We start from the raw sequence: 72,089 nt of genomic DNA on the forward strand, positions 1-72,089 counted from the left end.
AAGCATGTTCTTTGTAGAGGTGTTTTATGGAAACATTCTTCTTTTAAGACTACCTCCAGCTAACATTGCCACATGCTAATTAGTGCAGTTCAGGAGAATCTTCAGAAAATATTTGCGTTGTACCTACTTTTATTCCTTCTGTTGTGTGCTCTGGTGCCACCCTTTTGGAGATAAAGCCCTCCTTTATATTATACTGTTAGATAGCAGAATTCAAGGGAGGATGTTGGCAAGAACTCAATTTTCAGGCAAATATTTTTGGCAGCTGCAGTGCTGATGGTGGGTAACTTCTGAAGAGAAGCCATAGGTCTTACTGTGGGAATTTAAAACTCTCTAGACCATAGTAAAACATCGGTATGCTGTGCAGCAGAAAATTAGCAAAGTTTGTTTAAGACACTCAGTGATATGAAAACTACTGACACTGTTTAAATAGCCACAGGCCTGTCTGAGGGGCTCAGAGACTTTCTAGCAGCAAATGAAAACACTGCAAAAGGAAATGAATGTGCTTTGTGCGTATGTAGGAATGCACATCAAAGGCAGACTGCGACTGGGTCACAGGCCCCAGCAAATCAAACAGGCTCTGGAGATTGCTAATGTCAATAATATTTAAATATCCAGGATATCTTTCACTCCAAATGTTCTGGGAAAGTGGCTATCATCACAGCTCTGCTGTGATAACGCCTTTCTGAGCTCCTGGGAAAACAGTTTTTTCCATGTGCCTGCAAACTGAACATCCTTTGCATGATACCCATTGAGTCACTCGGCATCTTGGTGACTCTACCTAAGCTCCTTCCCTCTCCAGCAATTGATGCTTTCCCAAGCAGGGCTCCTCGCTGTTGTGGGTGCTCGTGGATGAGCAGGAGCCAATGCTGGCGTTAGCAAGGCCTCACCATCTCCAGGGGATGCCCAAGCCCCTGCACAGGTGATAAACTTCCATGAGTTGACTTACAAGACATTTGTCTTCAGGTCTAACTCTTGCAGATGGGGCATGCACTTGACAGAGAAGATATTTGCTTTTGTAACTGCAGCTTATAGCTTTCAGGAGCTAGGCCTTAAAAAATTGGGACAAGCGTGTTAAGGTGATGTCTGCAAAGCAAGCAAGCATCCAATGCAGAAGAGAGATGGGGAAAGGACATTATAACATGCCTTAACTCAGGGGCATTCAGAGCCCCATTGTTCCTGGGGTCACCCTCTCCTGCACCATCATGGAGCTCTGGAAAGGTAAGAGACATTAGCAGATGACAGACCTTCAAGCCCAGCTTCTAGGAGGCTCCTGAAATACAAGATATTTATAACTAAATGACTTGTTAGTACAAAATTGTTTACTAATGCTTGAGCCCACTTAGCCAGAAACAAGAACAAACACAGTCACTGCCTAGGGCTTCCCATGTGTCCCCTTCTTATTTCCTTCTTTTTTTTAACTAATTAGGCATCATTCAGCTTTCTTTTGGCCTCAGCTTCTCTGATGTGAGCGTGTAGGAGGATGCCCTCTTACTCATTCATTCTGCCTTCTGGTTCACACTGACAGCCTGACTTACACAGAAATAACAAACCCCTCTTAGCTGTGTCTTGCTTGAAAGAAGTACATTATGCATCATGGAAAAAAAAAAAGGAGCACAGCAAAACACTTAATGATTGGAACCTAAGACAATAAACGTAAGGCTCTAAAAATTAGACTTGGCAAAAGACATCACAGATAAAATCAATAAGGAAAGGATAAGAACATGTTAACAGAAAATATTTCCTGGGGAAATGGAAAAAGTTTCATAAGAGTAGCTTTTAACATCAACAGAGTTATCCAAAGGGCAAGAAAAAAATCTGTAGCCTTTCAGATGTTGGCCAAAAATGAAAGAAAAACAGGCGCCTTCTCAGTCAGGTCTGGCAGCAGCAGCCACCAACAAAAGCAGATCAAGAGGGGTGGCAGCTGGAAATCCCCTGGCTTCTGAAGCCACCAGCGCTTTCTGCCTCTAATGTTTCTGTGGCCACTGGACTTGAAGGATGTATGTGCATCCTGAAGTACACCAATTTCCTTCCAGATAAGAAAGACAGTGGTGGTTCTGGGGAGCTACGTGGCCTTCAGGCATGGACATTGATGCAGGTCTTCAACTGGGTCTCCGAAATATACTTCTGCTCTCATTTTTTGGCATGTCTTGCTTGGTGTTGCCTTCTGGTTTCTTCCGCCCTTTGATACTTTCCCATTCATTTTTGGTAACCTTTTCCTGTCTAGATTGAATGTGTGAAAGCAGCACAGCAGCAGCTACGCCAGTCCCTAACTCTCGTTAGTCTCCTCAGCCAGCTGGGACAAGCTGAAAGTTTTTTTGAGTCGTAACACAGGTAAATCTAGTCATTGAATCTTTACTGGCTTCACTCTAGTACTGCTAGTCCTCCGCTGCCATCCCATAAGGCTTTTCAGTGCTGAGTGAGGACAGACAAGTCACTTTCCTGGGAAGTGACAAGCAGCACGAATGAGCTCGCTGCACTGCACATAGGGATGCAATAAACCCTCCGTGAGCCTCACCTGAGGAAATGTGGCTTCAGATATTGCATCACTTCAGCTTTGCCAAGAAAAGGAGATAATTCAAATGTATCAATGTAGTTCTGCAATGTAGGCCTCATGATGTGAAATCTTCTCAGAGGCTGTTCCTGGCAGGTGGAGAAATGAGCAAAGATGTGTCTATGTTGGCTGTTAGTAAGTGGACATTAACTCCAGCACTTCATCTGGTGATTAGATTATTGCACGAGAGAACATCCCTGCTTTATAGCTTCTGGCTTCTATTCTTCATTCTCAGTTCTGAGAACTGGGAATGATGCGCTACGCTTAGACTTCCCTAGAGGACTTGCAAGTTAAATGTTAGTCCTGAGGAGCAGTGCACTGGAAGAGGAGGTTGTGGAAAAAGCTTTTCTTGACCATACTCAGCATTAATGTGTGTCTTATGAAATGGTTTGGGAGTGGCGAAATGGGTTCACTTTTGATACTGATATCATAATCAGATGAATTGGATGTAAGTATGCATGCAGCTGGTGGCAATAATTGTTTTTCATCTTCTCAGCTGCAAACTCATAGACACTTCTTTCCCTTGAGCTCATCTGTGGCATAATATCTTTTTGCAGCCGTACTCACTGCCTATCTCTGGCCTCCAAGCTATAAGCAGAACAAGCTTGAGTAGTTCATCTCCCTGCACTGTACAAATCTTTTGCTATCAGTGAAGGAACATGCTGTTCAGTCAAGGAGTTCAAAGATCTACTGCTGATTTACTTTTAATCTTCTGTTTTGCTTTAGGAATATGCAATTAAAAAACTGAAAGTGTTTTTTTCTGGCTTAGAATCCTTGACATGACGATGTTGTCTGTCTTTCTGAACATTATACATTGCCTTTGATTTCATTTTGGTTATTAAACTGATCTTGTGTCTACCCAAGAGTTCTACTTTTTTTTTTTTCCTGTTTCTCATCCCCATCCCACTGGTGGGGCTGGGGGGAGTGAATAGTGCTTATTTGCTGACTCAGATTAAAACACACCACCATGGTATTTTACCACACTAAAGGATGCTCTTCTACATCAGGTTGCAGACCCTTTGATGACAGGCTGTGGTGCCCCCTTTTCTGAAGTCAATCCACGGAGGATCTTCCTCTACTGTGGCACAGATCTGTAGGTCTAAGACTTGTAATTTAAGCTGCAAATTTCTGGATCCTCTGTTCAAGGCCTAAAGTCAGCCAATAGGGAGGGAGAGTTTCTCTGAGGGAGTGAATGCCATCAGAATGACATTTAGAGACCAGGCACAAGATCTTTGATGTTTAGAAGGGGTGGTAACTCTATTATGTGGTTCCTTGCTCTAGCTAGCACAAGCAGTTAGCTAATTTCAGCTCCCAGTTCTGGCAAATCTGCAGGAAATAATACTAGGAATAAATGTGTTTGATTTTCACAGTTTTCTTAAATTCCTAGTGAGGTGTATCTGGGATTAGTTGCTACAGAGAGGGACCGAGAGAGCATTCACCCTCTTTCAACCAAAACCTGCTGCTCCCCTTCACCACTCAGCTTCCCAAACTTGCCTAAGTGCCCTCTGCGCTCCTCCACACAGTGCTTGCCTACCCCAAAAACATAGCAGTTTTACAAGTGAAGACACATTTCTCCCTGCATTGCTCAGGTCGGGAGCCTGTCCCTCCACAAGCACCAGTGACTCCAGTCAGCACCGCAATCCCAGCCGTGCTCCTGGCACACAGCCCTCCCACCTACTGCCATGCCACGGGGGGCTGCTGCATCTTTATCCCCACTATCAGACACAACAGTAGCTCTGCGTGGTGGATATAGGCTTGTGTGTCTGCTCATGTGGGCAGAGCTGATGAACTGTACTTCAAAATGTGGATTAAAGACGCTTCCCCTCCCTCCTCCCCAAGAGCTGCTGTTCTGTGGCATTTGTTCTATAAACCCAGATAAAAATCTTGTTTGTACTTTTCAAGTTTATATTTACAAAAGGGTGGAAAAATAGGCATAATGACAGTTTAATTAATGTATGTCATTAATGCTGGGGATAATCAAAACCCTGATAAGTCTCTAATCTTGCAAAAAAGAATTAGAAAGCACTGAAACATCTTTTGCTATCTGTGAAACTTGTAATGAGATGTTGCATGCTTGGAGGAGGGGCCATGGAGAGGAACAGTGCCAGAGGACATATTCTCAGCAGATTTCATCACTGAACTTCTTGTGTGATATTGCTCTTGGCAGAAAGGTTGTAATTGGGGTCCAAAGGCATCAAAACTGTTTTCAAAATCTGTCCTTCTGCTATCAGTGTGTAAAGTTGTTCCAATAATTTGTGGATACAATGTGGGAGAGCTGTAGCTTCTTTTCTTGTAAGTATCATACATTTAAAGCACTAATTCTTCTTTAATTCAGACCTAGTAAGTGTCTTCATAGTGAACTATCCATGTGTGCAAGTCATGCTGGTATGTCATACCTACTATTCAAGCATTAAAAAAAAATAATATAAGCCAATTTTTCAGAGTTGTTTGGAAAGAAAATGTGGCCAGTTTCAGGGAAATGTATTTGGAGGTTTGTACTAAATTCTATTTTTAACACTATCTATATCTTTATACTTTTACATGTAAAGTGTAGTTTATGTGTTTTTAATTATACCAAGAAGTGTCAGTGAAATTGCTTTGGAGGATGCAGTGACTGTTGGACATTGACAGGAACTGGAGGAGCTCAAAAAGAAGTGCTTGTCCTTTAAAACTTGAATTCAGAGTGAAATATAATCTACAAGGGCAAAACATCTTAGTATCTATTGCTCCTATGAGGACCTGGGAACCAACTGGGCCTGCTGGGAAGCATGGTGGGAAAGAACAATAATAAGTGTTGCTTCTCTTCCTCTCCAGAGACCCAAAGAAAACTGAATTTGTCCTGTGGAAAGGAAGCCAGGGGCCACAGTCTGCTGCGGGGCAGGGGTTAAGGCTTGGTGAGAGCTCTTGTCTGGCTCTCAAAAGAGATTGAACAGATGGAGGAGCCAGAGCACGACTGGGTTAAATAAACCCCTGGAAGGCTGGGGATGAAGTCCTGGCAGGCAGACAGGCAGGAGGAGGGTGAAAACAATGAGAATATTTGCGGCAGGGTTGGAAATGGGGTTTTGTTAGGGTTTTTTTTGTTTGTTTGTCTGGAGTTTTTTGAGTGCAGAACTACAGCATAGTACAAGAAGCACTAAGAAGCATGTGGTGCTTCAGACATAAGTTGGTTAACAGCTGCATTGCTCAGGTAATGCCCATGCAATCATTAATGTGACACAATCCTGGAGTGTACTGAACTCTGGTCAAGGGGGGTAGGGAAGGGGGCACAGGTGGGGTGAAACAGTCAAGGTTCTGCAGGCTCTGGCTATGCTCTGCTGTAGATAGGAGTGTGGAATTTCAGGGGGTCATTGCAGCAACAAGGGAAAAGGTGTTCAGTCCCTAGAGATGCTCACCCAGGGCAGCTGCTGGAGAGGGAGCACTCTGAGGCGGTTTCTTTCAGATCTTTCCTACCATACATGAACCACATTTGGTAGAGTAACACCTGCAGGAGGGTTAACACCTGATACACCGAGACTGGGAGTCTTCAAAACTGAAGATGTGGTCAAGATCCTGAGGAGGGGAGACAGTTTTGTTTGTCCCAGAAGTTCTTCTATCCACCAACCTAAGGGCATTGGGCCAGAGGCACAGTGGATCACCCCATGAGACACAAGAAATTACAGCAATGCCTCTGTAAGCTCAGGAAAGGGCTAAGATCCTGCTATCAAACCAACCATGAATGTATGTAAATAAGACAAGACATTTCTTTTACTCTTGTCCAGAAAATAATTTGTTTAAAATAGAAGATACATTTGGGTAAAATTATCAAACAAGCAGGTCAGGGAGATAAAGGAAGGTGGAACTTCTTCACATTTTCTCTATCTTCAGCTAAAGCTGTATTGGTACACACAAGTACAATGACTCCTGAACTTTGGCTCCATTATTTATAAAACAATATACTAATCCTAATCTCTGGACACACTGACGTAACTGAATGTCATACTTTCCAAATATAATGGATTGCATTCCCATCATAAAATAAATACATTCCAGCAGTGAGCCCCACAGCAAATGACAGAGCTCCAACAGCTGAGGAAGCTGGGGTAAGAGGTACAACAATTGAGTTGTGTCGTTGAAGCCCAAAAGCAAAGTTTTTACTGGCAACATTCTAGGAAAACTCATTATAATGCAATGCTACCAAAAAAAGTGCTCTTTTCTTTCTAGTTCTGTGCTGCATGCAAAAGCTATTAAAAAAATCCTGTGTAAACATATTCTTTTCCATATGACCTTTTCTTCAGTGTTTTCAAAAGTATATTGTCTTTTCAGTTTAACACAATATTTGTCAGCTTTTATTTATAGCTTAAAAGAAAAATCTCTCTCAAACTGTCAGCAAAAATGCCCTTCTATAGGCATACTGTCAGAAGAAAGGCTTTCCTTCTCTGAGTGTCATCCTGGGCTCAAACACATTTTACTGAAACCAAGATACAAGTGCCTCCAGCAATCATTGCATCTTGAATCAGCAGGACATGTATCACTCTGGCCTAAGAACCATTCTCAATCTGTATGATGTGAAAGTGAAGATTAACTACAATAGATAATCGAGCAACAATGGTTTGCTCTCATTCACTCTCCATTTTTAAAAAAATAAAATAAGCAGATATGGAAAGCCTTAATGAACACTTTTATTCTGAGATAGTGTGTAGGGGGCAAGAACGACATTCCATCAGCGTGATAAAACAGCACATTACTCGATTTCACGTGACTCGGCACGTATTTTTTTTTAACTCAGGAACTGTAATGAAAGGCCATGGTGCTTCACAAACTGGTTATACTCAGTGAATATGAAAAATGAAAAATTAAAGTGTCACATTGCTAGTGAACGTTGCTAGCACAAATCCACTAGCATAATGTTAGCAGGCATGACCCAGGGCTGTGGTAAGTTTGGGAGCTTCTTTGCTGAGAGTCAGAGAGACTCCTGCAGCTTCACAGAACATCTTCAGACAGGACTTTCTTCCCCGTTCTGCTGTTCAGTAACTTACTGAGATTCAAAGATATGCAGTTGGAGAAAATGTAGTTCTCTGGAAAGTCCTTACTTCAGCTGCCAAAGAAGGCTGATCCCATGTGTTGATCCTTGCCGGAGCTCAGTATTTTGATGTTGTGAGTTAACACTTCAGTCAAAGCCGATATTCTTATTAATGGCTGCTGCTGTAGTGTACGTATGATTCTTGTTTCATGACTGAATAATGTTACCTACAAAAGAGAAGACAAAACCCTGGGAGTCTGCTTTTGCATGTTTGTATCCTCAGTTTGTGACAGTACACTTCTGGGCTTTGGGAGCTACAAAGCTCACTTGTTCCCAACCCAAAGGGCATAATTGTCTCTTGATGAAGCAGTCACTAAGACAGTCTGTTGAGTTCAGACTTATCCTTTGCATCTTTGTGATGGCTCTTGTTTTCATTTTTCTGTTTGTATTTCATGTGAAGAAATACAGCCCCAATAATTAAACCTGAAAAACAGAGAGCATTCATCAGTAAAGGGAAGAGAAAACTTTCTGGAAAGGTATTTCAACAAAATATCTGACACACACACCGTAATAGCCATACTGCTTTAACACTTGAACAGAAGCAAATGGCTTTGGGGAATGAATGCACGGGACCAACAGCATATTCAGAGACTTGAGACACTGATTGGCAGGATCAGATGCCTCAGGGCTCAGAAGGTTTCTCCCAAAGAAGAACTTCTCCTCTAGAATTTGACCAGCTGGCAAAGTGTCCTTTTTAGCCTCCCTCACTGAGCAGTGATTTGCCATGTAAGTCTTCAATTTTAGTCTCTGGGTTGTTGTTTGGTTTTTTTTTCCCCAATGGAATGGCAATTCTGTCACAGCAAGGCTGAGACTACTGGCAGCAAAACTGTTCTTCAGGAACTCCTTGGTATCTGTTAAGAATAGCTGATGGACCCCAGAGATTTGTTCAGCTATGGGTGAGGATGAGAGATTTTCTTCTGTTCTCGATTAGAAGTGCTTATATGCTTTATCATCACTTGTCATATGCAATCAAAGATGTCTAGATGTCTCCCTCTGCATATATGTATATATACACATCAAAAATACATCTTATATGTATATATATCTTTGATCTTTTAAAATCATGATGAACTTGTTGCATTGTATGTAAATTTATTTCCTCTTTATCAGAGTTGGATTATCTATCACTTTCAACATTTTTTTTCTCCTTTACTAAAGTAAAAAATACCTGTACCACTTATTCTCCAAGTATCTGTTCTGTAGTTGTTCTCATTTTACATTCTGAGTAGTTAATCACAGCACATGCCTATTATCTGTCATGTGATACTTGTTTTCCCACCCTCTTTTCAGTGTGAGAAATACCATTCAGGAGAGAGACAGTGTCTTAATGAGATAGTTTCTCCTACCGGAATGGATTGGCTGAGGGCTTCGGTTGTGGTTTTTATTTGTTGTATTTTGTTTACCCGTGTCTATGCTCTTTGTTTCTTTTAAAGAATGTAAGACTACAGAGGATCCTCACTCTTGGAATGAAAGGTGCTGAGACCTGAGAGAGTATTTAGTTCATGGAAGGAACTAAGTCTGATATCATCAGGCCCCCAGGAGATGGCTGTTTTTATGGTCATACGTTCTGAGCTTCAAGGCCAGACTCAATGATTGTAGTAACCGTAAGTTTCATGAAATACCTCTTATTGGTTTTGCCTTGTCCATCTCTGGTTCCTCTTACATCCACCCAAGAGATTTTGCCTTTACAGTGAAAAAAATCCTTGATATTTAAAAAAATGCATATTTATTTCAGAAATTCTTTTAAAAATCCTTGGTGAACTACATATGCTGTGTTTCTTAAATGTCATGCCCTGCTCTCAGAAGCTGACCATCTCTCTTGTAATGGAAGCAACTTTAGTCAGTTATCCAACAGAATTTTCACTTAGATGTGACACTATAATAAGTGAGGGATCACAGAGCACTGGAACAGGCTGCCTTGTTAAGTCTCCTTCTCTGGAGTCATTCAAAACCCACCTGGATGAATTCCTGTGTGACCTACTCTGGGTAGTCCTGTTCTGGCAGGGGGGTTGGACTTAGATTATCTTTGAAAGTCCCTTCCAACCCTTAAGATTCTGTGATTCTGTGACTAAGGCATTGTACAAGATGGGTGATGTGAGAAGCTTTAAAAGAAGTGATAAAGACGAGGGTGGTCTGAGCATGGCTTCTTCCATTTTAAGTTCTTTGAATTATTTTTTTCTCTTTTCATGTTCAAAAGACAAACGCATATGCATCACATATGCATTGGCACTTTCTCTTGCTTTAGAGGTTTGTGTATTACGAAAGAAAATCAACATTGAGCTTTGGTTTTGTCTTTTTAGGTGTTGAACTTGTTCTTGAGGGCTTGTTTTTTTTTCTTTTAGAATTGAAATAATGGTAACTTACATAAATTCTTGGGTTTATTCCCTTTTATGCTCTAATTTAATCCAACTCGTCTGAATATGAGGTCTGTAATGTATTTATTTCCTTTTATTTTCTCCATGAGTTTTTCACACTTCCTCCCCTCTCTACAGCTGAGTCAGTTTCTCAGTCTGGGTGTTACAACAATTTGTTACAACAAAAAGTTCACATAAAACTGAGCACTGAATTCTTCTTGCTCTTTGCTTCCTAGAGGACTGGATCCCATCAACAGTCATTGTCACCATTTTTGCATTTACGTTGATAAAGAGCTAGAGGATATTACAGCAGGACCCCACTTGATCATCTACCAGTGTCAGAAATACAGCAGTGTATTCATATCTCAGAGGTTTGACTCCATAACAACCAAGAAAAAATGACCTACCAATGATGAGTAGAACTGCAATAAGAATTCCAATCGCCTGGCCAGCACTTGGCCAGGAGTGCTCACGCTGTACTTCGATAAAACACGACTTTTCACTGGAACACTTGCAGACATTTACTGCAAAAACGAATGCCACAAGGTTAATGAGAAGTTTAGTGCTCAGGTTTGATTATTCATAAATGTAACTGTCACCTTCAAATTAATAGCTTTGTTCATAGTATACCTTCAAGATTCACTTTTCCTTCCAAAGGTGGGTTTCCATTGTCATTTATTATTACTGGAACGTTATACACATTCTCTTCAAAGTTAGCATGTTTTGGAGAGAGGTAAGCATGAGTAGCTGTAAATAGAAAATGGGACGTTCATTTCAGCACAAGAAAGAAATGTAGCTTGACATTCATACCAAGTTCTCTTTTTTTAAGGCTACTTTGCACATGATGGTAGCTCCTGTGTTCCCCCATGTCTTTGCAGGTCTCATTGGTTTGTAAACATCAAATCAAATCAGAAGGGACTGTCTAAATGTCTAGTCTGGCCTTCAGCACAATATGGTCGAACCATTTTGTCCTTAGTTTCTATAGCAGGTCATATCTGATCTTGTGTAGTGTTACACTGATAACATCACATCTAAACAAAAAGTAAGTCCCCCTACTCGCAGAAGCCATAACCAACTTAAATTGTTCCCAAGATAACTTAATAGGACAGATTATCCACTTACACTGTCACATCTAAGGCTCTTTAAGACTTGAGAAAGTAAGACTAGAATAGCTTTTAGGGATTAGAACAAAGGTCTATTGATATCAGTATCTTGTATTCAGAATAAGTGAAGAATTCTATTAATACTCTCCACCTCTTCAGCTATTTTGAACTTGAGATCTTGGGCACGAAATCCATTCTTACTTTTAACTTCAGAGAGACTTTCTACAACATATTGTGGAAACAGGTTCCACACTCAACTACCTCCTCCTCCTATCTGCACTAGAAATAAGTCTCATAAGCTTCATTTGAGCCTCCCACATTTGTGTACTGGAAGAAAAAGCAAATTATGAACCTCTGACCATAACATTTATGATTTTATACACCTCTTGTATTTTTTCACCTACTTTCTTTCAAGCTACAAAGTAGTAGCTTACTCTGCTGCTTCTATACACTGTCTTATATCAGGCCACTCTATAAGGTCAGTTATCCTTGTCACCTTATCTGAACCTGCTTCCAGTTTTACAGCATCTTTTTTGAGACAGAGATGCCAGAGTTCAAGATTTGAACAAATCATGAATTTATATGGGGACAAAGTTATTTTCTCTGATTTCTTCTCTGGTCCTTTCCTAGTAAATCCCAACATTTAGTCTGCCTTTCTGAACACTACTGGTAATTTGAACTCACATTATCGTGGAACTGCTTAGAGGTCTCACTCCTGGCTTATAACAGCTAGGTAGGCACCCCTGATTTCAAAGATGAATTTGGGAATCCAGGATTCATTTGAATCCATTATTTTGTTATTAAACCAACTCAGTCTTGCAAGGATGTTCTGCAATTCTTCACACTTGGTTCTTGCTCGAATAACTTTAAATAATGAATAAACTTTGCCTCTTTATTGCACATCTATATTTATTGAACTACACAGGTCTCAGTAAAAAAAAAAAAAACAAAACTTTGGAAAACCACTCCTTTCACTGCAAGAGCTGATAATTTTCTCCAACTCCTGAATTTTAAATTATTATTTTTCCTTTAAAAATTCATCTCTTTCACATTGTGGCAACCCAATTTTATCTAGTGGGACATTTCATCAAAAGTCTTTTAGATATTCAGACAGGCTCCATCAGTCAAGCACTTATCCATGTGCTTCCTGATACCCTTGAAAGAACTCAAATCTGTGAAGCAAGAAACACAGAAACATTAGAAATAGACAGTTTGCAAACTACTCTCTTTCTTTACCAGAAAGAACACAGTACATTTTATTCTTACAGATTTCTTCTCTCGCACACTCTATTGAAATTCTACCTTGCAACTTATTAAATGTAATTCCTTGAAAAAAAAATTAAGTACTTAGGGATTGAAACAAATACGTGATGAAATGCAAGTAATTTCTCAAAAATTGTGTCTACATGGAATACTGGATATGCAATAGTAGGAATCAAAAGGAATTCACCATTTCTTTATATTTTCCAGAGTACTTACAGAGTACCATATCATCATAAGAATAGCTTTGTTAACTTACCATTGACTTTTGAGATTTCCCAGTTATTTCTTGCATTTGTATCATCAGCAAGAGAAAAAGAAAACGTTGAATAAAACCACTGTTGATCAGGATCATCAGCTTGAATGAGAGCTCTCTCCCCTCCACTGAGCGGATGGCAGAAGAAAGGAGGATGATCCTTAGCTAAGTGTGGAGGGTTGTCATTCACATCATTTAACTGTAGTATCAAGGTTGCTAGGGATTTCTGAGCTGCATTATCTGTAGAGTTTAACAAAATGCAAAGTTACATGCACATCTTGAATTTACACGCTGGGTTGTTACATTTGTGGCTGTTATATAGGTACCCCTATACAGGCAGGTAGGCAGTAAGAGGTGGCATTTTGTCTGCAAATTGCAGAGGCAAGGTCTCTGGAGGTCCTGGAGGACTAGTGATAGCTGCCACTGCTTTTTTAAAGTGTGGTTTATTTACCCCCAACTCCTGCTAACTACAGAACACTAGCAAGTGAAAGGAGGCAAATAGACCCACGTACTTAGTAAGGAGTCACCTCCATCATATCTGGTAGGTGATCACATCCAAGGTGACCAGTGCTCTTTGGAGCACTTTTTTAAGCATGAGACTCCTTAAGTTTCCTATCTGTCATCCATATACATTAAATCCAAGTCAATATTCTGCTTCAAGATAATGACAAGGGGCCCAAGAATTTCCAGAGCCTCATCACTTCTCTGGCCTGTTCCTGCAGCAACAGCTTCACTACAACTCATTGATCAGGGAATCACTTCTTTTCCCTGATATACAGAAACTGCATCTTTACCCATATTGCCCCAGACAGTGGCCACTACTACTCTTTATCTGTGTTTAATAAAGGAAATCTAGTTTTATACCTCATTCAATCCATATATAATCCAGATATAGTCCATAACGGTTATTAAATGTAAATCGTGTCGTGAAATCTCCAAGGATGGAAATTTGAAAGATTCTAATGGCTGAAACTAGGAGCCCTGATAAATTTCAGACTAACTAGTCTATTAGTTTTTTTCATAACAAAATGCAATTTTGTACAAGGTTGCAAGTTATTCTCCAGGCATGTTTTCAAGTAACCTAAACTTATGTTCAAAAAAGACTAAAATCTTTATAGCTATAGAGGAAAAAAGTGGCAGAAAATGTTGGTGCTAAAAACACTGAAGAAATTCTAACCTTCTCTATATGCCATGTGGCTCAAGCAAATATAATGGGATATGACAGCCAACCTCATGAAAGCTATTTTAGTCCTCATTACCTACAACATTAAGATTTCTTTTAAGAAAGTTAAATTCTTAAGGAATGTATACATCTAAGGATATATCACATGATCCTGAACTTTTCATGAGTTTAGTTGTGGGAAGCATGACAATTCCTCGTAAAGCAGTAAGGGATTCCTCTGTGTGTATTTGTAGTTGTTTCATCACTTACTTAGCTCTGACGCGGAAACCTCAACTGTGTATATTTCCTGTTGTTCTCGATCCAAAGTGGAAGCAGTGTATATCTGCCCAGTGGTTGAATCAATCCTCAGCCATTTCTTCACATCACCTTCTAAGGAGTATCTTTGGAAAGAAATTGGAAAACAAAATCACATATACTATTCAAAGTCAGGGGGAAATGCTGACAAAGCAAATATTTATTGATTTTAGGCAAACAGCTTGATTACGATTGTACTTGAAGAGAGGATTCTTAGAAGAGTCCCAATACTACAGCCAGATAGAGGGGACAGACGGAGGAAGAGGCCAAAACCACTGAGAATATGAGTGAGAGCAGAGCCTTGGGGCGTGTACTGCAACTTTACCTTCCTCCTAACTATGAAATCTGGGGAGTGCCTAGCTTTTGGTCCAAAGGTGCATTCTGTCCCAATCTCAAGTCTCTCTCTCCCCATCACACCTCCCACACCTTAGCTTTGGTGGGAGCGCAAGCCAAAGGTTAGGGGCAGGGGCAGCAGTACAGCCAAGTACCCTTTATTGGATCAGCAAGAGGCTGGGACCCCAAGGTGGACTGCAGTGGTTTATCTGCTGCCAGCCTGGAGCAGCTTGTAATTACCACCAATACAGCCTTGGAACAGAAAGTGCTTTAAATACCACCACACAATTGCCTTTATATTATTGTTTAAAAAAACCTCCAAGATCTCTGGATATTTACATATACAGATTTCACCATGAATGCATGACGCAGTTAAAGGACAGGCGTTTGCTTGAGTAGATGTGACCTGACCTTCTCATTAAATGCTTTTGCTCTTTCAGTACCCCTTGCTGACACACTTGTACCTCTTTAACTTTTTTATGTTTTTTGTTTTGTGTCCTTTAACCTATTTTTTAACAGAAATGTGGTTTATGTATATATGAATTCCTTTCATCATCCCCCAGAGCTTCCGGACTATGTGACTCATTTTCAAAGCAGTTTGTCAGAAGGCCAAACAAACTAAGTTCCCAAAAGTTAGGAGAAAGTAGAAAGCCAGATGAGAAACCTCTGGGAATAAAAATCCATGGGAGGCCTAACAGTCATATTCTGCAACTCCATTAACTACTTGATGGTTTGCTGAATTTTAGGTAAAGTTCAAGGATTGTTTGTTTTGGGTTAACACAACATTGTTCTGTGAGCTGGCAGATACTGAAGGTGACATGCTATTGGGCCCCTAAATGAGCCACTTTGAGGTTTCGCATCCCATCCACAATCACGGGAGTTGTCTTTCACAGAGCTTTACATCCACGGTGGAAGAAGTCATATAGTCTTTGGCAGTTGGCAAAGAAAACTAATTAATTGTCATAGACTTGGGAGAAAAAGGCCTACGTGTTTTCCTGCGTGACATGAAAAGCAGCTGCTGTGCTGCTGGTTCCTAGGGGTACCCAGCATATGTTTTGTTAAAGACATTAGGGATATGGAAACCCTGTTATTTTCAGACCAGCTCTGCCTGTTTCCTGGAGATATATATTGTCCTTCCTCCTTTTTAGTTTCTTGGTTCAAAGGCCTCACCAGCTGATGCTTGTCACCGCAGAGAGAAGGCTGGTTAGAAAAGCACTGCCCAACAGCCTGCTGCAGGTGAGACACTGACCACCACCCCACCACACCTCCAGCTTCTACTAGAAGCTAAGATTTTGCAAAAAAAAGGCTTTTCCTGCATGCCAAATATTGGGCGCATTTTTCTTGTACCTCTTTTGGAACAATTTTCTACATCCTAAAGTCAATGAATAAATCATGGTCACTCTTTTTTACCGTACAGAATCCCCCTCAGGATCAAAGGCCTCCACCGTCATGACCAGGGTATTAACAGGAATGTCTTCAGACAATTCTGCTTTGTAAACTGTCTTTTGGAAAACAGGTGCCTCGTCCACATTTGTTACAAAAACTTTAAAGAGGGTAAGGGAGCTTGAGTTGTACTGCACACTTGACACCAATGGTTCAGGATTTGTGGCGTTGATCACCAGGTTGTACACTGGAGTTGTTTCAAAATCAAGAGGCTGGATGAATCAGGAAAAAAAAAAAAAAAAGGGGTGACTTTAAACAATGGCCCCACTCTGAAAGAGAAGATTGCATCTGAGACATAGATGAAATAAGGGTGCAAAATTACACTGAGAAGAGTCAATTTGAATGAAACCATATGGTCATTTAGATGCTTCCTCAGCAACTGCATTTCCTAATAATACTGCCACTTCATAGAATCATAAAATGGTAAGGGTTGGAAGGGACCTTCAGAGATCATCTACTCCAACCCCGCTGCAGATGCATGTCAACCTAGATCAGGTCGCATAGGAACATGTCCAGGCGGGCTTTTAAGACCTCCAAGGAAGGAGACTCCACAACCCATCTGGGCAGCCTGTGCCACTGCTCTGTCACCCTCACAGTAAAATAGTTAACTCTATTTTGTTTACAGCAATAGTATTTAGTATTTCTATTTCTGTATGAGAAGGCCTCAGGTGATCTCTGGGTGGCAAAAGTTATGGAGTTTCTCACAATTGCCTCCTTGGGAAAAAATGTTGTTGAGGGTGAGCCTAAAGATGGTCACCAAACTCTGCATCTACCTGCCCTTGGCCTGGCCAGCAGCAGGTGGGCTGGATACAAACAGATAATTGGAAAATAACTGAAATACTTTCTGGAATCAAGAGTTCATGCACCTTGGAGAAGGCTAGTTTCAAAGGCAGAACATTTTGGGTATTGAAATTCATGAATGCAGCAGAAAAGCATTTCTTATATTCCTGTCTCCAACACTGAACATGTGAGACATATCACCCACCGCAACATATGCTGACCTTGGCTCTGTTGCAGTTAATGTTTGCCTCAACAGGAACAACTGCTTCTCCAGCCTGATATCGAGACATGCTGGTCTCACTTGCACTTCCCAGTTCAAAAGCCACCAACAGCTCAGGGGGAAGAAGGATCTGCCCCGTGACATCACACCGTACCACCACAACCACAACACATGGAAGCATTTAGCTTCCAAGGAGAAGAATAATCCCATCAGTTCAACCTTATTAATCCTGACGAATCCTCGGTTTGTTTCAGAATCTGTCTCTATGATGAAGTCATTATTTGGATCTCCTTCCTTCACTTGGTAAATGATATAGGAGCTCCCCGTGTCAGGCTCATCCCCATCTGTAGCTTGAATTTCCAATATCACTGATCCTATCGGGATATTTTCTGCAACAGTCACGTTGGGATACTGCAGAGAGAGAGAGATGGTTGAAACCTGTCACACTAAGCACTATCTGCGGTTAAAAACTTGAGTGCTGAAACAAACTTGAAACAGACAAGCATGGATGTATTTTAACCCACAGAAGCCATGTGAGGGGGGAAGCAGCAGGTCCGCTTCAGAGTAGAGGTGTAAGCAGGTTAAGAATGTACAGAAGCGTTAGTAAGTGCCATGCAGCAGTACAGGTAAGCTACCTTGCTGCCCAGGGGAACCCAGAGCTGCAAGATGGGCACTAGAGCCTCTGAGAAGTTGATACAGCTCCCTTTTTAGCTATACGTCTATCAAAGATGATGGGATCTCTGTCAGAGGGTAAGCTACTAGTATAGCAACAATCCCAAAACTTTATCTCCTCTGTTGAAATCACTCCATGTTCACACAACGCTGAAAGCAGTAGGAACAGTAGAGCTCCTCTGTGTCCAGTAAGCACCCTAGCCACTAACTGTTAAATATTTAATTGTTCCATGCATCATAGACTGCTGCCACATGAGTAGCCGATCTCCATTTACTCTGTTTGATCTGTGCCCTGACCCAGCAGTCTCATCTTGAGACCAGGTCCTTGCATGAGACCTTGAGGTGAGAAAGCCTCTCTAAACAGCCTTCTATGAAGACATCTAGCCTGCATGTATCTAAGCTCCCATTATCATCATTGATGAGCAATGAAATCAGTAAAGCCAAAAAGCCAACATATCTTCCCCAAGAAGACCCTTGAACATGATAGGGCAGACAGCTCTCCTGAGCCCACTGCTTATATTGTCTACAAGTATAGTGAGAGTTTATACACCTAAATGTAGACACTTCAGCCATGGCAGTGTCTTCAAGGAGACTTGAGCCAGAGACAGAAAGCACAGAAGATCTGCAGGTCCTTCTGCCAGATGCCAGCACCTCCACCAGAGGAAGAGCCTAGCACTTGTTCCAGAACCAAGGGCCAGCAGGTATGCGTTCGGGCATGGATCACTGCACCACTGTTTCTGGTTAGAGGAAATAGAGCCTTCTGGATTTTCTAAATACATTAATATTGTGTTTGAAAGGGAACTTGGGAGATGTTAGCTTTTTTCCATTTAGCTCTTTTAGTGAGCAAATTACCTTATATTTCAGAATTAGCTAGAAATCAGCTATGTTCACTGCTGAAGTAGAGCTAATATGCTGGATTTGCATTAGTATTTTGCTTTTATTTTCACACTCTGTTATTTGTTCTGTAAATGGTTAGTTTCCCACTGACACTGATATTGAATGAATGCTCAAACGTTTGTCAAAAGTTATTGGGACAGAAAAAATGGTGTTAAAAATACTCACAACTGATTTTTCAAAGATGGGAATCTGATCGTTGATGTCAATGACATGTATTTGCACGTCACAGATTGTTTGGAAATCTGCATGGAAAGAGAACAAACAACGTCACAGCAACCCTTCTGCTGAAAATAACTTTCCTTCAAGAGGGTTCACTCTCAGCAAAAGCGATCACTGTGAAATTACCCAATCCAAGCAAAGAAATGCTCAGTCTCCAATATCTCTTAATCAGTGACAACCTCATTTTCTATCTTATTATTCACCTTCCCAGCTTCTTCAGCATTGGCCCATCCTATTTCATTTCCCTCCCTTTTTTTTTACCAAATCCCCTTACCAGGATAAAGATATCTATAAATTGTGTCAATTTTCTCAATATCCTTTTAAATGTCAAAAGCAAACCCCAAGTTCCTCCAGTGGGCTATCAGGTAGCACCCTCCTTTTTGCTATAGCCCGACTTTAAACTTCAGATCTATGTAAATCCACTACTTGATATAGGGCACCCATAGCAATGGGGGGGTTGTGATTTTAAAAGCTCATTCTGTCTGGTTGTGTGCTATTCATATGTAGCTAGATTTAACTGTTTTACAGATGTGCTTCACGAGCTGAAAGTTAAGCAATATTCTAAACAAAACTGTTTGTATGGAATTCAAATAGCATCCCAGCCAAATCACCAGCTTCACCCTGTGTGAGGTTTTCTTATCATCTGCAAGAATTATGCTATTTTATTTACAGACATGTCACTCTGCTTTCTTTACATGCTAGTTCTTCCATCCACAAGTTTGCCTTTTTCCAGTACAAAACTTTAAGATTTAGTATCAAGTTTGCTTTCCTTTCTATTCAGTGAACCACAAAGAACTCCTGGAAGCTTAAATAATAGAGAAGGATTTTTTTTTAAAGACTAATTGCAGCTCTTAACCTATTAAAATACATTATCTATGTTCTCTGAAAGTCTGTGTTTAATTTCTTCTTTTTTTTTTTCAGTGAGTCCTTTTGAAAGATTTTGGGGAAAAACCACAATCATGATCCGTTCATTTTTTTTTCCCCCATGGAAGGAAATCTCTTACTGGAGAATTTGTTAACAAGCTTCCCAATTTAACCACGCTCTGCCCTAGAGCTGGTTTCCTTCCATACTTGCATTATGAATCATGATCAGCCTCCCTGTATCTCAAGAACAAGGCAGTACCATGCCAGAGCAAGTCAGCTCCCAGTGCTGCTGCCTATCTAGTGAATCTTCCAGATCTCCTCTCCTGCTTCACATACTGAGCACAGAGGACGTCTGTGTGAAGAAAATTATTCCAGTGTATGATAGCAGGCATTACATACCTGGATCTTTCACCTGCACCTTCAAGGAATAGTTCGATGCAATGCGTTTGTTCAATGACTGTCCAGTTAACTGCAAAATCCCAGTGTCTTGCTGAATAAAGAACAAATTACTTGCAGGAACAGAAGGAACCTGACTTTCAATTTTGAACCGCAGATAAGAGTTAAGGGTGTCCTTCTCATCCTTGTCTGTAGCAAACAGTGTGCCGATGTTACTTCCTGTGGCAAAGGAGAGACCAGAGTCAGTCAGATAATGCTGTGGTCCACAAATGTGCACACTAACAACAGTGATTCCAATGCAAAGAGCAGAGTGGCAATAAAAACTAAACTCTATGGAAAAACACTAGTATGAGCACAATCATTTCATTTCTGGGAGGTTTTCCTTTAGCATCCCAACCAGCTGTTTTGGGCTTGAGGCAGTCCAAAAAGACTGGGATATGTATTTGTATCAGAAGTGAGTGTAACAGCAGACATCAGGCTTATAAATAAAAAACTGACGTGAAGACTTAGGGACGGATTTTGGTAAAGGTCCATCAAAGTCAAAGGCATTACGCTGGAGGTGCAGCATAATGAGAGTAAATGCGCTCATGCCACTTTTAGAGCAATATCTCTTGTATTAGTAACAAAAGGGGTGGTTTTGTGTTCTAAGCAGTTGTCTAAAACTGTGCTTGTTTGACAATGCAATTTTATGTTTTAAATGGAACAGAATTTTTTAAGTAGTAGTCTTGGATCTGTCCTTCTCAGGTTACTGAAATCTTTTCCACATGAATTATTGAAGTGAAAACAACAAGGCACAGGAAAAACATCTCTCTAGGAGAGATACATTTTACTCTTTGGGACCAGAATTTCTAGCTTAATTTGCACCGATTTGGAAACAATAACAGGACTAGAATTACATGTATGAACATGTAGAAGCTGTTTCTTACCTGCACCTTCATTCTCTTGAACTTCAATTATAGTGAGGGCCTGCTGGCACACAGGAGGATTGTCATTAATGTCTTCCACAATGACATGAATCTGCAGAGGCTTGTCTACCAGTTCTCCCTCATTATCTTTTGTGATCACAAAAAAAGTATACTGCAATGAGAGTATTGGGATTAGATGTGTTGAATGTCCACTGTGGAAGTAGTTTGCATTTAAATGTATAACTAGTTTGCATTTAAATGTATAACTATGGGAGAGTTCTGTGCAAATGAAGTATCCTCTCATATGATGTTCTGTATCTTCTCTCTGTTTAATTCAGAACTCCTCCAACACCCCTTAGTACCTAAGGTCTGAGCTTTCAAAAGTATTCAGAAGTCCTGCATACTTCACTACTCTGTGAACTTGCTCTCCCAAAACTTCAAGAAAAGTGGGAATGTTTCATTTTTGTCACTTTGCAAATTCCTCTGTCACATACATGGATAGGATTCCTCCATCATATTTAACCTCTGCTCTATTTTGTGCCGAAATTTCCTCCAAGAGCAACAGGAGACTGATTTCTGTCTAAGACTCTCTGATGGGAAACTTCAGTTGCAGCTGCAAGTTAAACTGCTTCTGCTGTGGAGAGATCCTTGAGGCCCCTGGGATCTGGAGCAGATCTGAAACATCCATTTCTCTCCTGCCCTCCACAAATGCCACTGCCTACCTCTTGCTCATGCACCTACAATCCTGCCATAGTTGGTCCATGTTATACAAGATACGTATACTGTGGGCAGTAATTGCTACTGCCAGACTTGTGGAGAAAGGTTGTAGAATACCAAACTGAAGACTGTTTACAGTGCAAATGAATGTGCTTTCATATCTGTCAAATAATTCCCAAACAGAAATGACAAGAAACAAAGTCTTTTTTGTTTTTGTTTTTCTTCCACTGCTGTCTTTTCTGGTGAGCTTTCTCATATTTACTCCCACATGGATAATTATCTTCCTGCTATGGTATCTCCCATTGGCGAGTTTTTATGTGTTTACTTACAGTATCCTTTTCTTCTCTGTCCAATGGTTGAGTCACATAAATAACCCCATTCTGATCAATAGAAAATGGGAGCCTGGGCAGCTTTTCTTTTTCAAAAATGTCATAAGTGACATTTGGTTCGTTTGAGTATACCTAAAACCACAAAAATAAGTCAGGGTAGAAAGTCAGACTCAGATTTAACAGGGATTGTTTCTGGATCACAAATCCAAAAGATTGCATTCCTGTTAGCTTCGTAAACCAGAAAATTAACAGTTTGGCAGGTTCTTGGGATGAGTTGCAGAAAATCAGACTGATAATCATAGAATCAGAGAATGGTTTGGGTTGGAAGGGACCTTAAAGATCACCTAGTTCTAATCGCATTGCCATGGGGAAGGACACCTTCCACTACACCAAGTTGCTCAAAGCTTCATCCAGACTGGCCTTGAATACCTCCAAGGATGAGGCAACTTTGTCTAAGCAATCAGTTCCAGTGCCTCACTACACTCACAGTAAATAATTTCTTCCTTATATCTAATTTAAATCTGCTCTCTAAGAGTTTAAAGCCATTGATCCCTGTACTGTCATTACACTTCCTTGTAAAAAGTCCCTCCTTAGCTTTCCTGTAAGCCCCTTTAGGTACTGGAAGGCTGTTCTAAGGTGTCCTCAGAGCCTTCTTTTCTCCAGGCTGAACAACCCCAACTCTCTTAGCCTATCCTTACAGGAGAGGTGCTCCAGCCCTCTGATCATTGTCGTGACTCTCCTCCGGATTCCCTCCAACAGGTCCATGTCCTTCTTATGCTGAGGGCCCTAGAGATGAATGCGGTACTGCAATTGGGGTGTCACAAGAGCAGAGTAGAGGGAGAGCATCACCCTCATGTGTGAAGAAAGCATTTGACATTTGAATATCTTGACACTAATTTGTTGCATCTCCTTACACTGTCTGTTTCTGACAATTGTTTTCGTTTATCTAATTCAGAGGTGTGGAATGAGAAAACAAATATCCAGTACCTATCTGCACATCAAAGCCTGTGATTAAAGATCTTTAGTGGGGTGCTTCAGATTTAAAATGAAATGCAGCAAAGAGACTGACAAATTAACTGAGTCAGTATTACTGTTTATGTTTCATACTACACAGCAGGAACTGCATTTCACTTTGCCCTAGGCAGAATCAACATGTCATTAGTTGCCACGTGAGGTTTATACACAAGTGACCCCAGAATGGGAGTGCTGTTGCATGTCAGTTTTTCTTCCACCTGTTTTCACTCTGAAATTCCTCGGTCTGTCACTGAGGCCAGCAGGAACAGCACTGAGTCAGTTAGGCTTACAAACAGGATCTGAGAAATCCAACCATGTCCAAGGGATGACAGCACTGGGGTTGTCTGTGCCAAGGTATTCTTTGAAGCCAAACAGTTCTAAACGGCTGCTGGCCAGTTGGTTAATATTTACTGATGTATATGTTGCTATCAGTCTGCAGCTATCGGCACTGCACTGTGAAAAGAGGAATAACATGGGTACGCAGGATGCTGAAGAAGGGCGTTTCAGACTTTCCTAGGTACTTTTGGTATAGCAGTTGTGCTCTGTCCCACAAAACTGGTCACAGCAGGTGTCCCTGAGTGCGTGGGACTGATCACAGCAGGGTTGTAGTGGAGCTGGTCCCCTGCCAGGCTCTTCTGCAGGATAGAAGCAGCTAACCTCAAAATAACCTTCAACAGGTTAACAGGTTAACTCTTGGTTTGCTCAAAGCCTGGAGGACACATGTTAGGCTAGAAATGCTCAAGGAAACCCATCAGGAAAGAAGAGCAGCACCTCTGCAGAGGCCCCTACTGCCACATGTCTGTCCTGGAGCTCTTTTGACGTGCTTCAAGAGCTTTATCTTTTGTATCATATCAAATACTCTTGTAAAGAATCTTTTTTCTTCTAGTCATTATGCTCTAACAACATTCTCCAAATGTTTCCATGTTCTCATGCACAGGTGATGTTAACAGCCTCTCCAAGCTGAAGAGCAAAGTCCGGTCACTCTTTTGTTTGTATTGATTGTATTTCAGTCCCTTCAAACCATTAACTTTCTTACTAACAATAAGTTAATGAGATCTGCACTAAAGATAATTTCCGAAGGACATCACATGAAAAATAACTGGAAGGTGCCAAAGTCTGCACCTGAAGAGGCTGCTGTTGAACACAGTGAGGATACCTTCACAGTTAGCTGACAGAAAACGACTCTGGCACCAAGGAGAGGTACACAGAGCAAAAAGGCCCTACCTGGCTGATGTTGACAGGGTGGACTTGGGTTGAGTTTTCTTGGATGTGGATGGTGGATGGAGCTTTCCACAGGCTCTCCTTCACAGTGATGATCACATCAGCACTGCTGGTGAAAGCATTTGTTGTCATTCCCGCCATGTCCTTCACAGTGACTACAAGTGTGAAGGTGTCCTGCTTTTGAGGATCTAAGTAATAAGAGCCTAGAGAGAGAGCAAAGAGCCAAGTGAAATGAAGCAGAGGCTATGGAAATGATTCATCTACCTGTTGCCTCCTACACGCACTATGCTTTTTCATCTCTTCCAGGCTCATTCCTTAGATGGACCTCTGTGCCAAATCTCAGCAAGCTTTTCCTCTGGCTTCTCTGAACGATGTAGCACAGCATCATGTGGATGTAATTATATGAGACTTTTGTGCTTTGATCTCACATTGTGCAGATGCATCACTGAACAGCCCTCACTCCAATCAGGTACTTGTTCATCCCAGCAGAAACATAGAATCGTTTTGGTTGCAAAAAAAAACCCCATTAAGGTCATCAAGTCCAGTCAGTGGCCAAACACTACCAAGCCCATCACTAAACCATACCCCTCAGCATCTCATCTACACATCTTTTAAATATGCCCAGGGATGGTGACTCCACCACCTCCATGGATAGCCCACTCCAATATTTAATAACTGTCTTGTTGAAAAAGGTCTTCCCAATGTCCCATCTAAACCTCCTCTGGCACAACTTGAGCTCATTTCTTCATGTCCTATCACTTATTACTTGGGAGAAGACACTGACCCCACCTTGCTGCAACCCCCTCTCAGATAGTTGTGGAGAGTGATCATATCTCCTCTCAGTCTCCTATTCTTTAGGCTAAACAACCCCAGTTCCTTCAGCCACTTCCCATCAGACTTGTGCTCCAGATCCTTCACCAGCTTCATTGCCTGTCTCCGGACATGCTCCAGAGGAGTCAGGTGGTTAAATCATTGCAGTTTAGTTGGGATCATGTTAGTTTTCTCTTCATTTTTCATTTTACTGCTTTTGGGTTTCTAGATTTCAAGGAAGGTAATTAATCCCAAGATAAAACTCAGCTTAGTTCTGAGGGCCAGAGGATCTACTTCTTAATGTACTTTTAGATTCGAATCCCCATTTCTCCTAACTTCCCTTGAATTTTGTGGAACACAAACCAGGGCCTCAGTGAAGTAAGTTCCCCTGACTATGTTTATTCTGCATTTAACACCAGGGCTGTGTTGCTATTTGTTCTAAGGTACACCCTGGAACTTGTGCTTGCTTTTTTATAAACAAGAATCTTTTTACATACCTGTCCTACTTGGTGAGATTGCTCCAGTAACTTTATCAATCTCAAAAAGCATTTCTGAGTAAGGGTTGGGAAAATGATGGAGAATGTTGTACATCAGCTGTGCATGGGGAGTTGTAGGATCATCACGGTCAGTAGCGTGGACATACATGAAGGGCTTGCCTTTTTAGATTAGAGAAGAAACATTGGTAAGACGAGACTGAAACCTGAATATGTAGTCTGTTTGAGCAGAGCTCTCAAGCCAGGAAGGCAGCTTATAGGTTGCTGTTGTCATTTCATAATGCATGTCTTATGGTAAGCCATGCTTGTGTGTCGAGGTTACATTGCCTGTGTACCATCCTACAGGTCTCCTCTAACAGCTCTGCTTAATAGGATCACAACAGCTATGAAGGCGAGTTGATGAAGCAGGTGACAGAGCTAAATCAGAGAGCTATCTACTATTAAAGAGTGCCTGCAGCCAGAGATAGCTCTCTGACATCTCTCTAAGAGAATTTAGCAGTCCTTATACAAATCAGTTCCACTCAAACTGCCTTGAGAAAAATGCTCTACAGCTGTGACACAGTTACAATTAAAGGAACAATCGTATAGTTAAAAAACAAAAAGGAAATGCATGGTAACATAAGCAAATTTTTGCCTTTTAATCACCAATGTAACATTCAAAATCTTTTTGACTTGGATGCAGTTGAAGAATACAGTAAAATACAGCAGAATGCTTTTCTGACCCCATAGATTTACATGTGTATTCTTTAGCAAAATTTTCTTCTCAAGTCCATAGTCACAGTGATAACAGCTGACTGAGTCTTTTGTTTTCATTTCCAAAATGTGAGTCTCAAACTGTTCTTTGACACTTTCCTGATTCCTGGATGCGTCACTGCAATCCATAGTCTAAGACTCCTGAATACTGAGGTTCAGCTCACGTTCTGAGAAGCATCAGTCACGGTAAATGCATACCCCACAGCTATACTGGCATTGTATTTCACTGTTGTGCAAAGACTTACTTATTCCTAGCATTCTCTTTCTGTACCATCTTGCACAGCCTTTAAATTTTAAACTTCTACTACAGGGCTTTTTTTCAGTACAGAGGAGAGGGCAGCAACATTTGCCTGTTAAGTGATACTTGCAAAGCAACAAATACTATGAAATAATCCTGATCACACTCATCCCTTTACACCACATTGTGTAATGTAGTGATAGGCTCTTTGCCTTTACATTATCTTATACATGCTTACATCCTTATTTTGTACAATCCTGTGGGAAGGAAAACTGATCTTTTTTTGTCTTGCTGAAGTACAGCACCCACTTTATCTCCCTGTTTAACCAATCAAACTGGCTTCTTGATAACCATAATATTTAATTATTATGATGATTACCTGGACGGGAGTTCTGCCTCACTACTCCAGTGTACTTTAGCTGGTCAAATTCGGGTGGGTTGTCATTGATATCCTCCACATATATTGTAACAGCATATGGACCTTCCACTGTGTTTCCCTGTTCATCCAGACTTTCCACCTTTGGTTTGGAAAAAGAAGGAAAAGCAAAGAAGTATATTTATGTAGATAAATTAAAAGACTTAAGTGAATGTCAGGATGCCAAATGCCAAGTCCTTGCTGTGATGCAAATCTGGTGAGAGCTATCTACAAGGACAAATTTGCCATGGTAGCTCATAATAATTTGCCACTTTATATAATTCCAACAAAACAAAATAACCTACTCTTGCTTCTGACAATGCTTTTCAGAGGGTAATTTCTCACTTCCAGTCTCAGCAGACTACTATATCTTTGCATAGCTCAGGATTTTCTTTACATAGAAACAGATACTTGCTAAAGAACAAGGAGAAACCCCAAGATGACTCAGGTGTGCCATTGTAAATATCCACCATAAAAAAAAAAAGGCTGTTCTAAGGGTTTGTAAAGAAATTTTAACCCTTAGTTCTGATTACATTTTTATTTAAAAAAAAAAAAAATCTCATTTCTCATCTCTCTCTGGCTTTAAAGCACCAAGTACATATTTTGTTGTCAGACTTATTAATTTGCACGTAATAGATAAAATCATGATTATTTATGCCTAACCAAGTATGATTTTTCAGTTGTCATCACTTCCTTTTGTCTGTGAAGTATACTCATGTTAATAACTTCTAGGGCTAGAATATTGTCTTCTCCAATTCCAGTCCGAGAGTACTTTAGAGCTGAGAACAACATCTCCTTCCTAGTTGCTAGTGCCTCAGAAAAAAACAATGCCATTCTTGATACAGAGTAAGAGCACAGGGCTACACTGAGACCCCAAGATTGTCTACCCTCTATCCCACTCAGTGTTGATGAGATTCTTATGAAAAGAGCACACATGCTTTTTCCTCTAATAGCCTCTGACATCTGCAAAACAGCTTTCTGCTGTTCTCTAACAGAGATCGGATCTGTGCCTTTGTGTTTAAATGCCATTTAATCACACCATTTGGCATTAAATAGATTACAATCTTCCTAAGTAGACTACAACATTTCATTTTCCCATTCCAGCCACGGGATTCACCCTATCAGTCTTCAGGGATAACAAGCAGATCTCATATATGGGGCCAGATCTCATTTGCAGTCAAGTGTCTTCCTCATAGTATGAGAATTAAAGGATTGGTGTTGACATCAGGGTACTTTTTGTTTTCTCAGCATAAACTTTGTGTGGTAAGTAGCATTTTCCTATGCAAAGCAAAGCTCAATATTAAAAATGAAAAAGCTGCCTGTAAACATGCACAAAAGAAAGAATTTGAAATTTCAAAGTTTTCTGATTAATTTCAGGTTTACCAAAAAAGGATGAGCGTGAACAACTCTCCCTTCCTACTTTTCACTGAGGTTTTACCTGCAGCCTGTGCACTGTTTTGGTCTCCCAGTCCAGAGACCCATTGAGATACAGGATTCCAGTCTTTTGCACAATGTCAATTATTCCATCTTTTTCACCAGTTGCTCTGAAACTCACAGCAGGTGGCTGGGATGTGAACTACAATGGGGAAAAATCAGAGAGAAAATCATCCTTTTTTCAGCATTTTCACCATAATCAAAGTATTTTCATGTTTTTGTGTCTTTTAAAACCTCTTGCCAACAATGTACTTGGCCAGGAGAATGATATTTCAAGAGTCTGCTCAAACAAATCTTGTCTCTTCTCTGATCCTCAATAGAGGAGTTTTCACATCATTTCCTGAATGCTGCAGGAAATCCCAACTGTGGTTTCTTTCCAAAGCAAATGTCTGCTTAGGACAGGGCTTTGTCTGAGCATGAGAATGGAAAAAAATGACACACGTCTTCCATTTGCCTGGGAGCTGGATCTGTCCTTCTGTGGTTCTGGCTTTGGGAAGAAAACCTCAGAGCTGAAGCAAAATGATGACACAAGTTACATGGAAACCCATTCTCTAGGAATGCTGATTTTATTAATCCCTGTCTGAGGATATCCTCTTAAAATGTGTTTGAGAAAAAGGGTTTTGTCTCCTGCGTTTTGCACGTAGACTCTTGAATTCCCAGATAGAGGAAGTCAAAATTAATTTCAGATCCTCTATGGAGACTGTTCTTCCCACCAGCACAGAGGACAACACTGCCTTTGAGGTCGGTAGGTACCAACTACAGGGTTTTTGACTGGGATGGATACCAAGGGACACTTGATTACCTGGTAAATGAAGCGCACTCCCCCTCCCTCTGGAATAGAGAAATTCATGTCCTTCAGAGGCCCAGTTACATGCAGGTCCCCCGAATTCTGACACATAGCCTGTGAAAGAGAGAAAGAGAGGGAGGAAATCAGATGAGGGATGTCTACTGTCACCACGCATGAACAGCAGCTCTCCATCACCGGGCCTCTTGCAACTTATTAGGTGGTTTGCACTGAACATCTCCAGGTTCTTTAGTGCACACCCATTTTTAAAAGCAGTGCTATTTATTTATTAATTTGAAAACAAACATTTGGGCCTTGCTCTTTTATAATCACTACATAATTAAATGTTATTTGATCTACCTTCCAAAGAATTCAGCACTGAACAGCTGAATGCAGACTGTGAGCAAGAGAGAATTCATAAAAGCATTTCTGGATTACCTCTGTGTCCACATCAAGACCAGCCATATCCCATCCATGAGTCTTTGTGGCCACAAGTCAAGACACCCACCACCATACCATACCTGGGGGTGGGGATGAACTGGGGTTGCATTCCTCGTAATTTCTACTTTAAATCCAAACCTTTCTTGTAAGGGAAAAAGATGCACCTCTCCAGGTCCCCTACCCCACTTCCCTCAGCACCACAGTCATCTGTGCAAGCCTCTCAAACCCCGTGAGTTCGTATCAGTTGCATGTAAGTGCAAATCACAGTCAAAGCAAACATGTCCTGCTGATTATTGTTTTCTACCTCCTGGCAAAAATGACACGCAAATCTGTCTCAGTCTTTGGCTTTTTTGTAATGGCTGCCAATGACTCCACATGGTGCTTTTTGCAGCACATTTTTAATTAGTTTTATAACTATTCCCTCCCTAGTGCCCAAGGACCTCCAAGCACACTTGTGCCCTACTGTTTCAGGTCTGTTCTTTCTGTAAATTAAAAAACCCCCAAAACTGAAATCAGCTTTACAGAGCAGCATTTACACACAAGACAATTCAGCATACAGTTCAGGTAATCTGCTTGTTTCTCCAAGGGCAAGACCAAACTCCCTGACTTCCTACTCTTCTCTCCCTGTCAGCAAGGTCTTTCCAACACTGACGAGCTGCCTGCCTGAGTTAGGGCTCTGTCATTTGACTGCACAGGTAAAATTCCCTTTCTTCCAGAGTAAAAATGACTTTATTTTGCTTTTTTAATTTGGAGTGCCATTGATATGCTATCCATCACCCCACAGAGTCAGGCTCTGGTAGTGCATGTTCTCTGCTGCATGACTTTTCCCCTGGATTTTGTCCTATTGCTGCTGGGACAGCCATTCAGCCTCTCACAGAGAGGCCTATGTATTACCAGGGGAAAACTTAATTCTGTCTGTGACAAAAACATAGCTAAGTTCAGTGTAATTTACCCTAAAGCCAATGTGTGTGTTACAAGTGATGTTTGAATAACACCAGATTCTGCTTAATAATAGCCAGAGATGCTGCCTTCCTCATCTACAAGGGTTCGTGACTCTTTCTGCAAACAGGAAAACAATATTCTTTATGAGAACTGGAGGAGGAGGGGGTAGGATGCTAGTGAGCCCTAGTGACAGCAGACAAAAAGACAGGTAATATGTATACATAACGGGAAAGAGTACTTTATGGACCATCTTTAGGGTTTCAGGGGGGTTTTGTGCTAAATAGTAAAAATAGTAAATATTTTTGCCTCTGACAGTGACAAGGTAGGCAAGTCCTTGGATCTGATCTGTTCTGCTTGTTCCTGTGTTGCGCTGGTGGACACAACCTGTATCCTGGAGGTTTTACCCAGGGCCATTTTGTGGAGGAGATTTGCTTGGTCACGTCCCTTGCCATGGAGGAACAAAGGCTGATGCTATAAAACCCAATAGGTTCAAAGTGCAGGCTGTGAAGCAGGTAAGAGATATCTCTTCCTGTTGATTAAAATTACTTTATGTGTATCATAAATATTTTTACAAACGTATGTCTACAGCATGATTCACTACTCAGGGGCTGAAAGGGGAAATAGGGTTTTCTCCTTGGCCTGTATCTGGTTGTCATCCCTTTTGAAGATGGCTATAATGCCTATGGAGTGGCTTCATGGAGGGTCAGCAGCAGCTTTTGAAATGGGAAGGAAAAGGGAGGCGCTCACTATGGCACATCAGTCCCACTCTTCAGGGGCTCTACAGTCTGAGGGATTTTTTAATGGCCTTGAATTTTATTAATTTTTTAATCTTTTCTGCTCATTTCAATTGTAAAGTAAAAGCCGCCACCGTAGCCTTTATGAACATCAGCAAATCTATTGAATTTAACAGACGAGGTCCATAAATAGCATAATTAATACATCGCAGTTCCAGAAAATCCTCTGAAAAGGGATTCACGTGGATAGAATAGTGGGGATCCGCAATTAGTATACATGGTTTAAACTGTAAGCCTTTGTGTGTCTGAGAATGCATGTAATATGTCAGTATGTGTATGGATTACAATACAGATCACGATACAAATGCTCGCCCTTCAGTGATTTGTTGCAGTATTTTTAAATATTTTCTAGCATGACATCTGTTTATTAGAAAAAGTAATATGTAAGAAGAGATGCAAGAGGCAAAGTAGGTTAATTGTCATCTTTCAGGATTTTTTAAGGTTTTTTTCCTAATGATTGATATATTTCCCTAACTGTTGTCCATGGGCTCCCACTGATGTTGGTATAGCACTCGCATACCCATGGTTAGATCTGCTGTGCCCGCTCACACTGCCAGCCTCACCCACAGACTGGGACACCCCATGGCTTACAGCTCAGAGGCTGCAGCAACCTTTGTCATTTGCTCCCAGATAAAGGAAGGAAAAGCTGTAACTCACCGAGTGAATGATGAGCAGAAATTGAAGTCCACATAGCTTAAACATACTGGAATACGATTTGCTTCAGCTCCTGCAAAGAAGAGGTAATAGTCAGTTTAACTCCATAGAGCTGGCCCAATCTGTTTGTGAATAAAGGCTACAGCTATGCTTTCCCAAAGCTGGAGAGAGAGAGCAGCTGAGGAGTGAGCTCTGAAGGACCAGACTCGGCTCTGCCCAGGGAAGGCAAGACTGCTATTGTCCCCAGGCCAGCCGGAAAGGTCATACCTATCAGATCTGTCCTCAGTGGCACAGAAGGTGATACATGCTGTGAGAGCCTCTTATGGTTCTCAGAGGTTGAAACTGGAACAAAACTTTAAGCCATGTGACCTTACTGTTGAAACGATTCTATGTTAAGCAAGCCCCATTTTCATTTCTGCTTTACTGAAATCAACAACACGTCCACAGGAAACACTATCATCGCCTGAAGACGAAGGTCTGCAGGGCCCATCCTGAAGCCTCTGTCTTCTGGTTACAGAAAAGAAACTAATAAATGCAGCTTGCAGAGCTGGAGGTTTTTTTGCACTCCTTAAAACAACATGTCTACTGGAAATAAAATTTCCTAGCCTAAGGAGCCACAAGTTTCAAAATATCCTGAGCACGTTTTACTGACTTGTGTTACACCTCCTGGAAACTAGATGAGTTACTCAAAAATGCAATCCTGCTTTCTCACTACTTCTGTATTTTGAGCAAAAGGACACAGCCGTTTCTGGAAAGAGGTGACACTGGGGTTCAGTGTTGCTCCCTCCAGTGGTGCTCTGTGTTACCTGGCTCACACCTACAGGTGTCCTCCAGCATCATAGCTCTGTCCCATGGACACTCATAAGGAGAAGGAGATAGTGTGGAGACATAGCTTCCTCCAGATACCTTCCTGTTTTGGCTTCCTTTTTTACCCTTTTTTCCACCATCCTTTTCTTTCCTCTACAGGTGACCAAAAAGCCGGTTGGATGTTGCACTTAGAGAAATGGTCTAGTGGTTGAGAGGACTAGGAAAAAGGCTGGAATCAATGACCTATAGTCATAGAAATGATTCTATGATTCTATGAAAAAGGGGACTTGTAAATATAGAAACTGCTACCCATACTGCTGTTCTCTCAGTCCTTGGGCTGGAGCTAGCTGTATTGATACTGAAAGAAAATAAAACGACATCCTTTGAAACCAGAAGTGATCAGGAAAGTTGTTAAATTTGTCAGAAAATGAGGGCTGAAGGTGAACTTCCTGTAACTGCCTGGCAGTGATGCCTGCTGAGTGGATCCCTTACTGGCCTATCTGCAGGACAGAGAGGGAGAAAAGACACTTTGACCCAAAAAGGCACTTTGAACCTCCTGGGAAGACATTTTGAACCAAGACCACTGCTGATATTTCAATTGGATAGTCAATAGAAATTCATTCAGTTCCTCCAATAACCTCTTAACTCCCCTCCTCCTGTTCTCTTCTGAATACATTGGCCAGTTTTAGCCACAATTAACAGCAGGGTGAGAACTTAAAAAAACTGATTCCCTATTATTTTGAGGTGGCAGGTGGGATAGAGGGCTCCCCGAGGGGAAGATTGCAGTGTGTGCCCAGCGACTGCCTTCATGGACTCGTCTGCTTTTCCATTGCAGGCATGGTCATGCATGCCCCTCAGCCAGCCAGCAGCAGAGGGGCTCCAGGCAGCCAAAATTGCTGGGAGAGGTCAGTGAGAGGTGAAGAAAAGTGTCTGGGGGGATCAGGGATACCACAGGCTGGATTCAGGGAAAAGAGAGGAAGCAAGACCTACTATGGTGAGAAAAAAGTATAAGGAAAGGACACATCTATCCCTAGCACAGGGCACAGGAAATGCTGGAAATTACCTTCCTCCATGTGGCTGCCCAACTGTGCTCAGTCTCGGCCAAGTTTCTCTGCCCAGATCTGACTACGAAACACAGTTGTGGAAATACAGCCTTTTTTATGTTGTAAGGTTGCATGATAACAGCCCGTGCCCTCTTCTCTTCTCTTCTCTTCTCTTCTCTTCTCTTCTCTTCTCTTCTCTTCTCTTCTCTTCTCTTCTCTTCTCTTCTCTTCTCTTCTCTTCGAATATAAATATCGTTCCCTAACGTCATGTCATTTGCACTGCCAGTTGTAACGCCACGATGACTGGTTTGATAAGCCCTTGGCCATTCATCTTTGACTGGAAGCTGTTACCAAGTCTCATGAAGCATCAAATTGCCAAGGGCCAAAGCCCCAAAATACATACTACTCTGTTACTCAGAATAGAGTTTCAGTATATATAAACTCATACTAAAGTTTTAAATCATAGACAGTCTCAGAATTAGAATAGGATCAACTTGATTCAAAGCAGCCTGAGATCTGGCTGAGGACTGTAGCCATGTTTTCTCCTTCGTTCCTTAGTTTCATCTCAGTGCTATATCCCTAATGGTCCCTAATGGAGTGTTTGGTTCCGTAAAAAAAAGTAGTTGATTTTCTTTAAATGATTCATTTCAGATGTTCAAATTCAGTAAAGAGAAAACAGTAGAAATTGATCCAAATCAAATACAAACCAGACTAAACTTTAGCCAAGCAGTTATTCATTTTACAAGGACAGCTGAGTTCTTAATACTGCCAGAAAAGTCTTCAGTAAAACCCTTGCTTCAGCTTTTAAAATCTTTCCATGAAATGAGAGTTAGATTGTCACTTACCTGTAACATGAAAAGCTTATTTTTCTCTAAAAGTGCTTATTTCTTTCAGCTGTGGGAATCTCCTTTGTGCAGGTTGGTAGTGTCTGTTCCTGCTTCTCCACACGGTTTATAGTTCCTCAGACTCGCCCTGGAGCTTTGGCGGCTCAAACATTAACAGCATGGAGAATTATTGATTCAAAATGGCTAGGTGTGGCATGAAATGGCACCCGTGTCAGGCAGCAATGTAGCTCTGAGATAATTTACAGCCTTCAATATTTTTATATCCTTTGGGATTTTCTTTCTGAATTCAGCTTTTTCAATGGGGCTGAGAGAAATGAACAGGCAGAGCATGGGTTGGAGCTGCAGGGAGAAAGTTATCCTTTCTGTAGGAGAGAAGGTGGAAAGGAGAAGGCATAGCCCTTGGGTGGAGCTCACGTTCTCTACTTACCTAGTTGCAGGGGTAATTCATTCAGAAGACAAGAATTTGGACATAAAGATGGCTTGTTTTCACAGCTGATCTGTGCATGGGGAAGACACAGCCTAAGTGTGAGACTCATTTGACAGACATCGGCTCAGAAAGTTAAAATTCTGTCTGAGCTCTGCAAAAAATTTCCTTCAGGTAACTTTGGGCGAATCAATCTATTTGCCCATTTCCATACTTATAATGGATGTAGTCATTAATTTCCCTTGTGTGTCATTTTTTATGTCTGTTTAGGTTTCCAGCCCTTCAAGGAACGAGCTAGTCTCTGCTAGTGTCTGCATTACAGCACATACAGTAAGGTGAAATGAAATCAAGAGAACTGTGAAAGACTATGGCAAAATAAACTACAAATAAAAAAGTTTGGGAAAAGCAGAAGTTCTTAAAAAATCAGCGTCCTTAAAATGTTATGCTTGCTGCTAATTCACTGTATAATATCATGCTTATTGCAGAAGTTTTGAACTGGCTTATTTTTTTCTCTCATAAAATGTTACTTTGCATCCAGGTTCTAATTTCTGCTTTCCATTTCCTCAGTATATTAGGTTGCTCTTGAACACTCTTAAACATTCTTACTGAACGTTCAGCATGTTAAATATTTTCTGAATGATGCTTCCGAAGAAAGAAGCATTTAGAATCAATTCCAAGGCATACAGTTCTGGCAAAAGTGAGTTTTCTGTTTGTGCTCTAGATCATGTTTTTCCCCCAAAATCAGTGCAAAAAAAGAAAAAATTCTAGACTGTATTTTCAGCAAGCTTTCAAATGGAATTTTTTTCCATTTGTTCATATGCTCAAAACGATTCAGGCTTTCTCTGAGCTGTCTGCTGGCATAAAGCTATATTTAGAGCACAGCTCAAAACCAACAATTGTCATTAAAGCATTAGAACTCATTGTTAATGGTTTCGAGATAAATAAAATAAGGGGGAGGGAACGGAACTTTCTTGGAAAAATGTTGACTTCAAGTGACTTGCATGAGGATTAATTGTGTACTAGGTGGGTATGAATGGACAGTACTTTCAGCATGAAGCATACATTTCAAAACATTGAGAATTCATGCTGAATAACAAACTTAAACAAATTACTAATGTCATTTTTAGCCCTCTTTTATGTGACAAGTACAGAATAACTAAAGTCATGACAGAAGTCAGAACCACATAAACTAATTAGGCACTTGTTCAAATGCTGGTGTCTCTGCTTGGAAGTCCAGTTATAAGGGAGTGGAGTGTGGTACTCAAAATACAAATTTAAGGCACTTAATATGCTTAATTGAATGCCTATATTTTTTAAAGCTACTGGAGGAGAGGAGCCTACTCATTCCCAGTGTCTTTCTGACTGAAATCATTTTCCAGCCACAGAGCAACAGCTACAGGTTGTAGCCACAAAGAAAAAAATAGTCTCCTGTGTCAAACACATTACAAAGTCCAGAAGCACTTAGGTTTTACAGCAGTCATAACATGGTGCCACAGATAAAATCACAAGAAGAAACTCAGCAGTGAGACTGGTTCCTTGAGCCAGCTGTTGCTCTAAGTAAATCTGCTGAAAATAAGGCAAACGTCCAGGTGTTTACTGTGTGAATCATTGTTCAACTAGTCAGTTTTTCCAGAAACAACTCTTATATCATTAGTCACATCCTTTTCCCTCTTCCCATTTATCAACTTTGTCATTCCTTCTCCCTTGCTCCTTTTTCATTTTTTTTCTTTTTGTCTTTTTTTCTTTTACTCTTTGTTTCAATGAACCTGACGTCTCTTAATGTACCTCTTCCACTTCCAAAACTAACAGGACCTGTCTGATGTCAGCTTCTTTCCCTTTCTGTTTGTTTAGAAATATTTCCTTTATTGATCTCCTAGGACATGATAATTTCACACCACCATCAATATGAGTCAAAAGGAACTAACACCAGTGCAGGAAAAAAAATGCATAGAAAAGTAATGCTTAAAAGAAACTCAAATTCCTAGTCATCTAGTTCCTTTAGCTCTCCTAAGGCAGAATTGGCTACAACTGCAACATCTCTGATTGTAAAAAATGCAAATAGTGACCACTCCTAGTCTCCATAAATAATCCATAGTGACACTTTCAGGCATCTGTTCATTCACATCATTGTTCTCTGGATGCTGCACGGTCACCCTCCACCTTTGCTGATGAGCTTTACCCCAAGGTTCTCCCAGGTGACATTTCCCAGTGCTGCTGGGAACAGGTTCCTACAAACAGTATCATCCAAACAATGCAACTCTTACGAATGCACTTATAAAGTATTTTCATGTTATCTTCATTGCATTGATAGTTCCTCTGCCCTAATTCTGATTTCATCTGATTTGCCTATTATATACTCACCTTTAGTGGTATAACCTACTTATGACCATCTTTGTGCTTCTTTCTGAGTGTGAGGACACTGAAGAGCTCTGATTTAACAGAGAAGTTCATTTTTACTACGTTTCCCAGTACTATTTCTGCATTGGCATGTGTTATGCCATTCATTACGTTTATTCAGAGACCCAGTCTTTCCTGCTATGTTTTTCTTTGGTTCGTTTCCTATTAAATGCTTCTTATTGATAATCTCATTTTCTAGAAATCTGCTTTTTTAAAGATCATTGTAATTTTTTTCCTTTTCCCTCTTTCTCTTTGCAAGGGCTGTAGATTCTGATCATGGTACAATTATCATACACTTAGATCACTCTATTCATCCCCATCAACGTTTGGCTTTTTTGTTTCCTGACAGCTCTTTCTGAAATACTTTACCCTTATATACAAAGAGTCTACTCTCAAATTATTCGACAAATCTCTATGGTTCTCATAATCATGAAAATATCTTAATTGTTGCAGGGTCCCGTATTGTTTGCATTAAAGGTCTTCTTCAGACCTTCATTTTACATCTCTCACTATTTTGATAGCCTTCCTCCTTCTACTGTTTGCAACCCTGTTCTCATTGAGATAATTTTTACAATGGTACAAGGTGTCAAGTTGAGGAGAGGGAATTTGTACAAAAAGCACACAACAAGATCAAATGAACATGATTTTGTGAGGAACTGTCTGAAACAAAAGGCACCATGGTAAAAGGGCAAAGGGGGGGATGTGAATTATGTAGACGTATGTTCAGATAGAAACAAAGCATGGCACTGGGAGTTTGGCAAGTTCCCTGCAAAAACACAGATGTATTCATCAGTTGATGGTACTGTTTGATGCCTGGGGTGAATGAAGCTACACTATTTGTGCAGTCCTGTTCTTTTACCCAGGAGATATGGCTTTCTGATTGGCCCATGTGTATCTATGCCTTGGAAGATGAAAATCTTACCTGAATCATCCCTGTTCCCAGGACATGACATTCAGTTTTGATGTGCTAACCTTAATTTTTAACTGCATCAATTATTCTGTCTGGGAAAGCAGATAACAGACCATCAGGAGCTCAAGTGAGGTGCCTAAAAAGGTGCCTAAAAAGGTTCCCTCACACTATCTCAGAAGCAGAGACATTCTCTGCTTGCTTTTATCCTTGAAGCGGTAATTGTGAATTGCCCATCTGCTGGAAGACATGAGCTCTGTCCATCCTCAGGAAAGCTCATAAACCATTTCCACCCTCTCTGAGGGGCATGCTTCTTGCCCAGTGTTGCTGATCTATGTCTCCAGCATCTTTGTTTTGCTTGGGGGACTTCATGTCTATTATATGGATGCAACACTCTAATCCACCACCGTGTCTCACCCTAGCCATCTCCTCCAGCAGTTCTTCACCAATATTCTGGCTTGACTTGTGTCGTCACTGATGCTACCTTGCAGTTCAATATATCTCCAGCAGGACATGGGCAGAGATATCCCAAGCTGGTTTCATTTGGAGGTACATGTGGCCGCCCTGAAAGGAGGAAACAGTGGCAACAACTGTCTCTGATAAAGCAGAAAATTCGTGTGACAGATGCACTCAGTCCGCCTTAACCAGACTAGTGATAGGTACAGGCTCCAAAGGAGGTGAAGGTCTGAGCTGTAGCTGGGCCAAGAACTCCTCTAGAAAACCCACAAAGGAGCAGTGACCCAGTGAGCACCGATACGTATGAACCTGGATCTCCGATCATGTGATTAACACATGAATAGCAGGGAGTCTTTCCAAGACACATTTATCAATGATCAAAAAAGTTTTGAGTACAAGGAATCTCATGCATGCCTCTCCCATTGTATGCAATTTGACAGCCACTTTATCTCATAAATATAACAACCAACACAAGCCTTCTTTGAGCTCTCCATGCTAGACAGTGTGGCTGCAAGGTGGTGATCTCGTTTTGAGCGAGGATGCCTCTCAAGGTTGCTCCTCAAGGCAGAGAGAACTTTTTACCAACAACATATCACTGAATGAACCCAATATGAGTTCTTCCTGAACTACAACTGGACTGCATGCTGGGTGACTATCCACTTGAGCCAAGACATCTCTCAAGATTTGAGAATCCTTATCAGACCTTAAGAGATCCTTCCTTACCCAAGGCAGAGTGACTGCTTAATCACAACAGATTCTTGGTAAGTGCTTGATAGCATGCTGGATTAATACTACTGAAACCTATGTATTAACTCCATTAGATATAAGCCACTGTCCAAGCCTCAGACTAAGGTTGGACCTAGCCACACCTAAGCTCCATCAGCAGTTTAGAAAGCAAGAGAGTCTACTCTGAACCTCATGATTCAGTGGGAGGGTTTTCCTTACCATTTGTAGTAATTCTGTTAGACAAAAACCATTGGCCAAGTCTGAAACTAAGTCTGGATCCAGTTGCACTTAGACTACTCTCTCAGAAAGCACAGGGGTCCACTCTGAACCTTGTGACTCAATGGGAGCATCTTCCTTACCCTTTTGCATCTTTGTGTAAATAATTTTAGCTCAATTCTAACTCAGTTTTTCTTTATATGTTTCTTCTATATGGCAAGTAGTAGAGTGAACTTTGCCATCAAGCCCTGTTAAGTCACACTTTACAAATTCATATTATAAAACTTCTGCTAATACCTAATACCTTCGATATTGTTCCTCTAAGTGTTCTAAATCACTTATCCATGACACATCCCCACTTGTCTCCCCAGTGGAGCTCCTTGAAGGCCTTGGCCAGGCTCATCCCAGCAGCATTTGCCTCACAGATGCAGTGCTCTCAGCCACAGACCCCACCTCCCCAGGCACAGATGGCTGACTCTCCCATTGCACACAGACGGACCATACCGGCTTGCCTTCTTCACTGCTGACAGAAGAGGCCTGTTGAGAAGTTTTCCCATTTGCTGCTATCAGGTCATGACCCCTGTTAGGTGCTGAGCTAATGCTGTTAAACTCCTGGGCTATTAAACTTGCCCAGGTCAAGATGATAGATTTTAGTTTCCCTTTTTCTTCTTGCAAGCAATGACATAATGGAACCAAATGGCTCTTCTGGAATAAACAATGCATATTCTAGAGATTACTTATGTTTACACTACTTATTGCAGGACCTCCAAAGGAGATTAAAACTTGAGCTCTGTACTGAAGCACGGGAAAATTCACTTTCAGCATTCTGATGTCCTCTAGCTAATTCTCATGATGGCTTAAGATGACACAGGCATTAGAAGTTCTCAACTACATAATTCAAAATCACTTTTTTTCCTTTTAAATGCAGAAGAAGTAGGTTTTTCATCTCTTTTGTTCTTTACTTAATATATAGAAAGGCATGTCCACAATTTGCACAGCTCAAAATACATGACACTGTGTCAAAACAAAATAGGAAATCTGAGTGTCTCCTCAGCTATAGTTTGGTTAGAAAGCATGATAGTATGATATGAAACAATCCTCCAGCTGGGAGGCTGCTGATATTTTTTATTCATTCACACGTGTATGTAAATGCACATGGCCTTAGGACCCGTGAAGCAGATGGTCTTAGAGCACTCTATCATCTGGATGTGCATGGCCATCTGCAGGACATTGAAACAGACATGATAAAATAAACTAGTATCCAGAGCTTTGTTTACCTCTGTGATCATAGATTCTGCTCTTGGATTGTTAGATATAGCAGTCACTTCACAAAAATCAGAACTAAGCCCAGGGGCAAAGTCCAGATGCCAAGATTCACCCTTCAAACAGAAGCAGGACTCAGGGGCTCTTCATTTCTCTTCACTCACCAGAAATCACAGCTAGACAATCCCCACGGAGCTTGGAGGTGGATTGAGGGCTCTGGAAGAAAGAACACTTTCTTGCAGGCATCCAGGTCCCAGACCTGGGGCAGGCACATACATCCAGCCCTTTGTTTAGCTTTCCCTGGTCCCCAGCACTGTGTAGCTCACTGTTTCAACTCCTCAGCTCCTGGATTTCCCCCCTTGAAGTGTTTTGCTGTCCCCATTAGCTGCATCAGGAGCCAAGTCTTGGTGTTTTGGGTTGGATTTTACTTTAAGCATTTGAGAAAAAAAAAAAAGCCCAGCAGTGTTTTAGCTTTTTCTTATATCTGGTTTTCAATCTCTTTATTAAAAGCTACTCTTACAACGTGCAGTGTATATATAGCGCAATATGCATATGGTGACTCACAAAGTAAAGCCAAACCAAAATACCCACAAATCTGTAGTACCTCAGCAGTCTCATGTCCCACTGTTCAGCTGGGGACGTGGAAAATCAACCTTTGAATGAAAACATCTTTCAAAAACCAGCACAAGTGACTGAAAGCTGATGCTGATAGTCTTTCTCCCTCTCACTCACCCAGCTCTGAATACACAATTAATTTCTGTCACTCAGGCTCTCCTGACTCTCCCTTTTGCTCTGACTGTGTAAAACCAACAACAGGGCATCAGTCCAAGGCTCTCATCTCAAATTTGATGAGTGCTCTAAATGGTGGGATTTATTATTGCCATGCTAGCATAAACCTAAGAAATGGAGAGCTTGACCAGTGAAGACAAAACTGCTGCAGCTTTATAGTTTATAATGAGCTTATTCTTCTGGGATGGGTTACAAGAAATCACGCTCTTTCTCTGAACAGGGATCAGACAATCCTGGCTTGTTTTGCCTTTGGTTTTAGCTCTTCTCTTCCCTCATAGACAGTATTTAGATTGACACCACTTTACATCACAGGGTGGAACTTTTGCAGCCTGATAAGAAACCAAGTGGCTCCCTTGAGTACAATATCTCTCACAAATATTTGCAGCCACAACTGTAATAGCAAGATGAGCAGCAAATTTCAGCTCATCAGGAATTATTAAGTTCTCAGAGTATGTTTTCCTAAATAATATCTGCACTTCCAACATTGAATTGGCTTCCTTAAAGCCTTTGGAAAGAGTAGGAATAGATAGCAAGAAATCAAATATTTGCATTGATTTTGATTAGCAACGAAGATACTACACATCTAAATATAAAATTCAGTGTTATTTTAGAACACATTATTTTTCAGAGGAACTGCCAGATAGGCATAAATATAATTTCTGCTGGAAAAAATTGTCACAAGTTAATTCTATTCTCTTTTCTGAGCAGGACTATGAGGTCTGGTTGCAGCTGTGCCTTCCACTGAACGTATTATGAACTCCCAGAGAAGTGCTCAAAGTGGACTCGAGCCTTCTAGGGATCTGGCTATTTCATTTCAGAGTCAAATTAGAATGCTCACATCACATACTTTAATCAATGCTGAGGTTGACCTTCATCTGTTAGAAGGAATTTTACATGCATTAGAGGCCAAGCCGAACATAAATAATCTCGTTTATTTCATTTATCTACTTTGGTGATCAAGATGATTACATGGATGAGCCATTAGAGGATAAGTTCTATAGAATCATAGAATCATAGAATGGTAAGATTTGGAAGGGACCTTTAGAGATCATCTAGTCCAATCTGTCTGCTGAAGCAGGTTCACCTAGATCAGGTCACACAGAAATGCATCCAGATATGCAAGAGAGGACTGTGCTCATTTTGTGTTGCAGCCACCTATAATGAACATTATTTAAACTACTAATTCCTGTGCTTAGAATAGAAAATGCCAGAAATACTGCATAATTTTAACTTTTGCCAGCAGTGGATAACCAGCTTTCATTGGCACTCCTTGCACAGGCTAGGACCTCAAGGGACTGTTTCTGTGACTAAATAGCTATGGTATTGGGCCCTCAGTGGATGTACTTCGTGTTCACTGCTGTACTTCCAAAGATTGCAATGCAACCATTTTAGCTCTTTTCCTGCCCCATTTGTGACTTATATGGAAATGCCTCCCTGAACATACACCTCCATTTGCTTGACGTTAATGGAAACTGCATGACTTAATGCCCTCCCTCATCTCCCACTTAAATGTCTCAATCTTGCATCTGTGTCATTACCTTTCAAGTTAAAAGAGCAGTCAATAGAATAAATTCATCAGTTCAGGGCTACCTCTGCCTTTTTGCATTTCAGTCTCTGTGCAGCCAGAGGATGAAGCAGTGCTTTTAATATCGCAGTGCCTACGAGCAGAGGTGCAGCAGTGCTGGCCTGGGCTGCTGGTAACAACATCCATTTTAGACCGCAGCTAGCCAGGACCCGAAAAGCACAAACTAAACACTATGCATTCAGGGTTTAGTTTCATGGTCAAAGACCTCAGGAACACAAGACAGACGTCCTCCTGAGGCACCCAACTGAAAGGTTACAGGTTTTATCAAGAAACAGAAGTACAAAGCCACTTAGTTTTACCCTAGGCTCCAGCAAGCTGCTGCAATCAGCCGGGCTCAGATCAGAGCAGTGCCTCCAACCTGCTTTCAGGTTTGTATTTCCTCTTTGCAGCTACTTCCCAGATCATATCCTCAGCACAGTTACAGAGGGCAAGGCTGAGCAAACAAGAGCTCTGGCACCCAGCAAACTCACTGTCCCAGAGCTGGTTATCCTCACAGTCCAAAGGGAGCCAGTACACTTCAGTAGCACATCTATAAAGAAAATAACAGTCTGATGAAGAACACCTTGTCTGACCTCCTTGGTTTTAATGGATCTTCTGTAATAGTAGAGTGAACCTAGTAGTTCTTGGGATAATGAAGAAATTGTATCAATTATTGGTTAATGACACATTGACATTTAGATGACGCATTATAGGAGTTCCAAGTATTTTGCAGACTGGAATTAATCCAATTCTGCAAGATCTCTGTAAGAAAAATTAACTCCTTTCCACAAAAGTAGTGTTGCCACCAACTCCAAGAATTCAAAAAACCATAAATCAGGCCCCAAAATACCATGCTAAGCTTAAAAGTATCTTAATAAGAACAATATAATAAATTAACAGAATTTTACTCACCTTACGTTGTGATTCATAATGTTTCTTTATAGTTACGAAGGTTAGATTTTTTTGTATCAAAATAAATCTTCTCACATATTCACATAATTGTAGAAGCTATAAAAAAATGTTTGTCTCAATACATTGTGCTCAGAAAAGAAAAACCCGACGGTCTGAACTTTCTTTGTATTTTTTCAAATGACTTGGTATGCTCCCATCTTTAACTAATAAAGAGGTTGTTATCAGTCTAAGGACTTTGACTTATGCTTGTGAAACAGTAGTGCCGGTAGCAAATTTTATGAATGAGTTTTCCTGAAAAGTTAAACAGCACAATAAGCAGTTAGTGCAGAAAGAGAAGCGCTACGTCCAACGCCTTTGATGTTTGTGCAATCTACTGTGACAGTCACGGACAGGAAGGATGGGATGAAGACAAGGTAGTGCTCTTTGTGGTAGCTGGTAGGGGTTTTTCAATAAAACTGAAGCTTGATGGGGAAGCATGACCTTTCTTGCCCAAAACATTTTTAGCTACATTCCAGTTTACTTTAGAAACATTTTATTTTTTAGCTCAGTCTTCAGATTTCTGGTTTTGACAGCATTTTGCTCAATTTCTCTTAGCCTTAACTGATTTGCATGTTTTGGTTATGGTGCTGCATTACTTGTTGCATAAGTGTCTAATATTTTTTAAAAATTAATTGTATTTATAAACTAAAAGCTGGTCAGGGGGTGTGTCCATCACTTTTGCTCTTTTGCCATTCACCATTCCCAGGCACGCCATCGACATTCCCCAGGTGGGTGCTGGTTTGTAATCTCCTCAACTCAGCCAGCTGTTCTTATTTAGCCTCAGCTGGTTTTAGTGCAAATTCTGACATCCTACGTCCAAGTGAACTTAATTTACAGCGTTGCACAGTGCTTTGCACCACACTGACCAAGACATTTAGAAATGTTCCCTCTACCCTGCTGCTAACTCAGAGATTTCCAGTGGAGTGGGCAGCAAAGGAGGAACCGTTTCTATTGTATTGACTAACTTGCAAGATCACCTTTGTCAGACATTGACACTTCTGTTAATTCTCTCTCAAATATTAGCTTTATTTCAAGTGCCTTTTTTTACTACAAGTTTGATTCTCCTTACTTAAAAAATGCAAATCGGGTTATTTTATTACTTCCCATGAAGAGCCCTTTTGGTTCCAGTAAAATCTAAACTCAAAAAGAAAGAAGGGAACACAAGAATATTATTATTGCATTTGATATTCTGGTTATTTTTAAAAGCGGGCATGAGAGAAGTAGCAGGTTTTGACAATGGTAGAGCATTTCAGGTAAAAATAAAAGCTGGACTTGTGTATATGTAGTTCTAACTACAATGGGATTTTTACAGTACTCATTACTCTTAGTGTTGGTAACTTCATGTCACTGAAAGTTTGTACTAAATTATACTTGGTGACTATGACAGAAGAAAATTTATTTTCCTTATTTTGTTTTTGTTCTTTATTTTTGGCTGCTTATGGAATCCAGTTTTAAATATGCCTCATTTGCAGACTTTCTGCTACACTTTAAGAATGAATGTCAGCTTTGATGGTCTTAGGTTTGTTTTCTTTGCTTTTAATATCTACCTACTATGGAAGTTATGTGTGTGTATTTTTATGTAGATATCATCTAGGTTACTTGCAGAAAGGAAAGCAGTTTGTTGAGTAAGCACAAGTATTTGATGTAGAAATGCAAAGGACACATAGAAGGAAATCTTATATGAATGTTAAATAAGTCCTGTTTAAATAACGTATCATTATTGTCTACTATAAATAATAAAGATTTTATTCATATAACATATAAATAAACATGTTCTTATTTTTTTTATAAATGTGAATTCCTTATCTCTTATATGGCTAGTATAAACATTCTGCATCCTTAGCATATTTCCATCTATCTGTAGTACTGTTTTAAGTTTTTGCTACTAATTTTTACCCAATCTAAGAAAAAGAACCACTTAGCAAAGATTTTATCAGAAGTCTCCCAGAAATATATTTTCATGCCATTGGGGTTTTCTGTTGCTGAATTTTGCTTCTGTATTTAGGCAACAGTGACTGTTATCATAGAATCATAGAATCATAGAATTGTAGGAGTTGAAAGGGACCTTTAGAGATCATCTGGTCCAACCCCCCTGCAGAAGCAGGTTCACCTAGATCAGGTCACATAGGAACATGTCCAGGTGGGTCTTGAAGATGTACAAAAGATACAGATGATAACTGCAGTCAAGATCTTCTTTTACAGTAGTTTCTACTGATTCTTGAAAGACAGAGTTTGGTTGATAGCTTGGGAAGTTCTCTTGGCCAATGCCACAAACCATGTGGACAACTGTTTATTAGAAGAGCAAAGCCATTTAAGAGGAGGAACAAAGTTTCTGCTTGCATGATGGATACACAATGTTTTATAAGAAGTAGAATTGAGTTCTGAAGACAAGAGCTATGATGATCCTGTGTGCCCTTGGGACGGCTCCAGGAGGAACTTGTGGTATCAGCTGTACCAGTGTTACCTGCTGTACTTGGCACAGAGAAAACTTGCTCTCCCCTTCACCTTCTGCTTCTGTCTCAACAATTTTGAGTCAGATGTTGGATCTACCTGTTGCTACCAATTAAAAAAATAATGTCTCTAACTCCTGACAACTGACTTACTACCCTCATAGGCAGAAATGAAAGTTTCTGGCTGGCTGTGTTATGGTTCCAACCCACATCTGACTCACATTTACATGCACTTTGAAAGGGAAGACTCACAAGAAGAAAGCAAGAAACACAAAACCAGGAGACAGAAAAGAAATGCAACATTCTCAAGGGTCTTAATTATATTGGCTTGGGAGAATGCAAAGTCAACAGATCACTGGCTAACTCCTTTATTTGTCTTTCCAAACTGAGTAGTACTTCTCGTATGCCCCTCAAAGTCCTTGTCCACTTGCCAGTTTGACAAGGAGTCTGTAGTTGTTACGCACATGTGTCCTGTTTGCTGAACAACCATGCACTTGGCAGCAGTCAGTTCCAGCTGATTTGTTAGAGCCAAAGGACAGTCGTCAGACCAGCTAGATGGTAGCCAGGCAGGTGGTCACCTCAGGCTGCAGGGATTTTTGCTGGCCATTTTTGAGGCAAACTCCTGTTGCAAAACAGCAAAGATCAGAATGGAGAGAGAAGCCTTATGAAGTGAGCAGCATCAGTGCTGTTAGGCGGCCTAGGATGGCAGCACCTCAGCAGACAGAGCAGGAGGACAGTGATACTTAGTCTTCCAGGGGATTTTGAGAGGTCATGTACAGGGAGGCTTCTGCTGTGGTAAAATTCTTGCAAATCTGTGGAGACTCACATTAGAAACACCACAGTTGGTTCTTATTTGTATTTAAAGTTATTTCATTTTCTTTAGCTAGATGGTTATTTATGATAGACTTTACCATATGTATCAACAGCTGGCTATGGTCTTCTGTTTCTGTAAGTATGATTAATATTTCTGTAATTGCTTTAAATACATATTGCATGCAGACAATAATGTGACTCCTGAAGATAAGCAATTTTTAATCTGACGGTACAAGGTCAAATTCTCAGCACTACCTATTTATATATCTTACATACACTGGCCTATCCTTGCGCTAAACTCTTTTTTAATTGGAGAGGCAAGTGTTTGTTGGTTTACTTGTATTTCCGTAAACTTTCTCAAAGACTTGGCCAAGGATTGCCAGAATCACTGCAATAAATGCACAGTGAGAGAGTCTGCACAATGTCTGAAGCTCCAGTTCTGCAGAAGAGTTCTGTCTACTATGTCGCATACATTAGTCTAGACTGTAGGCCTTCAGACTCCCGCAGCAGGACAAGGAACAAGTGTTTTTTCTCTCCAGGTTATCATTCTGGAAACCAGATCTGTCACAGGTAGCTTGTACTTTAGCAGCCTTACAGCAGATGCTATCCACCTGCAAATCCTACCTTCTAGAGCCAAGTATTTAAATCCTTCTATGATTCCAAAGCACTCTGGTCTTGTCTCTCTTCTATTTGTTAAGAAGTGCTCGGTCACTATCCTGCAAGTAGGAACTACTAAAGTAGTGACCCTTGGATGTAGAGCTGAAGCAAATGTGAGTCAGCTGGTGGATCTACATGCTTTTTCATGGACTGTAGTTTTTAATGGCTTTTGGTAATCTGGACAACAAATCATGGAACAAGTTGCCTGTACAACATAAATGGAAAGTTATACTTGAACAGAAATTTCATTTTTCTCCGTCCAACATGCCTCCAGCTCTGAGCAGTTCAGAGAAAAGTCTGTATTTAGTCTCAATACAATACCTTGTTTCTGTGTGTACCAAAGTTCAGAACGTTCCCAGGACCCACCCTTTGGAGATAAGAGTATGCCTTAAAGAAAGTACCGGGTGAAAACATGACATATTTCCTTTTCATGCGGGAGAATGACATGGCTTCTTACTCACAACGAAACAACAGATATTTTTTTGGTCATTTTCTTGATTCAATAAAAAGGACACTCTCTAGTCCTCAATACACCACCAATGTGAGTAACATCTTCTGGACTACCTGAGTGAAAATCTGCAAGGACTAGCTGCAGGTGTCCCTCTTCCTGCTAGTTGTATGATGCAATCTCAAAAACCTACAATCTCAAACACTGGTGGAGGTGTCAGAGTTGCCCTTTACCAACTTGTAACCTCTTTTTAGGTTTCCATGTAAGATTTTTATCTGCAGGAAGATCTTGATCCGATGATCCTTATGAAGATAAGCTTTGTTACACTCAGCATACACGACTTATATTCTGAGTCCTAACATATCTGTTTAAATCCTTAATTAGGACAAGAGCTGCCATTTATGAAGTAACACATGAAAGAGATGCTCAATGCACAGTTTACATGAAAACTAAACCCAAATGAGTGGGTATAAAGATGGCAGATGACCATCATTGTCTGAAAAGAATGTGCAATGGCAGCCAAATACATCAACAAACATGGGACATAATCAAGAAGAGTATCTAAAGCAGGAAATAAAACGATGTTTTATCACTCCCTAAGATCTAGCATCTCCAGTAGTATATACTGTAGCCTCAGCCTCTCAAGTAAGAGAGTGTTTGAGAAGGAACAGAGAAGGCAACAAATACAGCTGAGCAGCTGTGTTTGTTGCCTTAGGTTTAGGACTTTTTGCTGTAGAGAGGAGAAGGCTGAAGGGGAAATAACTGATAATTTCAGTTACCATAAAGCTAGTGGAGAAAGGGAGTTAAAAACTGCTGTTAATAAGATTTCATAGGTAATATCCCTATGCCTCCTCTGCTCATAGACAGGGCTGGAAGTACCACCAGTCCAAAGCAGTAAGGCATTTCTTCTCACTGGGTCCTCAGATTCCTTATTGATAATTGCCCTGGGACAGTCTGAAGTCTGTAAACCAAGGAATATCAATTTATTTTGACAAAAATACCAAAGAATGTATCTCTGTAAGTGAGCACTTATCTAGGACACAAAGGGAGGTATACTTATTTCACCATCTCTCTAACTTGCATGCTCTTTTCACGCTTTTTCTCTCAACAGCCTAAGAGGTACGTCAGACAGGGACAAAAGTGTGACATGCTCCTGCCAAGGAGCTTTTGCATTTGTTGATGGATTGTGTCCATTAAGCTCCGTTCCCAGTGCTTTTTCCAGCAGGGTACAACATCCTAGCCACAGCACAGATGCCAGGGGAGCTTCTCCAGTGAAAGTCCATGGGCCGAAAGACTTTACAGATGTCTTAGCCTGGGTAGTTCCCAAGTAGAACTACTGGCAAAAATCATTCCATGGGTGCTAAGGGAGCATCCCAGCCTCAGTGGCTTCCTTCTCAATGGAGCAAGTCAAGGAGGAGTGAATGCAGCCATTCATGCCACAAGATTGCATCAAGGGGAGAAGGAAAATCTTAAAGGACAGGAGATCAAAAACATAACAAAAAGCAACTAAAATGATATCATGGTGACAAAGCTGGCTAACAACTATTAGACATCACCCAGTAATTCAACAATATTTAGAGAGGAAATGCATTCTGAGCAGCTTCAGAATGAAACTGTGAGCTGGAGTATTACTCATGCTAGCAAAAGCCACAGGTAGACACAGAAATAGCATCCTGGCCATGTGAAAATTATCAAGATGGGTTCCGACTTCGGCAGAAATTAAACCATTAAACAATTTACTGAAACCAATGCAGAATCAGAGGAGAATGGGTACAAAACTCACCAAAGCTGGAGTCTTTCCTCCAGAGGGGCAATTGTTGTGCTCATCCTCACCCCTGCACAGGATCACTGCATGACCTTGGTGCCTGCTCAATGCTCCCCACCAGCTCTCCCACAACTCTACTTCCCTCAGTGGGCAGTGATAGGTCTGGTGGGGTTTGTGGCATCCAGGGACCAGACGTACCCACCAGAAGAGTAGTGTAAGTAGTGCAAGTGGGGAAGAGATGCTAGTCTCTGTGTGCAGTATATACAGATGCAGCAGTTGAAGTGAGATGCCTTTCAGTGGATCCATGTGAAAGAATTTTCTCATTGAAAATTCCCACCTCCTTTTCTCCTGTTGGCCCAAAGACCAGTCAGAGTTCAGATCTGAACAGCCCTTGTCGAACTGGAGGCTTTTGAGTACACACACACAATGTATCTGCTTAGAAATGACTGCCACTTTTACACAAGAATTTGACTTTAAACCCATTCAGGCATAAGTCTCAAAACTTGGAGGAAGTGTGTTACACTAATCATTTTCTTAGCAAATTATTAACCAGGTGATGTGACAGTGCTGTTGCTGTAAAGCAAACCACACAGGATGAGTGTACTGTCTTGTGGTTGCATTGTCCTCACTGTCTGACAGCAGGAAAACCAGGGCAGTAAAATCACAGGTAATTAGCACACCGAGTTTCAGTGTCTCTAGACAAAAAGCCACCATGATGTTTCATGCATCCTACAAATGGACAAACACCAAAGAGAGAACATTTTGTCCTACCATAACAGTCCTGTGTTATCTCACTGAGCCAGAGCTGATAAAGACTACAGACAAAGTGGCCAGTTCTGATTAAATATTATGTTGTGCATCTGGAAGCCACATCTGTTAAACACCAGCAGTGTGCTGAACTACTACCACAGCCCACTGCGTTTGCCCTCCTTACTGAGCAACAGTTGCTAGTGAAGCCAGAAAAGAGAGTCCAAGGAAGACCAGCTCCACAGCTCTCATTGCCTTTTATCTCCTGTGCTTGTGGGTCAGACACAGGAATGATTTATGCATATGTTCAGCTCTACAGTCTTCAGAGGCACAGCAAGGAATGAGTTGCAGGGCTCACTTTTGGAGATTCAGAATTTATTAGTCCCCAGGGATCTCACCAGGGATCTACACCATTAGTACTATTTAGCACCTTGTCTCTTCTCCAGATGCCTTCCCAGAGAGAAAGAAGAGCTGTAGCTGGTTGTAGAGGCCGCACTACACAGAAAGCAACTGCTTCCTTCCTCTGCTTCAGTCATCTGTAGATCACATTATAATCACCAGGACTGCTGCTGTCAGCAGCCCTTCCTTCCATTGATATCTGAAGTCTAAACAGCCCAAGACATAGCTCTGGTCCATGGTCTTTAAAGGTTTCCAAAGGACTGATGTTGAAAGACTCATATATGTGAAGGTTAAATCTACAGTGCATCCATTGATTTTATTGAAAATGTCTTTTACTTGACCAAATTTTATCAATAATTCTTCCAGATCTAAAAGCACGTCACCCTGCAAATCCACATAGTGCCATAATAATATTTCCATAGTGCACTTTTGTCCCAGCGCATAAGTAAACCTTTGTTCTTGCAGTTAATCTGTCATGGTTGAATTAATTAGCTGGACATTCCCTCTAATTCCTTCTACTGATCTGATCTGTCTTCCTAAAAAGAGCTTGTTATAACAGCTATTACACTATAATTGGTATGTGGTGTGTTCTTTGACTTTCACAGAATCATCGAATCACAGAACGGTAGGAGTTGGAAGGGACCTTTAGAGATCATCTAGTCCAATCTCCCCGCAGAAGCAGGTTCACCTAGATCAGGTCATACAGGAACACAGCCAGGTGCATTTTGAAAACCTCCAGAGAAGGAGACTTCACACCCTCCCTGGGCAGCCTGTGCCAGGGCTCCATCACCCTCACAGTAAAACAGTTTTTCCTTATGTTTAAATGGAACTTTGTGTGTTCTAGCTTCTCTCCATTATTCCTTGTCCTGTCACTGGATACAAAAGAAAAAAGGGATGTCCCAGCCTCCTGACATCCACCATTTAGACATTTGTAAATATTAATGAGATCCCTTCACGGTCTCCTCCAGACTAAACAGCCCCAGTTCCCACAGAGTCCCCTGATCATCTTAATGGCCCTGTGCTAGACTCTTTCCACAAGTTCTCTGTCTCTCTTGAGCTGGGGAGCCCAGAACTGGACACAGGACTCCAGATGAGGCCTCACCAGGGCAGAGGAGAGGGGGAGAACAACCTCCCTTGACCTGCTGGCCACACTCTTCTTGATGCATCCCAGGCTGCCATTGGCCTTCTTGGCCACAAGGGCACATTGCTGGCTCATGGTTAGTTTATTATCAATCAGGACTCCCAGGTCTCTCTCTGCAGAGCTGCTCTCCAGCAGGTCAGCCCCCAGCCTGTACTGATGCATAACTTTGTTTCTTCTTTTATTTTTTTTTTCTATATTTATTTTATTTCATTTGAACTCTGTGAGTTTTGCCATTTTGGCCTTGGTGCAGCCCACTGCTGTGACTCATGTATTCCACAGCTACTGCCAGATCTCTGGGACCAGCACTGTAATTATCGCATTAGGATCTGTCATTTTAGCCCTGACTTAATAAATAGCCAGAGCAGTGATTAGAATTGCTGATTGATCCATTCCACAGTTTTGGACACTCACGTCTGAGATAAAAAGGATTGTGGATATTAAGGGTTTGAAATGTCAGTATTTCAGATTAAATTAGTATTAATTAGTTGTTCCAGGTACACTAGCTGTTATTTATAGTAAGTATTTCTGTATTTGATAATCTGGTGATGATCAACTAAAACTATGACTCAGATCTACCTCATAAACTGCAGCAGAAAGCCCCAACCCTTCCTCTATGTCCAGTTCCATGAAACCATGCAGATCACAGTAGAAAACTGGGTTCCCTTTCAGGTGAAACTCACAGTTCTTTTAGGAGTGCAACTCAGGTGGGCATTCAGTCCAGAAGACCAGGCTAAACCAGGTACACAGCAAGAAAAGCCCTGAAACATGCAGTGTGTGGATGCCCAGCACAAACTCTCACTCCACATCCAGAGGGCAGATAACAACATGCCCTGATGGTGTCTGAGCAAACTGAAGCAACACTTCCACAGAGAGAATGATGTTGCCGATGGTACCTCAACCTACAGCTTCCTCCATGCTCACCCTGAAAACTCAGGGCAAGCCAGGAGCCTGGAGGATGGACCAAAAGGGGCAATGACTCAGACATGCAAGGTGGAGGCAGTTCTTGAAATTGTTTTGGTGTAAAGGCAGTGCTGTGCTGTTCAGAGGGACCATCCCTAGTCCAGCAGCAGCCTCAGAAGAGAGACTTGCAGTGCTGGACGTTCACCGTGGCCACAGGAAATACCCAGTGATGGAGTATGCTGTGCATCACCACCTCACAGCTCTTTGTGGCAGTTCTGGGGGAAAAAAAACCAGCTTTTTTCTTTCACAAATTATATACTTTAGAAGGACTAGATAACTTCAAATTTTTATAGTACTATCTATGTATCCATTGACCTGATCAGGTCCATGATTAATGGAAGGCTTTTACACCTAAAGGCTGTATGATCAACATGGACATTTTGTATTTCTTCAAAACCTGCTTGGTTTAGGTTTATAGGGACTGTAGCTTAGCAGATATAAAACAGATTAAGGAAATGTGCTGGTTGCATTCAGCTATATTTTCTGTTCTTAAAAATAATCTCAAAAATGTGTTTAATTTATGAGATTTTTGTCTTCATTCTTCAGTGGGGAAAAGTTCTGAACACTGGTATCAGAGTGAGTATCGTTCTCTAGATTGCTCTGGGACAACCTTAAGTTGGCAATTCAAAAGCATTCATTCAAAATGCAGTGACAGAGATCTTGTCCGTGCTGTATTCAAAATGTTGTTTTCTATTCTTGACGACAGTTTATTCTAGATCAGGAATTCCCTTCCAGTGAGTTATGTATACTGTACAAGCACAGAGACATCCAGCAACGTGATATTTTACCCCTAGAGAACTGCTAAAAGTCATCCCCTCAGCAGAGACCATTTTGGGCGAACGGCAAGCTCGCTCCTTTCCAGAGTGTTTGGTTCACAGAAGCTGCACAGCCCAAGATGGAGAATCCAGTTCTCAGCTAGTATCACATTGTTGCCTTCAAAACATTGAGTTTTGATGGGCTTGGCAGTATTAGGTTAGTGGTTGGACTTCATGATCTTAAAGGTCTTTTCCAACTGAGATGTTTCTATGGGAAGGGTGCAGATATGGCTTTTCTGAGCCATCTGCAGGCAAAATGTAATGATTGTACGTCTACATTGAACTCTGTGGTGTGCCCAAAAAAACAGCACAGTCAGGAGGAAAACAATACAATTACATCCAACAGTAATTGCAGGTTAGATCACACCATGCCAGCTACCTGCTTTCTGCATTTGAATGCAGCATTTCACTTCTTTTTCACCTCCAAAATTGGGGTAACGGTACTCATCTACATTTCTAAAGTGTTTAAAGGTTTGGGGCCAAACATCTTTTTTAAGAATGATTTCTCTTTCTGTCACCACCATCCCATTTGCCTGTGAGGGATACTATGGCTTTGGGGCTGTGGGTAATTCTTGCTTTGTGATCCTGGGTTGCCAAGCAGCCTGTGTTCAGAGATGTAAGGAATCTTGCCCAGCATTCGAAATATTTTCTCAACTTGAAAAAAATTGAGATTAGGGATTTCCCACTGAGGCTCAAAGACAGTCATTTATTTTATTAATTTTATTACAAGGCATGTAAGTAAAAACTTGCATATCTGAAAAAAGATATTAGATAGAAAACAGTAATAAAATTAACATTATTCTTTCAAGAAACTTGGTAATAAATACATTTCCCCTCAACATTAGAATGCTTGTTATTTTGCACAACAATAAATACAGCATAGCTCTGGCATAGAGAAAGGCCAAGGCTGGATACAAGAAGTCCGTATGGTCTCTTAAAAAAGCTCAGGTGGTTTATAAAAGTTTGGCATCCTGCACTTGATGCACTTTGATACAACTTGGACTTTAATTTTGGTTTTACTGTGATTTTTAAACAGTCCCATAATATGAAAATATGAGAGGAAAATTGGATTATAAGATTTTTCCTTTAACTATTTTCAGAGAGATTTGTAAACATATTGAAACCAATCGTTGAAATAAAAAACCAAAACACAATGAGTGTCTTGGTGGCTATTCTACAAAAATGCATTTTTTTCAGCTTTAGGTGCTCATCCGACCAGCCGACTGACAAAGGACCAATCCCCAGTCAGTGCCTCAATTCTTTACACAGTTGTAAAAAAGAAATAATAATAATAATAACAAGGAGAAGGAGTAAAGAGCGTTGTATTAACTTTCCAAGCCATGACAATTTGAGGTCCTTATGCTATTAACCAAAGGTGAGAGGAGAAAGAGTGGGTATATTCCAGAACACTTCCCAGCACAACTTTGGGTCATTCTGGTCTATACTTTTCTTTCAAAACTACCGACAAAACGAAGAAAGAGAGATATTTTCATGCATTGTGCTGTTCTTATGCCAGCACATATCATCACAATCACAGCTGTGAACCTAAGTCACTTTGATAGCCCAATCTAATATAGATTGATTGATCGTCCCACGACATAGTTAGATAACGTCCACAAAATGCCATAAGCTCTGGCACAGTCCAGTGCTCTTAGAGTACCGATAGGTCATGACAAGACTTGGACTTGAGTTTGAAGGCCATGTTCTTGTTGTTCTTGGCAACTATCTTGCCCCAAAACCGCCTGGCTTTCTTGGGGATGCTCTCTCTGCGTTTCTGGTAGGCCAGGCGCTTCTCATTCTTCTCCTTGCTGTCCCGGCGGAGCCGGACCTGCCGCACAATGCCTTCAAACAGCTCTTTCACGTTGTGCTGCACGGCTGCTGAGGTCTCGATGAACTTGCAGTCAAACACGACGGCACAGGCTCGTCCCTCTGCAAAATTACCAAGTGGATGTGTCATGAGCTGGAGGTAGGCAAAGTGGGCGGAGGCTGTCACAGGCAGGGAGACACTGCTACTGGGGGAATTCCTCGAGTCTAATATAGGCATGGCTAAGTCTTTAATCAGCTGCTGATAATACCTGCTAAGCCTCTGCTTTGTGTCACATGCCCTGCTCATGGGCGGCGGGGGGGGGGGGAGGGGGGGTGTATCCTGTCTTGGAAAAGCCCAATCCCTGCTGTTGGCTGTGAAGGTGTCTCTCTTGTGCCGAGGTACCAAAAGCCAAAAGGTCAGTCATGACTCAACCACCTCATCATCTTACGTGCAGAGTCCCTCAAGTTGCGTTAAAAGGTGATTACACCACCCTCCATGCACATAGCACAAGATCATGGGTCACAGGTGTAAACCAGGGTCTTGGGACAGGGGCAACTTGTGTGTGAACAGACACATGAGCAAACCTCTTTAAAAAAGGCAGAACTACGTCTATGGCTTTAGAGGTACATGTGAAATCAGATTCACACACAACTCTATTCCGTCTCCTGGCTTTCTGTGAATTCATCAGCAGGATGACTAAAGTGACATGAACGTATCTGTCATCTTTCAAAATAATTTTTCCAGTGGGTCAGAGAGGACTGAGAAGGCAAATAGGCATCCCTGGGCTCCCAATGAGCTATCTCAGTTCAAAATCTTCACTTGGGGTATCCAGGACAGAGGTCGGAGAAACTGAGTACATCCCCAGTGGAAAGAAAAAAAAAAAAGTCTAGCTCAACTGGGAAATAGAAGAGTGGAACAGCTGCAGAGAGAAGAAATTGCCAAGCAGAGGAATTCATATTTCTGGTGGGTCAAGATGATATCATCTAATGTTATGTCACCTAAGCCTCAGGAAATACTCTACAAGAAGAGATGTTACTGACTGTAGACCTTGAGAGCCAGCAGCAGCTTTACTAGCAGTCTTTTCTTTCCTCTTTATGGGCTTAGTGGGTATTCATTTGTGAGCAGCATAGGAAGGCCTGTTTCAGCATTCCAAAGCAAGACAGCAAGGAGACCTCTCCTGAAAGACTACAGTTTTTGCCCAGACTAGCAAAACAAAGGGTGTCAGGGAATTTTAATTCATCAGGGATGACTGGTTGAAAAATAAGATATAATCTTTGGCAGGAGAATAAAGTGGGATAAGCTCATTACACATAAACTTGTATTGGAAATTCAGATGGTTTCTAGCTACCAGAGAAATCACATACCGCACTGGTCTTACGCTTGAAGCTGGAAGGAAGAAATTCAAGCTGCTTTTACTATGTCACTTAATAAATGTAGGAAAGGAATTGTCTAACTCATAACAGTGTTACCAAGGGAGGTTTAAGGATCTAGCATATCCCTCCCAGTCCTTTGCCATCTGTTCCACTCCTCTATTGCTTTATTGCTCTTTTATTGCCCAGTCTTGATCACAGCTTACTTCCTCAGTCAGAGTTCTGCATTTCATTCAGAAGCTACTAGATGACTCTCAACGTTTACATTCTTTTTATCTTCATCATTTTCCTTACCTGCCACTGAAACTTCACGGCACCTGACAAGGTCACTTTTGTTGCCAACCAGAATAATGGGGATGTCTTCTTTCTGGCGTGCCCTGCGGAGCTGTATTCTGAGTTCAGAGGCCTTCTCAAAGCTTGCTCGGTCTGTGATGGAGTAGACAATCAAGTATGCATCTCCTACTTGCATGCAGTGGTCTCGAATCCACTCTCCCTCACGCTGTTCAAACGACACAGTCAGACATCATTATGTTAGGAGCAGATTTTACTTAGACAGTATAACATCAGAGAATCCAAATACATTCCTGCTGAAACTGTAATGGGTATGGTTTGAATCACAGTTACACTAAAAGTAATTCCAATGCAGTGACGGTATGAGTGCTTCACCATAAAGGACGGCAACACTTGCCCCAAATAATTTATTGTACTGGCTTTAGGTTGGAATGAACATGGTCTGGAAAATGGCTTGAATGCTTTGTTTTATCATTAAAAAAATAAAGCAGGTTTGTGCTTCTCATGCCGATAGGTATACTTAGCTTGGTGTGGGAGTGGGGTTAATCCTGTGTGTTTCCTGATGCTGAAGTATGGAAAACACCTACTTTCTTTCCCAAACGATACTTTTGATATTAGGAGTCATTTATATGCAGTTATGTTTTAGCATTTGACTAGAAGAGAAAAAAAAAAAGTACCTTGTTATCCCACATGTCAAGCAGTATAATGGTTGCACTTTCCCCATCCACCATCAGGGTTCTTTCGTATGTGTCTTCTGGAAAGAAAAGCAGAAATGTTGGGAATACATTCTTTTACGGCATTGCGTACATTACAAAACCCAAGTAGTTGAATATGTATCATTTCTTCACAGTTCCAGTTATTGAGCCAAATTTTATGCTGGCTCACATTCAACTCTTTCCTCATTTCCATCAGCACTGAACCTGCCCTCTGTTCATTATTGGTTGTCTTATTTTTCATGATATATGAAGGAGGCTGAAAGATCAGGAAATGAAACATTCATTATTCTGGCTGATATTCTTTTTATCTTGTGTGGGAGAGAGAAAATAGAACCAGTGGAAGAAATAACCAAAGGCTGAACATTCACCCCATGGGAGTAGCGGAGTCCAGTGAGGCTGAGTAATGGAAAATATTTGCTTTCGCTTTAGCAGGGACAGTTTACGGGTGAACAGTCACGACTGCTGAGAGCAATACAGCTAACAGCCTACCAAGCAATGAGGACAGGGGATTGTAAGACAAAAGCTGTTGAGTTTTAGAGAGCCTGAGACTTTGCTGCATCCTAGCTCTCTCCCATTTCACGATTTCCCACTTTGCCTTTGATGTCAAAAAGTAAAAGAATCAACAAACCACAGAAGTTCAGTTATTTTGTACTGAGGCCACAAAAATGCATACTTTGATTATAAATACCATGTGACAAAGTTCTGCTTAGATTGGAGAGAGGGGGAGTGGGGCTATTCCCACTCATAATTTCCATCAGCCCTCACTCTGAAGTCTTGGTCTAGCTTCTGCTTCAAATACTAATCTTCCTTCTTTTCCCCAAACCTGGGAACATTTGGATGAGGGATAAAAGATTTGGACCCATCTCTAGACTTGCACTGCTAGTCAGTGAAAAATGCCAGGCACCACCTCTCTCACTGCAGTGTTTAAGGGGACTGTCCCAACCACAATATCTGTGGAAAGGACTATGTCTTAACCCTTGCATCCTAAAACTTCTGCTAGGCATTAATGGAGTGAACTTCCCCCTAAATTGCAATCAGAGCCTTTCTTGGAAGCCAGAAACATACATCCATGCAAAAGGATGAGACAAAAATATCACACAGTTGAATAAATTCAAATAGAGTCCAGGCTTAACACAGCTTAAAATGGCAAAATTCAAAAGGCAGAGCTAATCAACAGGAGTGGTTTCCCTTGCAGGCCCAATAGTGTGACATTTGTGTTCGTGACTTAGCTTAGTTTTCCAGTCAGTAGGAAAGCCTGTCCATAAAAGCAGCCATATTCCCTCTGAGAGTTGAGTCGGCTACCCTGAAACCATCCTCTCTTGTAATCAACTTTCCAGTTTACAAGCTAAAGTTTGGAAAATACTTTCTTCAGCTGACCAAGCATCTGTGTGAGTACACGTACACCAGAGGACAACATGCAAAGGACTCCTCCTCCCCTCTGTTACATGTGGAGAGGCTGCAAACACAAAAATATTATGCCCAAATGGTCATATGCAGCATCAATTTGCAGCTTGGTCAATCCTAAGAAACCTTCCTAGGCGATAACACATACTGAAACTGAGCAATTAGCTCATCTTATGCTTATTTCCAAGCTGACACTAAAAAAAAAAAAAAAAGAAAAGGAGAGATACAACTACAGCAAGCTTCCCAATACCTCAGCTGAGCTGGCTTTGAAAATCTGTTGCTGCTACACTCCAAGAAATATTGCTGGAAGTGCAAAGGAGAAAGGAAACCATATGGCGTCATGTGGAGGAGAAGAAAACTGCATGACAGGGGTGCAAAGTAAATCAGCTGCATTTTCTGGCTGCTTGCCCAAGGGTCTTACTCTAGTTTGTTCATGTAGCACTTAGAAAATTTTTATCAGAGATGCTCCAGGTTCAAGGGATGGTGGGATTTTGGGAAAAGCTGGTGGTAGAAGCTGAAGAGAGTACAACTGAATAACAGATTCAGAATGACTGAACCATGGGGAACTTCAAATCCCCCAAAGATCTGTGCCACTAGTTTGTGACAGCGAGCAAGGAAAATGTGAGTCCAACCTTCCTGATGCTGGAGTATATTAAATCCCTGGGCAAAACCTCTCCTAACTGGATAAAATGAGAAAAATCACGTTCTCCAAAGGTGATAGCATCTGTGTTCACAACTCTTCCACATTTTGCATGCAGTATAGCTCAGGACTTGATGTCAGAGCTTCACTTTCTGCATGATCTGATCTCTGGGATTAAATAACACTTTGCAATCCTTAACAAAGCACAGAAGGATAGCAAGGAGGAAGCACTAAAGAAAACCCTACAGCTTGTGCCTTTTTGCCCTGTTTGGGCAATAGGAATTTTCCTACACTGATGAAGGACCTTTATCTGCTTTTCCCCTGGAGTAACCTATGCTGTGCAAGTAACATGAAATGAGGAGGAGAGATATTTTGCTCAAACTCCATACAGCCTACTCTGAGGCTCTATGTTTATACTCAAAGGCTGAGATGACTTCTAATGGCAAATAACTTGGAGGCAATTTCAGGAATCAGTAGTGGCTTTTCTATTTTTCTTTATATATTATTTCTAAGCAATTCATTTTCATAGACCATGAGGACTTTCAGTTGTTCCCTCTCCCCCACAGAAAGCTGGAGTCAGCCCCATGGAGCCAATGGTGATACAAATGTTGGACCGGCATGAAAGCTGAACCAGTTTCTCACAGCAGGAATGAGGCAGCTTCCAACAGGTATTTTGGAATGAATTACCACGGGAATCTGAATTGCTGTCTTTCAGAGGCTTTCAGTCTTTGCTGGTATCTTATTTTATTTTCCCTTTTTTTTTCCTTAAGAGATGCATGAGTTTAATCAGTTTCAATGATCAGATCCAAATGTTTATGACTGCAATTTTTTTATTAAATGGCCTCTGTGTTTTTCTGTGCCAATTCATACTGGCAGAGATGACTGCAAGCAAACACAAACCCACCAGGACATGCTCACCTACCTCCCAGCACCTCACAGTCGCTGTCAATGCTGTCGTGCACCCCTGCAAAGATGTTGGCTAGAGAGGACTTGCCGACACCTTGCTCCCCAATCAGCACCACCCGGTAGCAGTTGCTGCCGGACTCAGAGGAGATGACAGAGTCAGATGACTCCGAGGACCAGCTCCTTCTGTAGTATTCATCAGGACTGATGGTGTATCGCTTCTGCTGCATGTACTCGTTGGAGTCTTTCTGGACCAGCAGATTCTTTCCATCAGCAGGGATGCTCCATCGCTGCTGTTGCTGCTGCAGGCTGCTGTTGTGGGTGCGCCGCATGGTAACGTTGTTGAGGGTCATTTTTACTCCTAGCGAGAAGTGGGAACAATCACAAGTGTTACCCATAAAACATTTAGAAAGACATTAATGCTCTCTTGTTAACTTCAAGGCAGCACATCCTGCTGTTCTATGGAGATCTAGTATACAACCAAAGAAAATGAGACTTTCTGCTCTCTTTTGCAGTTGCTGGTACACAAAGAAATATTTCTAGTTAGTGAGTCAGAGACATCTTCCTAGAGATGATACCACCCTGCCATGCTAAATCCTATCTTTGTTTAACCGTTATAAGCTTACAGCTGTACTAGGTGCAGCCCAGCTCTGGAGAGTGAGGCATTGCTGTGTCCCAGGAGGAGGAGGAAGAAGCAGTATTCACGAGAGCTATCCTACACAGAAGCTGCATCCCTGCTGAGTGACAGCCTATGGAACATGCAGTACCTACAGGTACTGCTCCCCATCCTTTATGCTTAACTGGGGGCAAACAGAGGCACTGGTACCGGTTGCCTTCAACTCCCAATGCAGCTGGGTGTACAGTGTCTTCTACATTGGCTTAGTTAAGAGCTGAAACTTTTGGGAAAGCTAAAAGGCATCACTTGCTGCACACTTAGACAACCCTGATATAAGAAGAGACATGCAAGCAAGTCTTGCTATAATGGAGGGGATTTAGGTCTCATCTACAGCCAAGTAAACAAAAAATGCCTCTACTTCAGATGGTGGCTTTTTGGCTCACAAGACAGAGGGCACAGTCAAGTCCCACAGCTTTTCTGAGGAGATATGAATTCTAGCTGCTACCAGAGGTAGCAATGGGAGAAAAGCTCATAACGGTACAGATATAAAACCAACATCCTCACTTGCTGCACAATCACCTAGGTAAGTTCACTCATCTAAGCATGGCTCTCAACTACATTTTACTCATCAAACTCAACTTTGCCTTGCTTGGAGGCAGAGGACAGTGATGTCATTCTCACGAGCCAACAGCTACCATTTTTAGGAAAGTTGCTTTGATGCATCCCTGTTCCCAAAGTGACAGTTATTTAGACATTTTACTTTTTAACTTATATCTGATGTTTCTTGTGTCTCTTCCCCCTATTAGTAAATGGGATAGCTGTACATAAAATGCACCTGACCACTTTCAAACCTGAATGGCGACCGAAAAAGAGTACAGCAAAGCATCAAAACAACATGTACAAATCGCTTTTTCTCTTCTCACAAAACTGTCTGAAAACTTCTGTGAATAAATGCACAGCAGGACATAGGACAAACATACAGGAAAAACACACCCCATCTGAACTTACTACTGCATAAGCAGGATTTTATCTGTAATGTGCAGTACTTGGGGGAGAAAAGAGATCATTTGTGTGGTCCTTCTCACAGTAACTTTGTAAGACATATGTCTAAACTAGAAATCACACACCCAGCAAAGGTGTGTGATTTCTAGTTTACAAACAAAACACTTCACAAACAAAATGAAATATTTACTGCATTTGAATTTTAAAATGCATTTTTTCCTTGCATTTTCCCTGCTGAAAAGCACAGATGAGAAAAGTCAGCTCTGATTCAGTCAAACACCAGAGCCTAACTCACAGCCTGCAATAAACAGTCACTCAGTGAACTGTCACAAACGTGAACATTTTACGATTTCAGCCCCAACAAATCATCATAGTCTATTAAACAAAGCCAAATGAGTCCCCATCAGACACTGAGTCCCAAGTTCAGGCTGGTTTTGATACCCCGTACTGCCTTTAGCTGTCTGGGTCTCTAGCACCAACAGTAAAAGCCTGTGTCCAAACCAACATTGTCTTACTTCTGCCAGGCTCCTCCAGGCAGCCGGGTCCGTCTCTCCCAGTGAGCTGCAGTACGCTGAGCTGCTCTGCCGAAGTAAATCCTCTCCTGCTTTGGGGCTGCCTCTTTAATTCTTTCTCAGCAAACCTGGTTTATATTAAGCCCATCTGATCAGAGACAGGGCTTTTCCGTGACGTGGTTGGCCTTTCCATACAACAGCCAGCCCCCAGCTGGGAGGAAGCAGACATGCAGAAGAGCAAAAACTTGCAAACAATCTCAAAAGACTTACTAAAAATCATATGATTGTCTTGATATTGCCAGTAAAATAAACATGTTTGGTACTTGTATGATGAGAACAGAAAAGTGGGAAAAACCAAAATAATACATGCCATTCTGCCTCACGCAGTTATCAAAATTAATGATGTTTTAAAAATGACATAAGTTGCATTAATACATGACATACTGTAAATATATACGTAACTCCCTGCTGAACAAAATGTTTCTTGGAATAAATAGCCAAATGTTATTTTGAAATTACCTTAAAGGTAGTATATACAATCCTGTTTGTGAGCCTCCAAGAGACTGCACCCAGTTTCCTAAACTGTATAATGAGCTCTCCCTCCCTGCTGCACCTCTTTACTGGCAAGGGCTTGAAAAAACAACCAACTACAAATTCAGCGTTACTTCAGCACGATGGTGGCAAAGATGCATCAGAATACATAGAGTCTGCAGAAAGCTGGAGCAACACAGTGCTAATGGTGTCCACAGGAAGGATGAATATATAGCGTACGTGCCACAAATACAAGGTCTGCTCCTTAAATTTTTGTCATCTCGTAGCTTGTTGGCAGAAGATTTTTGCCAGAAGGAAAAAATATCTAAACCTGTCACGTTCACCACCAGATGACACTTCCTAGCAACGTGTGCAAAATAACACTTCTTGATTAACGAATAAAGTGTAGTAGAATTGCACAGGACTACTCAGTAGGGGTACCATCACATACATGAAAGTATATGTAACTCTATAGTCAGCTCTCAATTATCTAGACTCCAGGTTAACTATGATAAGCTCCAAGCCAAGCTCCTACAGCTTTCCTTTATATTTACAATCTCCCAGTTACTCCATCAGTCCCTGAATCTAAGCGGTATCTAATTCTTATCCCACATATAGGAAGTTTGAATGACTTTGTTTCTGATCAGGGGAAAGAATATTTTCATTAGTTCATTCTCCTCACTCTTGTTGCTACAGGCAAGCAAATCTTTAACTGACAACTTACTTTTGTTAAAGGGAGCTGTGATATGCAGAAAAGAACATGTCTTGCTATTATTGCAGTGTAGCATTTATTTCACATTCCTTTGCTGTAAGATTGTTTTTTCCTCTGAGAAAGCAGACCTTCACAAAACTCTTCAGCTGAAATCTGCTTGCTTTATTTCCCCTTCAGCTTTATTGCATTCCTGTGCCTTTCATGAGGACTTCTGGAGCATATTCTCATCTTGGAAGAGCCAGGAGCTTTTCCCAAAGTAATATGCACTCATCAATATACATGGAAATTATTCAGATCTACCAAGGGGAGAACTGAGGAAAAAATATGCTCTGATTTTCTTTTGACTGTGTTTCAGTGCTTGTCAGCATCTGAAATGACCCTAAGTCCTGCATCTCTACCTCACCTGTCTCTTATGCATCAGGCTCTGAGTCTCTGCCACTGAGTGATAATCCCAAGGAGCACCAGACACCATGTTGCTCTGCATAGGATATACAGAGTGAGTTTTAACACCTACTGCAACATCTATGTTGGGAAGGGTTTATGGTGTGGCCAGTGGTTTGCAAAAAGATTTTTGCTGTAGGCATACTCAACTGAAATTACTCCATTTTGGGTTTTTTTTTAAACATACTGGAAATCATGAAGGTGATTGGGTGTTGTGAGTACTGTGCTCTGCATCTTGGGTTTACTTAGCTCTCTTTAAGCTGTCTGTAATTTGTCACCACAAGTAAAAAAGCAAAACCTGTCTACTGTGAGACTGGAGAGATTTACGGCCAGATTGATCTCAGAACCGTGAGCTCTAATGTCTCGCTCAAATGTTTAACATATATCACAGTAGCAAGCACAGACAGCAGAAACAAACCAAAGCCAGAAAAGCCTTTGTGTTTAGTTACGGTTAGTGTTAGACCAGGAATTGCTAAATAGCATCTTCCGTATCCTCTTTGTAAAATTCAAGGCAGATAAAGAAAACACAGCTCTCCAGCAACCACACAATGTATCTCTCCTAGAAAATCATCCACAAGAGTTGTCTCAATAGTGGCATGAAGCACTTGCACTTGGGAAACTTGTACATGTGTTCTGAGGCTATTCTGGTTTTCTAACTGGGCAACTAACTCTCCAGGTCCTGCTCTGTATTATTGTTGCTTCCACATGATGAAGAGCTCTTGCTCCTCAGGAAATGCCATCAGAACTCACAAATTTCAATCACTACATCTGTGGGGCAAATTTTTCCTTTTTTTTAAAGTTGAAGAGAGGTGCAGCATTTTGAGCCTCCTGGTACTTACTTGCAAGATATAGCAAGATATGTTGTTTAATTAAATATATCAACTAAGCCATTCTCAATAGGGCTAACTATAGGCCTGGATTTCCAAGTACAATCCCATAGACCAATGGAAGCTCATACAGCCCTGGACTGCTCATCCTTCTTGCACTCTCTGTTGGTCAACACCTTTGCACCTCAGGTTGCCTGACACCAGTACAAAAGACAAACCATAAGATCAGGTACTATTGCAAAGCACACAAAGTGCTTGAATGTTAATTTCTCATGCAGTACTGAAACGCAGAGCAATTGCTTTTCATCTGTCTTATCCATTCTCTGCTTCAATAATCGTGTCTTAAAAGAATGCTCCCTGCAGCCAGGATCAAGTAAACATTGCAGAGTAACAGCTCTGCAACCCTTCTGCACCCAGTTACAATTAGAATTTCTCTGGTGATGCCCAGAGAAACTAGACAGAAATTTTCCATTGGATATAAAACAGCAGTACTTTTTAGCTAATGCTTAATTAGCCATTTTGTATTTTTATATATTAAGGCAAAATAGTTCCTTAAATCACCTTCTGGCATAAGGGTACATAGAGAGGACCTAAATGAACTTGGAGGGGGAGGGAAATGCAAAAAGCAGATATAGATGTGTGATAAAGCTGCATTAAACCCGAGGCAACGGGACCGTCAGCTTATTGACACCAGCTCATGCTCACAGCTTTACCTTTGCTTTTCCTCCACACTTGATGACCAGTTAAGAAGTTTCATGCTGCATGAGAAAGGTACCAGGGATAAAATATTCTGCAGCTGGGAGGTATGAGGTAGGGAAGGGAAAGATGTGCTTGAGGAGAAGTACTGAGGGTCTTACGTGAGTGACAGATCAAAGACACTCAGAAACTAAAGAATAATAAAGCTTTGATTTAGTTTTAGGGAAACAGAACCAGGAGCACCTGAAAGTACACACACATGCACCCCATCATCTAAAACAAAGATATTGGTCTCTTCAGAGGAGTAGATTTGGTAGGCTGTTCCCAGCAATTGCTTGCAGGGAGTACTGAATTTGTTCCATCACCTTCTTCTCTGCCACACCATAGCAGCATTTTTACAATTTTTTAAGTGCACACTAAAAGCAGAACATGATCCTTTGGCAGTCAAGCACAAGGATCAGGAAGAAGGACTGATTTGTACTCCTTGTGTGCAGGATAGCAGCAAAAACCAGCATTAGACCTCTCAGAGAATAAGATTGCCTTTAATCAGCTGCCTCATTAGAGACTCCCTCATTAGTCTATTAATTGCAGCTAATCTGGATTCTGGTGCACCAAAAGGAAAGCACATAGCAGAGCCTTGGTGACCATAATGGGTGTCCAAAAGGTGTTTTCCTCATTAAAGTATTAAAGCCATCACAGTCAAATACTCAGCAGACAGTGAGAAATGAGCAGCCAGAGGAAGTAATGTAATTCATGTCATGATAAAATATAAGTTACTTTTTAGACTAGTTAACTGGAAAGAAAAACAATTAAAACAACTATCAGCTGTGGAAAAAAAAAAATGAATGATGATAAATAGCAAATAGCAAAACCAGATTATTTTAGTAAGAGTACTTAGAAAAAAGACTTTTGCACTGAATGACGTTAATGAATTCTGATGATAATCATCCAGGGAACAGAATTAGGGCACGTATGACATAAATATATGTGCTTTTCAAATGGAATAAATGCAAATTTTTAAAAAATCATAACACACTAATAATAGTAGGATGTGAGCCAGCCACAAATGTTCTTCGAAAACTGAGCTAAAAAAACCTTCAGACAAATGGCACCAGCACAGATAATTTTTCGCAGTTGCAATCTGTGTAGCGTGTCTCCATCCTCAGAGCAATGAGATTCAGGAGCCAAGGTCTCTTTGCAGCTGCTGGATTCGCAGCACTAAGTCATGGTGGTAATTTAGCAATAGGCTACTTCTGTATTAACAAACCATAGGTCAGAAACTTCAACAGGACCTCTGGTCTTCAGAGCAATTGAAAGAAGATCCAGAAAAAAGCCTTTTGCTCCAAATGTAATTTCTTCTTTACTTGGTACCCGAGACCTTTACACTGAGTACAATCAACAATAATTACCAGTACTTAGGTGTATTCACATAAAAATACAGAGGAATGTCTCAAAAATCAGCCAAAATTACTTTAAAAGTATTCCACACGGTGGCCAGTGCTTGACTTTCAGATCCTGATTGTGTTTGTTCACATGACAAGCCTGCTTGGGTGGAAAGGGAGTACCACTGAGCTCTATGGCCCACTTTGGCTTGCAAAACTCCTGGTCTCACATCATTAAAAGATGTTTCGGGCTTATTCTGGGCAGAGGAATCCCATCGCTGTGACAGAGGCTGACGTGGGGTCCTGGGCAGCCTGGGAGTGACCTGAGAGGTCACAGGACTGTGGGTGCCCTCAGGGCCTCCACACCCACTTGGCACACTGCCTGAGGAAAAGTGATGGTGCCTGGCTGAGGTCTGGTGGAGGCAGCCAGGACGGTTTTAGTCACGGTCACACCAGGGCTGTTATTCACATCAGTACCACAAGGTGACGTATAAAAACACACAACATGTGACAGTGGCTAAACTAGTTATACTCTTTCTCCAAGAGAAGGTCAGGCCACAGCTGAAGTATGGTGTCTGGGTATTGTATCCCTCCCCAGCTCTCTCTTTACTGCACAGATGACTAGCAGTAACAAAAGCACAGCTAAATATGGTCTGCTGGAGGGAGCCAATGGCTGTCCTCTTTCCTTGTTTAAAGTATCATCCATCCGATGCCCCTGGTTCAGCGTTGAACTGCCCTCTCGCTGCACCAGCACCTAGTAAAGTGATGGTTCATGTGACTACTCAGTGATTCACCACCTTGTTTGGATTTTCTGGCTCCCAGGCTCATGTTTATCAGCAAAACACACACGCTCTCCAGCGTCAGGCTGTAAGTAGATTGGAGTCCTATGAAATGCCTTTGAGCAACATGCTCTACACAGTCAGGTGTAATTAACATCTCTTTAATTGAACAACAGCACCTCTTTTATTCATGGTTTTACTTCTGTGTATTCCAGAGATTATGTTGCACTTTACCAAAATGGAAGATGTGAAAATGAACATATAAGTGAAGATAGGTTATTTATTTTCTCTTTGAAGATCTAATTCTTCATCTCTGTCATACTGTGCTCATGAGAGGACAGCTGACTGCCAGGCCTTGCAGGTAGGATTCATTTCACCTCATTTAAACTACTTGCCTTGATTCCTAGAGGTAAGCAGACAGGGTTAATCAGGCAGCTCCAGGGTGATTCATCTAACACAGGTTGCATGAATCACTCAATGCCTCTCTCCTGGATGGCAACATAGAGATGGGGAACAGCCTAAAGGGTAATTTTTACCAGTGCCTTTTCAGATGATTCATAAGTACGACAAGATTTAAGATGTAATCATTACATATGCAACGCTGAATAAAACTATCCTCCTGTAGTACCAGAGGTGCATAAAGGCACCATCAACTTGGTTACAAAACTGGAGAAACCAGCACACGTGCCATGTTCAGCATGAGTGGCAATAGGGATCTTTTCTCAGTAGCTGCAGGGACACCTCTAGGGAGGAATTATTTCTGTTGCCATCCACACTGACTGAGCACCAACTGCTGTTTGTTCACAGCCTCTGACTTAAGACAGCATGGCTTGTAGAGGTTTCTGCCCTCCTCCTGCAAACCAGCGCCTGCTACCACTGTGCATCACTGTGCATCATCACATGTCCTGCTCCAGCTAGCCAGCCTCCTGAAAAAAACATCACAGTCAAAATGTTTTTCAGGGAGCATAATACAATAACAGCAGTTACAATGCTGTCAGCTTCAATTTTGCTCTGCAAAGTCCATTCCTTGGCACTGAAGGCTCTTGCATTCCTGTAGGAGCCAAAAAGGGGTGGCACAGCTGCAACAGGCTCTTCTTTAGTCCTCTGGCTGAGATACACACACACACACATGTATGTCCATACTGAAGCTGCTGGGTAACCTCCTACAACCACCACTTGTTTGTCTTTGATTTCTCTCTATTGTTTTAATAAAGTATATTCATTTTGAAAGCAGGTGGTAAACCCCAGGAGCTGGGTATAATTAAAAAAACTTCATTGTTAGTAACTCAAATCAATTATTTTGATTGCTAGTAGAACCTTTAATACTTTCACTGCATTGTGCTCCAGTGCAAGTCATGCATCTGCAAAATGCACATTTCTGTGATAATGTGTGAGACAACACCATCCTTTTCAGAAGCAGTGGACAGCAAGATCTCTGTCACACACACTGTCCTTCTTCATGGCAATTAACACATTATTTAATGCTTTCTGAGCATTTTCTACACTGAAAGCTGTTAAACCTTCACATTAATAAGAGAAGGCATGTTCTCAGGAAGCCAAAGACACTGAGCATGCTGTTGATTCAAAGATATGAGTGGCTAGAAAAGGGAATGCTCATCAGTTCCTCAAGCACATTTCTCAGGTGAGCTTCTCCAAAGCCAAGCACCTGACATATTGTTCCTATGAAGCAGGAAAATTAAAGAAACTGGTAGGAAAAAGCTTTGAATTCTCGAGCCTGCAGAAGTAGCTACAGCTTCATAAATCCTCTGTGTTGCTGAAAGTTTAATCAACGGCCAGAAAGTTTAATCAACAGCTGGCAGACCTAGAAGATAAAAGAAAAATAGCTAATTCAAAGTCACAAGGTCAAGGAACATAACTGTAGCAAGACTGATGAATTAGATGTGATTGCTGATGCTCTACGAGCCTCGTTGCATGCAGCTGGCAGTTTGGGCAGCGGAGCGAGCAGGCGAGCAGGCCGCACAGCCATGCTCGGCCTCCTGCTGCACTTCACTCGCTGCACCCGCGGCATTGCACACGTTAAACAATTCTGATGCCTTGTGAAGACAGACACGATGTACCACAAACATGAAGCAAGATGATAAAACGTATCACAGAGAATAGAGATGTGGGAAGGGAACAATATGGGCACATCCCATTGCAAAAGGCAGAGAAAATATTTTGATCTCCTAGTTACAAGCCCACTCCTGTTTGACTTCTGACCCAAGACTATGCTGACGGCAATTACATCACCACTGCTGGACAGTATAATGCTGCCTCCAGAAGCTCTTTGCCTCATTAGCAGGGTATTCAGCTTTGGTTCAGTGAGTCAGTGGAGGGAAATGGTCTCCTTCAGAAGGGATGGCACAGCATCTAAGGTAGGCTTTCGTGCTGAATTGTCTCCCATGCTCTCTCTGACTCCCAGCTTAAGAAAAAGATGAAGCAAAAATGAGTAGCATCCTTAGGAGACAAAATATTCTTTCATTAGAGGGTCACATGGAAAAACTCCATCTGACAGCTTATCTGAATATCTTCAAATACCCACTCTTATGAAATGCCTCCTTCTCCTCTCACACTGGTAGATATCAGGAGTCACCCTTAAAATAAGTCAGAATCAAGCATAATTGAGATTTAAAAACATGTTCAAATTATGTAAAGGGAATTCAGCAGTGAAAGTCCACATGTTCCACTGGGATGAACAATGTGTGGCCCATATACCTGCACGTTTCTGGTTCAGCAAAAGCTGTACAACACATGTGCCTGGATGCTCACACTTCACACAAAGGAGAAACGATATCCACTGCCTGGATTCTCCCTGCTGCCTACCCTCACATTGCAGGAAGCCTTCAACAGCACATTTGGAAAATTTTCCGTTTAACCACGTGATTAATATTGTCCTTATATCTTTTGTATAGCTTGTTAACTTGTTAACCTAGCTGAGCAAAAAAAACAGAAAGTGAGGAAAAGAGGTTGAGAGACAGAGACAGATGTCCTGTCTCAGAATAGCCTTCTTGAGACTGGGTAGGTTCAACTTTATTTTTAATCTCAGTC

At 41.3% G+C, this 72,089-nt stretch overlaps 2 protein-coding genes across 3 annotated transcripts; both read right to left on the reverse strand.

Annotated features, from left to right (window-relative positions):
• Window positions 1–7,187: 7,187 nt before the first annotated feature.
• On the reverse strand, window positions 7,188–32,184 carry CDH17 (cadherin 17). 2 transcript variants are annotated; one of them, XM_061995928.1, is made up of 18 exons: window positions 32,097–32,184; window positions 31,833–31,902; window positions 29,017–29,115; window positions 28,219–28,356; window positions 26,745–26,883; window positions 25,378–25,536; window positions 24,074–24,273; window positions 21,836–21,967; window positions 20,811–20,961; window positions 19,888–20,103; window positions 18,571–18,647; window positions 17,056–17,247; window positions 15,804–16,048; window positions 14,016–14,146; window positions 12,587–12,823; window positions 10,595–10,711; window positions 10,372–10,488; window positions 7,188–7,777 (listed from the first exon to the last, which is right to left on the reverse strand). In XM_061995928.1, the coding sequence occupies exons 2-18, from the start codon at window positions 31,875–31,877 to the stop codon at window positions 7,758–7,760; spliced, it is 2,415 nt and encodes an 804-aa protein (XP_061851912.1). In that variant the 5' UTR covers window positions 31,878–31,902; window positions 32,097–32,184; the 3' UTR covers window positions 7,188–7,757. The 2 variants fall into 2 exon arrangements, with proteins under 2 accessions (XP_061851912.1, XP_010200822.1); XM_010202520.2 differs by having other exon boundaries at window positions 7,188–8,033.
• Window positions 32,185–55,150: 22,966 nt separating this feature from the next.
• Window positions 55,151–63,809, reverse strand: GEM (GTP binding protein overexpressed in skeletal muscle). The gene is made up of 5 exons (XM_061995178.1): window positions 63,677–63,809; window positions 61,563–61,904; window positions 58,558–58,634; window positions 57,884–58,088; window positions 55,151–56,341 (listed from the first exon to the last, which is right to left on the reverse strand). Exons 2-5 carry the CDS (start codon window positions 61,894–61,896, stop codon window positions 56,064–56,066), a joined length of 894 nt encoding a protein of 297 aa, XP_061851162.1. The 5' UTR covers window positions 61,897–61,904; window positions 63,677–63,809; the 3' UTR covers window positions 55,151–56,063.
• Between the last annotated feature and the right edge of the window lie 8,280 nt (window positions 63,810–72,089).

The sequence above is a fragment of the Colius striatus genome, chromosome 4, assembly GCF_028858725.1.
Source record: "Colius striatus isolate bColStr4 chromosome 4, bColStr4.1.hap1, whole genome shotgun sequence".
NCBI lineage: Eukaryota > Metazoa > Chordata > Aves > Coliiformes > Coliidae > Colius > Colius striatus.

Excerpts from the sequence above, each read along its gene's own strand:
- CDH17 (XM_010202520.2), bottom strand. The coding sequence starts at position 31,877 with ATGTTTAAGCTATGTGGACTTCAATTTCTGCTCATCATTCACTCG. Across the intron at positions 29,116-31,832 it reads TTCTGCTCATCATTCACTCG|GCTATGTGTCAGAATTCGGG; the intron begins GTGAGTTACAGC and ends TCTCTTTCACAG. Across the intron at positions 24,274-25,377 it reads AATCTCACCAAGTAGGACAG|GCTCTTATTACTTAGATCCT; the intron begins GTATGTAAAAAG and ends CTCTCTCTCTAG.
- GEM (XM_061995178.1), bottom strand. The coding sequence starts at position 61,896 with ATGACCCTCAACAACGTTACCATGCGGCGCACCCACAACAGCAGCCTG. Across the intron at positions 58,089-58,557 it reads TTGACATGTGGGATAACAAG|CGTGAGGGAGAGTGGATTCG; the intron begins GTACTTTTTTTT and ends TCGTTTGAACAG. Across the intron at positions 56,342-57,883 it reads CCGTGAAGTTTCAGTGGCAG|AGGGACGAGCCTGTGCCGTC; the intron begins GTAAGGAAAATG and ends GTAATTTTGCAG.